The sequence below is a fragment of the Solanum pennellii genome, chromosome 12 (genome assembly GCF_001406875.1).
Source record: "Solanum pennellii chromosome 12, SPENNV200".
Classification (NCBI taxonomy): Eukaryota; Viridiplantae; Streptophyta; class Magnoliopsida; order Solanales; family Solanaceae; genus Solanum; species Solanum pennellii.
In genome coordinates, this window is record NC_028648.1 from 13,177,033 (window position 1) to 13,234,403 (window position 57,371).

The 57,371-nt window shown below is 35.5% G+C and overlaps 1 protein-coding gene across 2 annotated transcripts; it reads left to right on the top strand.

The window, feature by feature from the left end:
* The first annotated feature begins 17,823 nt into the window (after positions 1–17,823).
* LOC107007279 (general negative regulator of transcription subunit 3) lies at positions 17,824–49,945 on the top strand. Of its 2 annotated transcripts, none has more exons than XM_015205835.2 (17): positions 17,824–18,102; positions 18,179–18,310; positions 20,585–20,722; positions 22,241–22,291; positions 26,354–26,443; positions 26,528–26,674; positions 26,921–27,031; positions 29,555–29,623; positions 34,457–34,625; positions 34,723–35,192; positions 35,718–35,885; positions 37,083–37,191; positions 39,198–39,343; positions 44,485–44,757; positions 44,834–44,968; positions 45,055–45,233; positions 49,653–49,945. In XM_015205835.2, the coding sequence occupies exons 1-17, from the start codon at positions 18,010–18,012 to the stop codon at positions 49,717–49,719; spliced, it is 2,547 nt and encodes an 848-aa protein (XP_015061321.1). In that variant the 5' UTR covers positions 17,824–18,009; the 3' UTR covers positions 49,720–49,945. The 2 variants fall into 2 exon arrangements, with proteins under 2 accessions (XP_015061321.1, XP_015061322.1); XM_015205836.2 differs by having other exon boundaries at positions 44,491–44,757; positions 49,653–49,898.
* Positions 49,946–57,371: the final 7,426 nt, after the last annotated feature.

The window sequence follows — 57,371 nt, forward strand, 5'->3', positions numbered from 1 at the left end:
TATATATATATTACTTCATAAGTACAACCTACTCATGTTATAGGTATGGCCTACCAGGCTTGAAGGCACGGTCTACCTAACCCGTAGGCACATATAACAATAAATATGTTTGCTCAAGAACTTTGACGTGACATTGTTTACTATGGCTAAAACAATCTCATAAGCGACAACCAGGTAATATAACATCAATAATAACATGTTCTCATAATTAATGAGAATACAATTATAACATGCTTTTCTATGACATTAAGCAAGGAGTGGAGTGTTCTTGATAGACATTGATCATATGGTGGTACCTAACTCAACAGGATAAGGCAATAAGTCATACTATATATAAGTCATAACAAACTTAGGCCATCAAGATCATTCCAAGGCAATAAGTCATACTATATATATGCCATAACAAGATTAGGCCATCAAGATCATGCCAGAAGTGAAATAATTGCATCAACATACTTTTCAACCAAAGTCCAATAGGTGTCTTTATGAAGCTTGGCCAACCAAAATTAATCCAACTGCATGAAAATCGACAAGTCTTCAAGAACGAGCCATGACTATTCAATAAGATGTTAATGTCGCACTCCTGACCATCCAAGTTCAAAGCACAAAATGTGTAAGACCCCGAAAATGACTTAGGTGAAGATAGAAACTAACATGGTTGTCATGATGGTATAAGGTCCTAAAATGGTTTATAATATGGGTATGAGGCAGTGTCTAAGAGTTTAGATGCATTGGAAGTCAAACGTCAAGGGATGACCAAAACGTTCAACGACTAAGTGACCTATGTGCCTCATATGTGGTTTTATGTGTTTATATGTGATTCATGAGGTTATAAGTTTCTTAAATGAGTTATTATAGTGTATATATGCAGTGTGTCAAGTTTCATTAAGTTTGGAGGTCAAACGTCCAAGAATGTCCGTGACGTTCGAAAGGCTAAATGACCTTGCGTGTCTATGTATGTTTCGTCGAGTTTTACGTGTTCGTTTTGGATGAAACTTAAGTAGTAGGTCCTAAACTTGTATACGAACATATTTGGGTGGGAAACATCCAGGTACAACTCCATTTAGGACCCGCAAGGGTCCCTAAAGGAGGACCCTAACATTGGAGTTCAACACTGCCAGGCAGTGGCCAAACGACGACTCAAACGGCGGCAGGTGACTAAGCAACGACCCGTCGATGGGTCTCGTCAATGGATCCAAGTTTGATGAAGGTTGAGGAGTCTCTGAAGCAACCCACGAGACCCGCATCGACGGGACGTGTGTGAGACCACGGACCGTCGATGCATCCATCGATGGGTCTCTGTGTTTTCTGCTAGCCTTTTTATTAAGTTGAGGGGTGAAGTTGTAAATTCACCCCAAGCCCCTATAAGTATTTGGATGGTTTTTTGAGTGTTTGTGGGTATTTTAAGAGTATATAAGTCATTAAACTCTCATTATAACCCTAACACCTAAATCAAAACATATTCCCTCCAAAAGATCCTCCAAAAACCTCCATGTGAGTTCAAAGTGAAGATGGAGCTTGAAGATGGGTCTTCAATGAAGTTTCTTCTTCAATTAGCTTTTAATTCTTCAGATAAGGTATGGTATTTCTTTATCTAAGTCTTGCTATCACCTTAGAGCCAATTTCAAAGATGATTTTCAAAGATTTCAAAAAGATGAAAAGTCCAATTTCTACTCTAAGTCTTGGTTTCTTTCATAAATGGTTTCCAAACGTTTATATATGATGAAATTGATGTATAATTGATGTTTTACAATGAAATTCTCCATGAACCCTTGATCTTCTCAAATTCTAAATTTCACTAAAATATGAGTGAATTGATTGTGCTTTGATATTCATGAATTCATGTGTAGATTGTTATGAGCTTTTGATTCATGTATAGATTATGTATTTATGGTGTATAGGCTGTTTAAATTTGATTAATTGAGTAATGAATACTCTTAAATGTATTGCATGCTAAACTTATTGAATTGATATTAACTCAATGCTTATAGATTCTAGTGTGGATTTCTATGGGCTTTCGAATGATGTAAGAATTGTATTTAATTGATATCTAATTGGTTTTATATTGATAAATATATATTGAATTGACTTGGATTTCATTGAGTATTATAGTTTATGTATTGAGTTGATGTTCATGGCCATGGGTAAGGGTCTTATGGTATCGAATTGGATGATTTAGCTTTGCAATCGAAGTGGTAAGATGGAGTGGGGGTATGTTGCCTTAATTCCTTTTATTTCATGTTAATTAGACTTCATTTATGTTGTGATTGGTATGGTCCACTTATGGTGGCAGTGCTATGTGAAATTTATGTGGCCTTGTTGGCGTTACTTTATGCAATATGATGATCATGGTCTTGTCGGCACTACTTGAAGTACTATGACGTTTTGTATAGTTGTTTTATGTGAAATATGAGTATATCTACTTATATGTGAAGTAATGTGAAAGTATGTGTTCTTTCTATGTATGTTAGGAAATCATGTAGACTATGACAATGTGCTTCATTGTGTAGTCTTAGGGTTGATACATGGTTGTTCCTACTTGACTATATGATTCTATAATAGTTATATTGATGATGATATGGTAGTGTGTAGGATGACTTAAAGATGATAATGGTTATTCCTATGTGCTTGTAGAATGATTAATAACGTGTTAAGGTGAAGTATGTGGTGTCTTGTCTTGGTTGACTTGTGTCCCTTGCTTGATGCTTGTATGAAAGTGAATATGTGATGTCTTGACTTAGGATTCTAAAGTCTCTTAGTCTTTAATGTATGAATGATAAGTGACCTTGAATGACGTTAAGAGGGTCTTTTATGTGAAACCTTGAACATAGTGGTAAGGTTATAAATGTAAAGCCGTAATGGTGTCCTTCAAATAAAGTAATGATGGACTTAAGGTTAATTGGCTGGAATGGCATCATATTAATCCTTAGGAAAGTCATCATGAGCTTCTTGTCACCATTGGAAGGTAGCCCTAAGAGGACCTCTTTGGTAGGGTAAATGTGATTGGGTTATGAACTAGATTTGGAACCCAATTGTATAAACCTTTAATGTGAATTACTCTATAAGAATGAAGGCTAGCACCGAGTGAGTATGGTAAGGGAAGCAGTTCTAGTTAAGTATGAGACTAGAATACAAAGCACTCCCTTCATATTCCTTAACCATGTGCCTACATGGGATGTGTCCTAGTTCTACCCTTCGCAAGTAGAACACCCTCATCGGAGTAGGTTAGAAATCCAGATTCCATGCTTTGCGAACATGGTCGATGTCGGGTATTGCCTATTCTCAACGTATGAGATACTTACTAGCACTAGAGAAGTTCTATGAAGTTTAGGTGGTGGTATGGAACGCTATCTAGACATCGCACAATAGGCTTTGAAGGTGTTAGTGAGAGTCCTTATGTCTTGTCTAAGACCATTACTTGAATGTCCTTTATGTGTTGAATGAGTCTTAAATGAAATAATGAATTAATGACTTAAGTTAAGAGAGTATGTTAAATGAAGTAGTACTTATCTAGAGTAGTTAAGGGTTGTCTAGTTAAGGTATGAAGGGGACATAGGAATGGTCACTTCTTATCTTACCTAGATAAGTCTTAAGAATGGCTCTAGTTAGGGAAGTTGGTTGATTAAGTGGACATGATCTAAGCCTTAGGTAGTCTTAAGGATTACTTAGGTAATCTTGAAGAGGTCACTATGGACGTTATCTTCTTGATTTACTTAAGTAAGTCTTTTGATAGCCTTTGGAAGGAGAATTTCATATCACCTATATGTTAATGTGTTAAGTGAGAATGATTCTATCTGATGTAGACTATAGGATCTCTTAAGTGTGTGTGTAAGGGATTGTATGGGCGGTCGTTTCACAACTCACTCAAGTGAACCTTAGAGTTACCTTGATAGGAGAATCTCATGTTCTTATGTTAATGTCTCTTAAGTGTGTATGTGACCCATTATAAGTAATCTTGAGGGTCGTTTAGGCACATCTAGAGAGGGTGTATGGGTGGTCTCTCTTTGTATGACTTAAGTGAATCTTAGGATAGCTTTGAGTGAGAAGATTACATGCTAAAGGGTGTTTAAAGTGAAGTGAAGGAACTTCACTGTAACAGTAAATTGAATCACTGTACAGTGAAGTGAATTCACTGTAAGGTTTATAAAAATGTGATTATTTGCTTAAGTGATGTCTTATGTATTTATAAGTTGTTAAATGTTGTTCTTATTCTTATAGTATGATGTTTTAATCGAAATTCATGAAAAGCATGTTGTTTACTAAATGTCCCTTTTTCATGGTTTTGCATGGCTTCCATACTTAGTACATCTAATGTGCTAACCCCTTCGTTTTCCGTTTTGACTAAAGTGTAGGGAATTGGAAGTTTGATGTGCCATGGAGGATGGATAGGTTTCTAAGGCTTGAAGATGAAGTACTGGTGAGTCCTCATCGATTCGAGGACAATATCCACATGTCCGGTATGTCATAGTCTTTATTTTATTGTCTTGTATGGGATTGATCCAAAGTGTTGTATATTCTGAACTTTAGATGGTTCAAGTAGATGTTGTAAAGATTCAATTTTTTAAATGAAAGTCTTCCTCTTGTATAATGTTTATGAAAGAGTTCTTCGTGTGTGAAGAAAGTTTTAAATTCTTACCTATTTTAGAATGTTTATTATGCAATGAATGATACGAGATGCTTAGATGAGACTTCTTGAAGTCTCATTTGCCGTGTGACGACACAAGGATGCCCTAACTTCTAGGGTGTACTTGCGGGTCATGACAAAATGAGGTCAATAAAGACAATAAATAACAGCTAAATCCATTCAATATATTCCAATAACATCTTGAAGGAGTGACTAGTTCCTGAGGAGGGGGGGCTACTTTAAGGTGCATGTTGTTGACACCTAAATTTTGACCTCCCCGATATTTAATTAACGAGTTTCTTAATTCTAAATGATTTAAAACGATTAGTTCTTACAAATTTCAATTTTTAAGTTATTTTAAAGTTTTATATTTTTAGTAATATCTAGGGATCATATAATTACGTATATAACTAGTATATTTTATGAATATTTGCCGATCGTCCTAAATAATATTTTTAGTTTTTGCTCTATTAATTGGGTAATTATCTTAGTCAACTAATTTTCATATTCTTGATTTATTGGTTTATATTTTGCTCTATTTAATTATCTTATGTCATTAAATATTAATAAGCTTGTTAATTAGTCGATATTAATTCGTCTCATTCAAATTTTTAGTCAACATTTTGAAGTTGTTTTGATTTGATTATTTCCTAAAGTCCCAAAAGAGCCCATTTTCGGGAATTTTTAAAGCCCAAATCCTTCATCCCTTTCCCTTTATTTCCCATATACCAGCCCACTTATATTTTTTTTCCAAATAGAATTCCCCAACCCCCTATTTGTTTATTGACCCGGTCCAGCCCAGCTCCCTTGTTCCAAAACCCCTAAATGCTTCTAGAACTTCCCAACGATAGCCGGCAGCAGCTGAACACGCGCAAACGACGTGTGCTTCTCGTACACGCTTCGCCTCCCTCACGCGAGCGCGAGTTCGCGTCAAGACAACGGCATTCTCTAGGCGACGGCTACAACGGCTTCGAGCAGTACCCTCTTCCGTCAAAATACACGGAAAATTAAGTCCGTTCATTTTCTGCTTTGTCGACTTTCTCCCAATACAATCGCAGCAGCAAAGGCCTGGACCAGCTGCTCCAATTTCGTCCTTGATAGCCTAAGATCGTGCCACATTAAGAAGCGGGTACGATGGGAGTTAATCGCACCATCTATCACCCCTGTCCATTCGGATTTTCAGGGATACAGACAAACCGAGCCAGCTGGCTCCCTGTCCTTGGGGGGATCCTTTTGAATTTCGAATGGAGGGGGGATTCTCGTTTTTACCCCTAGCCTATTCCGTCTCTTCTTTTTCTTTAAAACCTCAATGTCGGGCTATATATAGATCCTGGGGATAGAATTTGAAAGGGGGATTTTTTTTGGAGATATTGAGAGCATTTCCAGTAAATAGGTGTTAAAGATACATAATATAGAGAAATCAAAAAAAAAGGAATGAAGAAGACGATGTAGTTCTACTCAAATCTTCCCATTTTTTCTTTCCTATTCTCTTTCATCTTCGTTATTCTAAGGTAGCTTGAGTTTGGAATCAACCAAATAAAATCTTTCATTCGTTGTTCCGCTCCTAAGCGTGTTGTGGAACTCGCCGTTATATCTTAAGCTCGTTGCCTCACTAAATGGAACATTTGTTCCAACTCCACAAACTTTCTCTGCGTCTCTTTGTATATTTTTTATTTGATGTTGATAGAATACTATTCTGTGGGATGCTTGATGATTTGTTGAAGTTGGATTGGTCTTGCTTCGACTTGATATATAAAGTCCTATTATGTTCTATGATTTGCTCGAGTCAAAATTTGCAAGTTCGCGTATAATATTAAGATTACCTTTTACTATATTTTGTGTAGTTCTGTCCGTTTTCTTTTTCTTTTTCTCGACTTGAGAACTGCTTGATGTTGCTTACTTCGTATGGCTTTGTCTATAAGGTACAGTCTGCTTGTATTTCTCACAAAATTATTATCTTATTGTGAATATATTCTATGGTCAGTAGGTTGAAGTTTAAAGTTAAATTATTTCCCTGTGGGTTTCGGCTCGTTGTTTTTGTTAGCTTTGTTGGTACTTGTTCTTCATGATGTGTCCATGGTTCAAGGTTCCATGTCTGTTGATAAAGTGTCTAGTATGATAGCTTGAGGGATATATCTGTTCGGATTGATGTATTCATATTCGATTTTATATCTTCTTTCGACAGTGGCTCGACAAAAAATTGATTTATCCTCTTTGCCCTCGCTTGAAAACTGAGCTCGTTTCAACTTGATTATCAACCTTTTCTTCTATTATGTTAATTAATATCATTAGTTTCTTTTGAATATAATTGGTTAGACCAAAACAGGTGATATTTTATTTACTTAATAATGCAGCATGTTGCTCTTGATATTTGAGTGTATTATTAGTAAATAATCATGTATTCTTGGAACAAAGTACGCCTTAAGTACATAATACAAGTATTTGGGCTACTGTCTAAGTGTCACATTATAGCAATTAATTTTATCGTTTGTGAATTTTCTCATTTGTCATTTTAGAACTCTCTGTTTCCATCTAATTTGCATTTCTCAAGAGCATCTCATTTTGGTCGAATTCTGTTCTTGTTTAAACTACATCTCACTTTATTTTATTACTTCGCATGCTAATTCCTTACATTTAGTTTGTTTGCATGTAAAATATGCCCAAGTCCTCACGGGCTCTATCTTACATTCCTAAAGGGGCTGTTAAGGCCCTGAAATATTTTGTCTAGTCAAGCCTATTAAAATCGTCAAACAGGTTTCGAGATTGAAGAATTCAAAGAAAGTCGGAATAATCGTAGAGACTGGATCGAAGAGCCCACATTTATTTTAATTATCGCATTGTATCTATTTTGGGGCATAAGCTCGTTGTCGCTTTTCTATCTTCTGTATTTATTTTGTAGTTATTATTGTTTAGAACTTAGGACAGGTACAAAAGGGTGAAATGGGTCAAAAACCAAAAAAACAGGTAGGTCCACAAGCCGGTCAACGCGAACAGAACCCGGATTTGGACCCAAAATCTCTTTTCCTCTCTCTCTTCACTTGCTTTTAAAGCATTTGTCTGTTTTATCTGTCGTTAGTTTAAAAGTTAGGAAAATCTGATTCCCCGCAAAATGTCACTCGTGGTTTTAACGACTCGATCAAATCAAGTAAAAGACCTAGAAGATTTTACAAATTAAAATTGACTTAGACAAATAATTTTCTCTTTCACACACAATCTGAAATGATTTTTGCTTTCTTTTTTCTAAACAACTCTAAAGGGTATTTTTATCGCAAATTTAGTCTTAGCCGCATATAAAGTTGGTTGTCGGATAGCCGTAATTAAGCGGAACGTCTTAGGTGCTTTTAAAATCTTCCTAAGACGTTAATAAGAATCCCCGAATACTTTTAAATATTTTCAAATGATTTTATCTGTTTAAGTCTTTTGAAAATAAAGGTTTTCTTAAATTTTCTCAAAAATTAAGTGGCGACTCTAAAAAGTTGAAAACTCTTCAAAAAATATAATTTTCCTTTTTCTGAAATAAAACACATGTTCGTGCAGTCTCATAAAAACCTGCACATCTCTCCAATATGAAGTCACGTCAAAATATTGTTTAGTTTGTTGAAAATTATAGGTCACGGGAATTCCAACTCCTTATATTAGTAGATTTTTTTTAGATATTTGACCTAAAATTTTAGAGAATTCCTTAGCGATTTACAATATCTTTTGCGACATTTATTTCACAACTTTCTTAACTTTAACACTAAACATATGAACTATGTGATGTTAACATATCTCATAAAAACCATTCCTAAGATGTTAGGAAGTCTTAGTTTTATTTCAATATTACGAGTTAATTCCAATGTTCAGGAGGGCGGGGTTCAAAATTACGATCATAAAACTGCTTTCCACGTGTTGGCCTAAGTCATGACCGCACAAGCTAATAGAGAGGTGGTATCTCCCGTGAACCTAAATATGGGTATGAATACAACAAGGCTTCGAGACTTCATAAGGATGAAACCTTTGAAATATATTCTATTGTTTGAAAGTGGGTGAGGATCCACTTGAGTTTGTTGAGGGTATTCAAAAGATTCACTACAACAAAAATAATCATTAGTGCATATTAATTCTTAATTGCCACTAAATATGTACTTTTAGCGGCAATTGACACTCTTTGTATATGTCCCTAAAGCTTTTAGCGACGCTGGTTCTAATGACACTTAATTAATGCGGTAAGGACTTTAGCACTCTTTATTAATGTAATATTTAATGACGCTAAAAGTTGTTTTTGTTGTAGTGATTGTGGACATTATAGAACTGACTTCGGTGGAAAAGATGGACTTTGTTGGTTATCAATTGAAAGGGTTGCTCAAGTGTGGTTTACTTAGTGGAAGGATAAAAAAAAAGGGTATTGATGCGGGTCCATTGGATTGAGACAAGTTCAAAAAGACATTTCTTAATCGGTTCTTTCCCCTTTATATGAGGGAGGCTAAAGTGAAAGAATTTATAAACCTAAGGCAAAGTAATATGAGCGTGAAAGAGTACTCTTTGAAGTTTACTCAATTATCAAGTATGCTCCGACAATGGTTGTCGATTATAGAGCTCGTATGAGTAAGTTTGTTTGGGGTAATTCCAAAATGGTAGTGAAGAGGTTTAGAACCACTATGTTGATAAAAGAGATGGACATCTCAAGGTTGATGACACATGTTCAACAAATCGAGGAGGAAAAATTTAAGGAGAGGGCTAGAGAGATCAAGAGGGTAAGAATAGATAGTTGTGATTTCTCTCACACTTGAGGTCCGAAGGAAGTGCTCATTCTCAGTTTCGACAAAAGTTATCCGATCCAAATTCATCTAGTGCTCCAGTTCAAAGGTTCAACAAGGATAGGGTGTCTAACCCTAAACATCAAGGAGGTGTTTCCAATGGATCTACATTCTCCACTTGTCAAAAGTATGCCATGAGGCATCTGAGAGATGTTTAGCCGATACTGATGGACATCTCAACGTTGATGAGTCATGCTCAATAAATTTAGGAGGAAAAATTTAAGGATGGGGCTAGAGAGACCAAGAGGGTAAGAATATATATTTGTGATTTCTCTTACTCGAGGTCCGATGGAAGTTGTTATTCTTAGTTTCGACAGAAGTTCTCTTATCCAACTTCATCTAGTACTCTGGTTCTGAGGTTCATCAAGGATAAGGGTGTCTAACCCTAAGCCTTAAGGAGATGGGTCTAGTGGATCTACATTCTCCACTTGTCAAAAATATGGCAAGAGTCATCTGAGAGATGCTTAGCCAGTATCGATATGTTTGTGGTAAGACTGGAAAATTGAGGACTCTATAAGTTGTGTCTTTTGGTTCTGGTGTTATTTAGCTCCAGAATCATTGTTATGTTATGAGTCTTTCAATTTGATGTTTCTGCATTGCTTGATCTAGGTGCTAGATATACATTGTCTTTTCTGACTTCTTATGTGGCTATGAAGTTTGAATGTCAGTCCCGGAATACTTTAGAAACTTTCTCAGTCTCTACTTCTATTGGTGAATCCATTGTTGCTAAACAAGTCTATAGAATGTGCCTAATATCAATTTCTCATAAAGTCATCCCTGTTATTCTAGTTTTTGTATTCACTATCTATCACAAATTAAAATATTTTTCCGTATAATCACTTATTGTTTTGATATAGTGAAAATTCAAAAATGTTATTCATAATTCTTATTAATTTAAATTCTAACTTCACTGTCATGGTTTATAAAATTAACAAAATAATACATTAGGAAAGATAAATTAATTAAAACAACAAATAAAATAAAAGTTTTGTTTAAAAATATAAAATTTGAAAAGATAAAAATAATAGCACAAACCACACTGGGCTAAATACAGAGGTATATGAAATTATCCTTGCTTATATATTTAAATAAAATAAATAAAAAGATGAAAGAAGAGAAACATGAGAAATTTAAGGGAAAGGTGTCACACAAGTCTCTTTTTGTTTTTGGGGACAGATTGACCATGAGCTGGTCAAATCCTCTTTAAAATATAATTAAGTAAATATGGGACCAAATTAATATTTTTAAAACTTTCTAATCTTTTATAAAATACAAAAAAAATACTTTTATAATTCAAACCAAATCATTTAAAAAGAAAAATCTTTTCATCTTCCCTCCTCTCTTCTCTCTCTTCTTTTCTTCCTCCCTTGGGGGATTTTTCTTCTTCTTCCTTAGAAATTCGAAAATCCGTTGTTACTCTTTCTCTCCATTCATTACTCTTCCTCTCAAGTCCTCCGTTAAACTCTCATCTTTCTGAACTGTAATCGTGTTCGACTAGAAATGGGTAAGTTATTTTTTTGAAATATTTTATAATTTTTAAAGTTTTTTTCTTGAATTAATTAACAATAAAACGTTCCATAGATGTAAAGATTGAATAATCGACTTAATGGTGTGTATTATTTATTATTTTTGAAAGAAAATCAGTCAACTCAAAAAATCCTTATTTTGAGAAAATGTATATGTATTGTTATCATTTAGTGAAAAGTCATTTTTTGTTGTTGTTGTTGTTCTTTTTGTGGTCATTTTGTTGATATGATTTTAGAAATATAGTGTTGTTCAGGCGTCCAAAATATATTTCATTTGTTGAAATATTTAGCGTATGTTGTAACATTTTAATGATATGTTGGTGCATATTCAAACAGTTATCATATGTTGTAACATCTCACTTTATGTCAACAAAATGGTCATCTGTTTCCACATAAGATTCAAATGTTGCAATAATCTGTACATTTGTGTCAACATATAATTCATCTGTTGCTACATAAGATTTATATGTTGCGATAGAAATTTTATGTGTTGCAACAGCAGGTACATATGTAGCAACATAATGTTAATTTATGGCAACAGACTATCCATCTGTTGCAACATACTGCTATTATTATTTTATAATGAATTGTAAAATCTCAATATTTTTTTATTTACCTTGTAGATGAAATGATACATGAAACTTCATTCATGAGAACAACTCAGTCTACATGTGCCCAACAGAAAGGATATATGTGGCAACATATGTCACAAAAAGAAGATATGTGGCAACATATGTCACAGAAAGAAGATATGTGGCAACATATGTTACATAAAAAATATATGTGGCAACATATGTCACAAAAAGAAGATATGTGGCAACATATGTCACAGAAAGAAGATATGTGACAACATATGTCATAGAAAGAAGATATGTGGCAACATATGTAACAGAAAAAAGATATGTGGCAACATATGTCATAGAAAGGAGATATGTGTCAACATTTTATTGTTACCAATATGGTGTCTGTGACAACATATATAACATTTTTTGTAAAAAAATTATAAAATTGTTTGTATTTATCCCAACAGAAAGGATGTATGTGGCAACAAATGTCACACTATGAATTATCAAAAAGAATTAAAAAAAAATAAAAAGGTATAAAAAGATCGTTTTGTTTCATATTTCAAATTTAATTTATTTTTACAAATTTTCGTTTTATTTCTCTCTTTCCTTTCTCTCGTTCCATTATTTCTTTATTATTCATATTGTTGTTATGTTTTCCACAACATCATTGATAATATATTGCGATTTTCTTCTACAACAAAGTGTTGTTGGCCTTATCATTTCTAGTTTATCGTTAATATCTTCTAATATAAAATATAATAGTTATTGGTATTAAATCAAGACTTTTTAGTGGTTTTTATCACTTATTTGTTTTGTAGGATGGTTAGGTTGTTATTTCTTTTTGAAATACTATCTCAAAAAAAATACATTTTAAGATGTACATGTTGTCACATATGACATGTCTGTTGCATTTTTTCCAACAAAACGTGCATATGTTGTCACATATGTCACTTCAAGGTTGACTTAATCGATAATTGAGCGATTTAGGAATGAAAAAATGTCAAATTTAATCAAATTTTAGTACTTTGGACCATAATTAAGCAATAAAAATATGCTATAACACTTGGAACAATGATTTACGACGATGTTATATAACTATCATATGAAGTTACTTGATCATTATATGATGAACTACTGATATGATAACCTTTGTAAAAATAATTGATAGAATTGAGAAAGGTTGTTATATTATACTATATTTTGTACTTAAACATGTTGTAGGACTATATATTAGTGTTACATGTTGAATTAGGTGACAATTAATTGAATTAACCCCTCAAAGACCATTTTATGATATACATATGTAGCCACATATGACAATTCTGTTGCAATTTTTGCAACAGAACATGCAGATGTTGTCACATATGTCACTTTAAGAATGGGTTAATCGATAAATTGAACGATTTATGAATGAAAAAATATCAAATTGGACCAAATTTTAGTACTTTGGAACATAATTAAGCAATAAAAATATGTTATAACACTTGAAATAACGATTTATAAGGGTGTTATATAACTATTATATGTAGTTACTTGATCATTGTATGATGAACTAGTGGTAAATGATAGTCTTTGTAAAAATAATTGATAGAATTGATTAAGATTGTTGTATTAGACCATAATTTTGTACTTAGACATGTTATAAGACTATATGTTAGTGTTACATGTTGAATTAGGTGACAATTTAATTGACTTAACCCCAAAAGATCATTTTATGATATACATATGTTGCCACATATGACATTTTTGTTGCAATTTTCCCAACAAAATGTGCATATGTTGCCACATATGTCACTTCAAGGATGACTTAATCGATAAATTGAGCGATTTAGGAATGAAAAAATGTCAATTTGGATAAAATTTTAGTACTTTAAACCATAATTAAGCAATAAAAATATGATATAACACTTGAAACAATGATTTAAAAGGATATTATATAACTATTGTATGTAGTTACTTGGTCATTGTATGATGAACTAGTGGTAAATGATAGTCTTTGTAAAAATAATTGATAGATTTGATGAAGGTTGTTTTATTAGACCATAATTTTGTACTCAGACAGGTTATAAGACTTATATTAGTTACATGTGTGAATTAGGTGACAATTTAATTGAATTAACCCCCAAAAGATCATTTTATGATATACATATGTTACCACATATGACATTTTTGTTGCAATTTTTCCAGCAGAACGTGCATATGTTTCCACATATGACATTTCTGTTACAATTTTTCCAACAGAACGTGCATATGTTGCCACATATGTCACTTCAAGGATGACTTAATCGATAAATAGAGCAATTTAGGGATGAAAAAAATGACAAATTGGATAAAATTTTAGTACTTTAAACCATAATTAAGCAATAAAAATATGATATAACACTTGAAATAATGATTTACAATGGTATTATATAACTATCATGTCCATTGAGACATGCAAGTCATATGTTGCTACATGTCTAGCTTATATATTGCAGCTTATGTAAGTCATATGTTGCAACATCTGTCAATTCTGTTGCTATTGAAATAACCTTTTTGTTGCTACATATGGCTATAATTTATTTCAATAGTCAATTGTTGCAACATATAACAATCTGTTGAAACGCTAATGCAAATTATTGAAAAAATTGCAGGTGCCCAAATGGTGATGAATGATTTCAAAGAACTATTGGTTTTACATATCAAAACAATGGTGTGTGACCCTAATCATTTATGAAGTAATTTTAATTGAGAGCAACCAAAATCTAATTCATTGATTAAATTAGTTAAACCTGATTCAAGAAGAAGAAAAGAAGAAAGCTCAAGGACTAGCAACCAAGACCAATAATGTATGAAAAGAAGAAAAAGATAAAGAGAAGGAGAAGAAAGACAAGCAATCAAGCAAAAACAACGAAGAAGAAAAAGAGGAAGAAAAAAATATGACGAGAGGTGGGGGAAAATATTTTATTTCCCCTTTTGATACAGCTTGTTGGAGGCTTCCCCCGATTTTAATTCCCATCAAAATTGGTTAAATTAGGTTTTAGTCAATTACCTTTATACCATTCATTTAATTCAATGGACTAAACTGTCAACTTATAAACTTGAGGGCAACTCTACAATCCTTAATTATTAATCACATAATTGTCACCTACACAGAGTTGGGAATCAAAATAAGCCACAAAAATATAAAAGTAACCAAAATAAGCCACTATTTTAGTAAGTAACTAAAATAAGTTGAGTGAAAGAAAAAGTTCCACTATATCTAATAATCTAAACGTTTTCCGTTAGTGTCATAACGTTTATTTTTAATATATAACGAATTTTTTCTTACACTTTATAAAGTGGAGTTTTTTCTTCCACTTTATAAAGTGGAACTTTTTATTCCACTTTATAAAGTGAAACTTTTTATTACACTTTATAAGAAGAATATTTTTCACGTCTTGAAGAAACTTTTTCAGTGTTGTCATACAAATTATATTGATTTGATATGTCATTAAAAAACAGAAAAAAAAATTTCATTATGTATTTTTATTTTTTTATTCTAAAAAATCTTTCAATCTCTATTTAAGGACGTTTATACATAGTTGATAGCACATACAACATAAAGTTGTCTTCTATATTTGTTCATTTCAATCTAAAAAAAATATCTTCTACACCTAAAGTTAAAGTTTCAATTTATTGGGATGACGAAATTATACATGACAGAAATACTGTTTATTATAAATGTCCTCCCAAACACAATGCTAAATATCCAATTAATGTCCGATTTCATAAATTTATTTCATCAATTTATAAAAGAATGGGTATAAACAGTACAGATTATAATTTGATTATAGTCGGAAAATACCCTACTTCATTTTTATCACAAGGACAAGTAAATTTTGGAGTGGATTATCTATACTGACGAGTCGTTGACCGACTTTTTGAGGGTTCCAATGACTATATAGATCAAATCAAGTTAACAATACTTGAAATCTATGTTAGGAAGGAGCCTAAGATTAGTCAACAACGTTCTCCTTTATCAGTCGATGTCCATCCCTAATTAGAAAATCGTAATAGCATTGATGGATTTCTGATAACTCAATCTACTGATTTTCCTAAAATGACTCATTATCAAAATATTCTTACCGGCTGATATGATTTTGATTTAAACGAAACTATCAATGAAAGTGATCGTTAATGCTCAATTATTATATTTCAATTATTGTTTGTTGATTTTGTCAATTATTTATTAATTTATATTATTCTTATTATTATATATTTTGTAGCGGTTTACCTCAAAAAGATAGGGATATTGCTCCAAGTTATGGACTAAATAATTAATTTGGTCAGTCATCACACTTTGAAATGACGGAAAATGTTGGGACATCCTCAAATTTTCACGTCTCGCCTACTTTTGATGCAGATGATTATCGCTTTGTCTAACACTTGTTTTTTATTTGAGTAAGTTAATTGCATGAGCCAAATATTTATATATTTTTTTACATATCTAGGGAAATATTACACAAGATGAGCCCATTGATCCTGTGAATCTCGATGATCGTGACCTTCCTAATTACAGCTCACCTCCAGCTAGTGATAGTGATGATTTGCCTAATGCTGAGGAATCAGGAGATAATTTTCCATTTGAGGCATCATCTAGTGATGATTATTTTTTGACTCCCAATCGATCGCCAAGACCAATGTCCATGAGTCCATTTCGTAATCAGGAAATTCCTTATCTTGATCATCTCCTGGATGGTCCAGATATCTTTGGTGATACACATGATGAGTATACATCACAACGTACGTGGCATGAATTAAAATATTTCATGAATGATGCTATTTATATTGAAAAAGACATGTTATTCAATTCAAAAAAGTAGTTGCAAAGTTCAGTTAAACTTCTACATTTGAAGATAGCAAGGGAGTGCTTTGTTATTAAATCGATAAAGAAATCATGGTGACTTGTTTGCAGACGTGTCGAACAAGGATGTCGATTTAGGTTGACTTCTTTTATTGATAAACATACTAACATGTAGAAAGTTGAAAGATACATTAAAGAACATACATGTGATATGGGTACGTGCCGCGAAGGGCATTTTAACTTGGATGTTGAGAGATTGCTAACGTCCTCCGCGTTGATATAGAAAGAACGCCAAGATACTATTTTATCCCTAGACGATTTTTATTTAATAAAAAAATATTCATTTTTTATTTAATAATTTATATTATTATTATTTTCAGGTTTCCCATCAAAGACTGTCAAATAGCTGTTCTTAAAGCATATGACATTTCAGTAAGTAAAAAAAAATCCTATCTTGGTCGCAAGCGGGCTTTTCAAAAAGTCTATGGTACTTGGGAGGCTTCTTTTGTCGAGTTGTCGAGGTTCATGGAAGCTTTGAAACACTTCAATCCTGGAACAGTAGTCAATTGTATGTTGATAGTCAAGACACATATTGGTGCAGAAATAGTCAAACAACAACATCCACCATATGGGAAAATTACGGAAGATATGTTAATATTTTTTCGAAAAAATAATAATCAGAAAATGTTTCAACTTAAAGCTAGACAAAAAGATGAATTTTGTGTACTTTATGACATAGATACTTTTATTTTGTCTTATATTTTACGCTATTCTGCCTCTTAATTTATTTTATTTTATTTTCATATGATCTTGAAGTAGTGTTACTATTGAAACTTTTATAGGATGTGTAAACCTAAAGTTTTCTATCAATGAATTTAGATGTCTTCCTAACCAAAATTAAATTAAGTCTAAGGTTGAAAGTAAATCAAACAAAAATCATATTCAAAAAAAGATAAAATTTTCCTACAAGTACAAGACTGCAATCTTATCTATTTTTGCACCTAAAGCAACGAATATGAGTTGTATGTTGCCGGGTTGTGCTACTCCAAAATATTAATTTGTTTAGTGTGGGGCCTCTTCAAACTGTCGGATTGGGACCATCTTGAAAGTGAACTTTTTTTTTGGAAGCCATGAAAAAAAAAAGGAAAAGAAGGTAAGGTGAAAGTGAAAATGTAACTTTTTATAAAGTGGAATAAAAAGTTCCACTTATAAAATGGAAGAAAAAATTCTATTATATATTAAAATAAACGTTATGACACTAACGAAAACGTTTAAACAATTGGATATAGTGAAACTTTTCTTCCACTAAGCTTATTTTAGTTGCTTATTAAAATAATGACTTGTTTTGATTACTTTTATATTTTTGTGACTTATTTTGATTCTCAATTTCACCTACACACAATACATAAAACTTATGTCACCGTCCATTTATTTTAAAATTTATTTTAAAATAGTCATTTTTTTTAAAAGTCCCGAGAAACATACAAGTGGAAAAAGGAATTTTATTTGTTCTATGCTAAACTGGGCAAAAGGAATACGGCGTATGAGCATGAACCCCCAAATCTAAAGCCCTAAAAACCAAAAACGAGATATAACTAATCGAATTACTTTACTCAGCCCTACTGGGTTTTGTCTGATCAATCATCGGTGTCTTCTTCACTGAGTTGCAATGGGAGCGAGTCGAAAGTTACAGGGTGAAATAGATCGAGTTCTGAAGAAAGTTCAGGAAGGCGTTGATGTCTTCGATAGCATATGGAACAAGGTTCTTTTTTCCGTTTCAGTAGCCTACATTTGAAGGATTTTTCTTTTATTGACTATTCGTTTTCCTGTTTCTTCAGGTTTATGATACGGATAATGCTAACCAGAAGGAAAAATTTGAAGCGGATTTGAAAAAGGAGATTAAAAAGCTTCAGAGGTATAGAGACCAAATCAAAACATGGATTCAATCGAGTGAAATCAAAGATAAAAAGGTAAGATTTTGCTTGTTTTAAATTGTGCTGTTTTCGTGACAATTCAATATTTTTCTTCTAGTACACTATACTAGAATATTCGGTGTTCATTTCTTATTGCATGACACCTGGTTGTAAGACTTACTTTTATTTAAATAGAATCGCGAGTCAGTGATTCGTGCTCTCTCAATTTTCACATAGCATGCCATTATAACGTGTGCAGTTCCAGACCAACAAAGTGTTTCGTCTGGAAATGTTTGGATTGCTTTTATTCATTAAAAGACAATTCTCTGCATGTATGGTGTCAAGCATTTAGCCTGTCATTGATAAGAGTACTTAGTAACAACACATCCAATTCACTTAAGTAAGTTGAGAACCATGAGGTCTTCAGGTTCAAATCCAGAACGGAGCAAAAATATGAGGGGATTATTTTGAATCTGTCCAAGTTTTGGTGGAGAGAATTACGGCTACTTGTGCTAGTGGAGGTACCTCATTGAATTAGTGGAGGTGCGCATAAGTTGGACCATGCTCCATGGTTATAGAAAAATGATAACTTAGTCACAACCAATCGAGATCTGCAAGTGTCTTGTCTTAACGCTGGATATTACAAATTTCTTAATGTAAGTTGGTTGACGTCAAAATAATAGAATGACCCGCAGTGCGGGTTACCTCTCCTATGTGGTTTGCGAGCTATTGCATAGGGGTGGGGTTTTTATCTTGTGCGCACCCAAAGGGTAGCGGCTGCGGGTCTCCCTTGTCATAAAAAATATAAAATAAAATGATCCGGACTTATTTATTGTTCTAAGGAAAAGAAATACATGAACTGTAATGAAAGAACAAAATGTATAGAAGTCTCCAGATGAAATTACAAAAGTACAGGAGAACCAAGTTGAAACCTAGACTGTTGTGATCATTCAGTCGTGCTGTTCTTGATCTTACTAAAAGAATAAGGCCTGACTGTATGTGAGAAGATACTGTCAACTGTCAACAGGCTGGCCTGTATGAAAAGCTTGGTCATAGCCTACTACTATATATCGTGCCAGCCGTTCTACAAATAGTGCTGATTATGATCCTATTTTGTCAGCCTCTGAAGTTTGAGTGATCCTCTTTTTAGTTTCCAAGTTAAGGTGATCTTTAAACTTGTTTTTACTTGAAAATTTCAAGGACTGCATCACAGGGTCAACCTTTAGTTTCTACCTTGGCATGGGAACTTCTGTTCTGTTCCACTACTCTTTCCCACCATCTGGAATTGCTTCCCATTTAATTGAGGCCCCTGTTAAGACATTAGGTGTTTATTTCTGTTTTATTACCATATTTCAGCGATACATGAGTTTTTTATGTTGGTAGAGATGGTTTTAAAGAGAGCACGTCACATGTAATTGTTGATTGTTCTGCAGGCATTTGTTTAATGAAATTCATGGGCAAATTAAATCTACCTATTATATGCTGCCTCTTTAGAAGGATAGGGGAAGTGGTGCAGTTGTCTGGGTGGAAGGAAGTGGCAAGAGGTGGGTAGTACAGTAGTAGGGGAATTAATGGAGAAAGGAAGGACAAGAAGAGATGTGCTACCATAGAATAAAATGCTACCACTGAAGGGAGCTAGATTGACTTAGGAGAAAGCAAGAAAGTAAAAATGTTTCATCCTTGTTGCAGACAAAAGCATGGTAGTTAAGTGGATAAGGTAGAGAGCAGCCCCATTATCTGCCTAGTTCCGAATCATGGGCCACAGACCCACGTAGATTTTCCTCTCCTTTTTTTTTTACCAGAAGTGAAAATGTTCTGTATAGATAATTGAAATAGAACTATTACTAATTTTCTGGGACATGTTGGCATAATTAGTATGTGAATGACTCTTTGAGAGGTTTTAGCTGTGTGTTTATTTTTCAAGTTGTACTTCCTCTCCATATTAGATGCCTTAAATGATTTAGTATGGATCTTAAGATTAGAGTTGAAGTTATATATGATGAAGATGGATTCATATTTTGGATAAAGTTTTATTTGATGATATGAACTTCTACTGATACAATATCGTATAGACTATAGTATATAGCTATGCGGTTCTTTTTGTAGGACAGTAATGACTTATTGACATTAGTTTGAATAAAGTAATGGCTTTCCGCCATACAATAGGAAGTGGTTGAATTTTCTTAGTTCTGACTTTCGAGTTGGTAGCTATCCTTTTTGCATCAATGCATTCATTTGCCTTTTTGTGTGATGATAGATTTTTCTTTTTGTTTTTCGTCAACAAAGCCATGGAAATTATTTGACTTCTTCTTATTGTACTTATTGACATAGGTAAGTGCATCATATGAGCAAGCATTGATGGATGCTCGTAAGCTTATTGAGCGTGAAATGGAACGATTCAAAATATGTGAGAAAGAAACTAAGACCAAAGCATTTTCAAAAGAAGGCTTGGGCCAACAGCCAAAGACGGTAAGCGTTGCTCTGCAAATTTGAGGTCACCAGTTTCTAGATCTGGATATTTTATTTTGGTTTGTGTTTTTTTGTTTCCTTGCTAGAAGTTAATAGTTACCATCTGAAAGAAATTCTTAGGACGTGACTAACTATTTTGAGTATTGTCCACATTCCTAGATATGCACATTTAAAAGCCTAATACTAATTTTTTCTTAGAGAAAGATCTATAGAAATGGTATTTTCTCAGAGAAAGGATTAATCATTAAAGAGGAAATTTGAGGACTAAGGCCTTATTTGTTGGAACTTATTGAAAGTCTGAATGTTAATTATTCTGGCCTCAGTTGATAAGTCTAATATTTTGTACAACCACTAATCGGTCTGAAGATCCAAATAACTAAGATCTATTACAAAGTTTTCAGTTTCAAAAAAAGATCTATTGCAAAGTTTAATATCATTAAGATGATGTTTATTCAAGACTTTCTACAAAGATTACCATTCAACTCTATTCACTTTCACAACTAACTGTCACCGCTGACCTCCATTTTCAACTACCACTTCCCACCACCCACCCACAACTACCATCCTTAGTAACAACCATCACGCCACCAATTACCATAGTCGTCCTTCACTACCATTAGCAACTATATAAAATCATCGCAATTAACCACTATTACAACCACCAATCACTACCAAGAGTCATCACTCATCACCATCAACAACCACTATGCGTCGCCAACCACCGTCATCATTCACTACTACCATTAGCTATCACTATCATTCACTTCAATTATTAGTTGCCACCACCAACTACCATTGTTAATCACTATTGTCAGCCACCATCACCACTAGCTACCGCCCACAACCATCATCATCACCCAACACAAACCCCAATTAACACCCACAACCATAACCACCTCCAACTGCCATAATTTTTTTGTAAAAATATTTGATTGATATAGTATTAAATTAATTTAGTAATTTGTTTGAATTATATATTTACACATGGAGAAAACAAACAATCTTAACTATTTAGGGTTCAAATCTTAATTTTCAGATCTGTATTCTGATTCAAACATCTAAATCTTACTGTACATTTTGATATTCAAATTTGTATTCAGATTCAAACATCTTAATCTTAAATAAAAACAAATGAGGCCTAATACTTTCACCTAACATAAACAGTACTATTGTCAAAAAAAATAATACTTCCACCTAACATTACTGCTTTTTCTGGACTAGGCTTGTACTATTCTCACAATAGTTGATCAATTTTTCTATTATTCTCAAAAACAGTTGGTCAATTTTTCCATCTAAAATCAATGATGCCTTTTATCATCCATTAATGAGAGCTTAGTGAAAAGGATGTCAAACTAATGCTTCTTCTTGCAATTGTAGTTCTACCATATGCCTTGTTCTAATATATTTTAGTCCATGTATGGGTCCAGTGTCAACTTCTCATTTGATGGCATTGGACCATTTTGTTGTAAATGTATTGTTCTGACTTTCTGTTTCATTTTGTTGTTCCAAATTTATCAGGACCCAAAGGAGAAGGCTAAGTCAGAGACAAGAGATTGGTTGAATAATGTGGTATGAGTAATCATTTTTTTTCCAAAGATTCTATTGGTCAAAATTTTTCCTTACATGTATCATTGTGAGATATTTACACCTAATTGGGTCTCTTTCCATGTGTCTATCTTCCAAGGGTAGCCGTAGAGCAACTTCTCTTTTCATCTGTTTGTCTTCCAAGGGTAAAACTCATAATTTAATAAGTACAAATTTTATTAAAAAATAGCACCCAGAGGGTGCAATGGATGAGTAGTAGTGAGTACAACCCCAACAATATGCATCTTCGTACAGTACCTACTTGTCAAAAGAATTGAGGAAATTAGCCATCCTATCTTCTTCCATACATTCTTATTTGATGCCAAAGGGCTAACTGGCTAGGAGAGTTAACCATCTATGTTGTGAGGTACACATAATATCTCTTTTGCCTTCCAAGTATCTCTGATTTCTTTCTTCTACACAGTCAACCATATAGGCGCTAGTATAGTGTTCCACAACATTTTGTCACCTTTTTGCAGCCCTCCTCTATTCCAAATTGTGATAGGCATTTGGGAGATTCTGGCATGCACTATTTGACTTCAAGCAAAATACAAAATGTACCAGATCTGGGTTGAATTTCACATCTTAATCTTCACTCATAACACTTCTGTTGCAAAAACTCGTACCTCTTCTTTTTAAACTGTGATGGATCAAGCAAGCTTTTCTTGCCCACTAGCCATAGAAACACTTTTACTTAATAAGGTGCTTTGTTTCTCCATATCAATTTTCATGGCCATATTTGTTCATGTTGTCTACTTCGAGACAAAACTTGGTACTCAGACTTCACTGGGATAAGACCATCCTTGTGTTCCTTTCGTACTATCCTATTTGGTTCTAATTGGTGTCTTTGGAAGCTATCTGTCATCTTTAGAAATCTCCTCATTTCCTCCATTCCAGATCGTTACATCTTTTTATAAAGTTTTAGTATCACCTATTTTGGTGTAAATGTGTTCTCCTAACATAATCCATAAGTTTCTGGTTTATTTCCAATTGTCAACTCTGTCCAGCTGCCTTGGGTTGCTACTTAATAAACATTGAATGCCTTCTATCTGAACTTCCATCAATCACTTCCTTCGTAGTGCCTTTTCCTTGCAAAATCTTCATAGCTACTTCATAAGAAAATGGTGCTGTGTGCCCTTAGATTTCAGACTCCCAATCCATCTTCCTTACTGGTAATCATCATTTCCCACTTAACCTGTTTGAACAACCTTATCATTGTTCCTTGTTACAAAAGATCCCCCTTAGTTTATCAGTTCTCTTCTCCATAAAGAATTATATTGATGTGAAGCAAGCCAGCATTAAGGAAATTCTGGGGCAAAAGTACATCCCTAGGAGAACTCTACAATGTGTAAAGAACTAAGAAAGTCAATAACAACTTCCGGCTCTAAAATACGTGCTTGTAGTATTGTTGCACCAGAGGCTAGGCAAACAATACACTTGATCTTTAGATCAGTGTTATCAAAGGCGCGCTTTAAGTGCGCTTTAGCCCTAAAGCGAGACTCAAAACGTGTTGAGCGCTTCGCCTCGCTTTATGTGCGCTTTAGTGTTGTCATCAAGGTTCCAAGGCAAGCATTTCCTTGCCACTGAGCCTCTTATGAAGAATTTGAAGCTAAATAATTGATATTTCTCTCTATCATAATTTTTTTCAATTTCGTTGGTCATATATATGTCATTCGTGTTTATAATTATTAGTCTTGGACTAAACATATATATTTTATTCTTTTCTCCCTTTGCGCCTTTTTCTGTTAAAGCGCACACTTTATTTGCGCTTTGTGCTTAAAGCCCCACAGACCTTAGAGCTTTTTTTGCGCTTTTCGCCTTTGATAACACTGCTTTAGATTAGTAACATTGTCCTTGTAGTCTTAAAAACTCTTCATATTTCTCTCTCCATAAGACCCACCATTATCACCCTAGGAATGATTTTGCAGACATCTTTGGAAGATTTTGTAAGGTCCAATCTATGCCAGGATAGCAAAAGTTACACTGTATCTTTGGGCATGCACCAGTGGATATCCAGAACATTAAAACAGAAATGCCAAATCTGTTGAGAGAAGCTGCAATGGAGAAATAAATGGTTGACATCTTCTGCCTCCTCTTCACATAGAGCACAGCTGTTGCAAAGAGTAATGCCTCTCTTTTTATGATTATCCAGAGAGACATTTTCTATGTATTACTATCAAGGAAAAATAGTTAACTTTGTAAGGAACTTTATTTTAACAAATTGACTTCCAAGGGCAAAAGATAAGAGCGGGGGTACTGGTTGTCAGGATTGTAGAATAATTTTTCACAAAAGATTCCTCTATTTTTGGGTTTCCGGGATAGGGAATCTTGAAGAGAGTTCAATGACGATAGAGTGTTAAGAAGACCCATCAGGCTCAAGATATCTCCAATTTCATAATCACTGAGATTTCTTCTAAAGGGAATAACCATCCTTGGTTAGACCACTTCGTTTGGTATAGTTAACAGATACATAACTTAGGCATGCCATATTGTTTAGACCCTACCTTCCTCCCAACAGCAAGTAATTTGAATATGCCCGTCTCTTTTCACACATGTCTGTTACCCTTCCCCAAATACTGTATTCGTGGTGATAGACACCTAAGGTGAATATTTTGTTGGCGATTAACCTACATTCCTTCCTGGCGAATCTGAAAACTATTGAATGTTGTACGCGTCATTTGCAGAAAAATCTAAGTCCATAATTTATGTTTAGACTTGATATTGCCTCAATAAGCAATAAGATTATTTTTAGTTGTAACCATCTCCTTGATGACTTTCTAATAGAATCAAATTACTTCACCAAAAAACAAAGTAAAATAAAAAAAATGTAGTATTTGTCCAACAGTGCAACCATAATGAGAGTGGCATAAAGCAAGAGATAGATCATCATTGCACCTTGTCCTCTAACTTCTACATTGAAGCCTTTACCCAATCCAATTGTGAAGTCTGAACCATCCTATCAAGACATTCCATGACTAATATAAATAATAAGAGACATAGGGGATTGCTTGCCTTACATCCCTATGAGAATGAAAAAATTCAGTGGGCTTCTCATTTATCAAGATAAAGAATTTTATTGTGGGTATACAATTTTATCCACTTCCTCAATTTATCTCTGTTCTCATTAGGCTCATTAGGAATCCAATGAGAAGAGAAATGAAATTCCTAGTAATGTTGGACAAAATGCTTTTAATCAACACTTCCTTCCCCCATTTTGACAAGTACCACTTTTGCCATCTTGCTTCTCCATTATTTCTATCACCAGATTCCACACTGCATGATCTTTGCTAGAAGCATCCAAAGGTGTCCCGTCTTTAATTTTTTTAGTACTCCCACCATAGTGATCTCACATTTTCTGAAATAGATCTTAAGGCCTGGTACCTCTTGGAACCATATAAGAATCTGTCTCAAATAAGACAAATAATCTAGCTGGGACACCTCTTCATCACAAAAGACCAACGTGTCATTTGCAAATAAAAGACATGTAATTGTGACATTGTTGTGCCCTCCAAAAGAACATCAAAATCCTTCAAAATATCTCCACTAACCGACCTGTCCATCATTATGTTCAAAGCTTCCATTACCAAGGTGAATAACATAGGAGATTATGGAGCCCATTGTCTCAAGCCCCTTGAATTCCTTAAGAATCCGCAAGGACTCTCGTTCATCAATAAAGGACATCTTTCAGTAGAAATGTGAAACAAAATCCATCTCCTCCACTTGTCCTCAAACCCATCTTCGACATATTGAAATCCGAGAATTCTCAATTCAGGTGATCATATGTTGCTTAGAGATAATCTTGAAAATGTTTCCTCCCAGACTAATAGGTCTAAAATTCTTTATATTTGTTTCTCCTTCCTTCATTGGCACAAAGTAATAACGAGGCATTATGACTTTTCTCGAACTCATATTTCTTGGAATTTCTCAATGGTCTCCATCAACTAACATTTAACTATCGTCCAGCACTTTTCTCGAACTCCTAGTTTCTTGGAATTCTGATAGTTTTGTCTTGGTGCTCTAATAACTTTCGAAATTGTTTTGGGGCAGGTTGGGGAGCTTGAAAGTCAAATTGACAATTTCGAGGCTGAACTGGAAGGACTCTCAGTTAAAAAAGGGAAGCAGAGGCCCCCAAGATTGGTAAGAAGATGTAAAATTAAGTGTGTATTGTGTATTTGGCTTATCGTGCTTGATTAAAGGTTACTTCTTTTATGTTTTCCCTAGGTACATTTGGAAACATCTATTGCTCGGCACAAGGCTCATATAATGAAGTTAGAGTTAATTTTAAGACTACTGGATAATGATGAGTTGAGTCCTGAGCAAGTCAACGATGTCAAGGATTTCCTCGACGATTATGTGGAAAGAAATCAGGTATACTATTCTGTGCAATTTATTCCTCATGTGTCTGGTGTAGGTTACTGTGAAGAAATGAAACATAATTATCACTCTAACCTCTTAATTTAAATGGAATTCTGAAGCGCTGCTAGGTTGCTATCTCTTTCTCTTCACTTGTTTCTGTTTATTTACTTCTGAGGTGTTCTTAGGATTGCTCTTGAAGTAATGACATCTTTTTGGCATGTAATATTACCATTTGCTTGGACTGCTGTATTTTTGCAGGAGGATTTTGATGAATTCAGTGATGTTGATGAGCTCTACAGCACTTTACCACTAGATAAGGTGGAGTCTCTTGAAGATCTGGTTACCGTCGTTCCACCTGCTCTTGTCAAGGTAATATACATCCAAATCATCATTTCTTCTAATTTTATTTTCTACTAAAATTATTCATTTATTGTTCATCTTTTATGTTTTGACTGATATATTGTCTCTTTCGCTATACTAAAATAATTTTGTGGTCATTTCTTAATTCTAATGTATGGGTGTAGAATTATTTTGATCTTTAATGCATACCATTCCTGAACACAATTCTTCTTAATATTTAGGCCAAAACCCTAAAACTAAAGGAAATCACGAAAGAGTGTTACCTGTTATAGTGAAAAAACCAAAACATATAAGAAGCACTTAAATTAGCCTGGTAGGGAGAAGAGAGGAACAGAGAACTCTGTATCATTGGTAGCATTTTAGCCCCTTAATCAGTCCAAAGTCGGGCGATTTGCCATTGTTGTGCTTGGTTATCAAAGATGATCAGTTGTGCATTTACTGCTCGCGTGAGTTTTCTTGATTTGCTGGAATTTTTGTTTTGAAGATTGAGGGCTTACTTCAACTGTGAGCATGAGATGTCCAATCTACTAAATTCTGGGAAACATGGAATGTGAATTGATAGGTATAAGAAGCGGATATGATGTGATCCTACTCATGAATTGCTTTGAATCTGTTAACCTGAAGATTTTTGCTATCTTTTTAATTGGCAGTTCCCTGTTGAATTCGGCATAAGTTGGTCCTAAGGGTGGAAAAAATAAGCCATTTATTAGCTCAACCCATTTCAACCCATTAAAAATTGGGTTGATTTGTAACCCAAATTGACTCATTTTAAAAATTTATGTGTTATATATGGCCATAATAAATATTTTTTATTAGGTACTAAAATATTTAAAAGAACAAATGAAATAATGAAAACTTAGTAAAAATTGGGTTGAGTTGGGTCTTAACCCATTTTGACTGAAAATTTTTTGTGTTGGGTTTGGTCTTGACCCGTTTATTGGCTTGACCCATTATGATCCGTCCAAATTTTAACCAACTTGCCCAATTGCCACCGTTTGTCACTTAAGAGGCCCATTGCCCTTTCACCATATGTAAATTTACTATTTGTGTGGACGTATATTGGAGTTTCTATTGGCTCAAGTGAAGATTTTGCATATAGGGTTTTAGTTTGTGATTTTTAGATCTACATGAGTTCAGGGTTTTGTGGTTGATAGCAAGCTGAGGATTTCAATGGAGCGATAATGTTTTAAATATGATAGAAGATGTTAACAAGACTTTTAACATCTTCTATCATATTTATAGATATGGACTAAAATTGTCCACTTTTTATAAATATAAATATTACAATACACCAAAGTTTTGTAGCTGATACGAGTGTGGATCAAAAGTTTGGATGTTCCATTGCGTTAATTTTGAGATTTAAGGAAATGGATTCGAGTGCATCATACCAGTGCAAAGATACTATTAATTATTTAAAAATGTTGAAAAACAGCTTTTTTTCCTATTAAAAGGTAATTTAAATCCATTTCTATTAATTGAGTTAAATGAAAAATGTCCACATCATTGTAAATCGCTAATATATATATATATATAAAAATATATATATATATAAAGTTTGAATTGAGAAAAATATTTTTTTTCTGTTTAAAAAATTGGTTATCAGTCTCTATTTATGCTTCTTGAGCTTTATATGTGACTCGAAAGCAAAAAGTATTTGTGGTAGAAATAATTGTGTTATTACTAACTAGAGCACAAAAAGTATCAAGTATTTGTGGTAAAATTTAAGTTCAGTGTAAACACTTAAATTTTTTATTTATAAGCTATCTCTTACAAAAGCAAAGTGTTCTAGTACTTTATGTGCTATATATGATATAAACCAAATTCAAACCAAATACACAATTATTCTATATTTCATGGGAATAGGTTTAGTCAAAAGCACCCAAGATAGGTTGACTAAATCCAGTGCTGATCCCACACCACACCCAAATTGTGTTGGATGACATGAGTTCAGAAAAGATTTTGAAGGATCTGGCTAGATAGATCAAAACCTAAGTTGGAGCTCTAAATCCCTAAAGCTTGCCTTATCTATTATTAGAAAGGGAGGTGACTATGTCCTTCAGACACTTTACCTTTACTCAAAAAAATGAGGGAAGTGACGAGGTACGCCTAAATTACATGGATGGAAGTTGTCTCCTTAAATCTCTTGAAATAAATAGGAACTTAACAAAGAACATTACTCAATATAAGCAAAGGTTATACATAAGCTATTCCGACTACGTGGTATTTTGACTTAGTTGTTGTTATTAGGTTTGAATATGGGTAAGTGTGAGTTTTGGATAACCTTCAAGACAAATATTTTACCACTACTGGAATGAGTGGAGATCGAATAGAGTGAAACAGATATAGGTGATTCATCTTGGCAGCCACGAGTTATTTGGCTAGAGACGTAATTGTGGTTTATGCAAGTAGCAATTCCTTTCACTAGTTTCTTTCGGTATTTTTTCAAGTAGAGGAAAGAAACTCTTTGCCCATCTATGTAGGGATGGGCCGTAAAACCTTTGCAGAAACTGTAACTTCTTTTTGGTTTTCCAGGGTGTCACTGTTCCCAGTGCGGTTTTGAGTGTGAAAACTTCTCTGGCCTCTCCACCTGCTCAAGCATCGGTATGGTTCTCTTCTCTTTCCATAGTTTGTTACACATCTTTTCTTCCAATGCTACAAAGGCTGGCCGGTGTTTATTTGGAATGATAGAAATATAGTTCTGACTTGATGCTATTTTCTTAAAGCTTGATACAATAATTTTTTTCGTGTACAGTAGTGAACTTGGTACTCATTGTTTTTTTTTTGTATGCATTTTTGAATTGATATTACTCTTCTGCTTTGTTCCAATTTTGTCGTTCAGTTAGATGCTTAGGGCAATGGATGTCTTCTGGAAAATTTTCCAATATAATCGGTGGATTATGAGCACAATTCTTCTATTAATCTTTAAATCTTAAGTGGAGAATAGATTTTTCAAAAACAATTCGGTATTCTATCTGTCTCTGTCCATTTAATTAAAATATGATGAGTCATTTATTTATCATGAAAAAGGGTTCGAAAGAAAATGATGCACCTGTTTGAAGAACTTATTTCAGGCTAATACAACGTGAAAGAAATGCTGCTTAACCACTTCCCATTGTTAAGAGATATGACGTCTGTTTTTTTCATGAAAGTTTGTTGCATCATCTAGGCTTTCTCCACCGAGTAGCTACTAAAAAAAGTAGTTAGTTACTCACAACATTAGATGTATCAATTCGTACAACTTGTTGCTTATTTCTGTTAGAACGAATCTTAGTTAATGCATTGAACTTCTCAGAAGAGCCAACAATTGATATACCTTCTCTTATAGAGTTTTCTTTCCTGTGCAATAAACTTATATTGAGTTTTTAAAAGTTTGATCTCTTTCATCTGAAGAGGATCGTTTTGAGAAAGCAATAATTTTATTGATTAGAATTCCATGTACTAGTAGTATAAACTAAGTTGCATGGATTCTTCACTTTTGGTGCTGCATCTATGTCGACACGACATGGGTGTGGGTTCCATACCGGATATGGTCAAACAACTTTGGATACATGGACCAAAATTGATAGAGTAATTTGAGAAAAATACAATGATTCCTAAAATCAAAACAAAGACTAGGGTGAAATCATAATTTAGCCATGTTTTTTTATCGTCAAAACATATTTGTATGAAACAGTACGCAACTAGAAGGTGCTTTAAAGTAGTGTTATCAAAGATGCGCTTAAAGTGTTGGAAGGGAGGCGCAAAACATGTTGAGTTCTTCATGTTGTTTTATGTGTGCTTCAATGTCGTCATCAATGTTCTAAGGCATACTTTTCTTTGCCAATGAACCTTTTCTGAAGAGACAACAATAAACAATTGATATTTCACTTTATCATAATTTTATTTCAATATCTTTGTTTGTATATTTGACATTCATGATTATAAACTATTAGTGTTCAACTATAACATATATATTTGTACTTCTGTTCTCCCTTTGGCCTTTTTCAATTAAAGCTCACACTTTATTTGCGCTTAAAGCCTCAACATACCTTAGAACTTTTTTGCTCTTTTTGCTTTTGATAACATTGCTTTAAAGATATTTACATGTCAACATCATTGCTGAATGTGCAATGAACTCAAAAAGTCTATCATGGCTTCTCTATTTCATTTGCCATAGCCATGTTACACCAAAAAATATTAGGAGATGCATTTGTACTGAATAATAAATACGTACTCAGTCTTGCTCTCAAAGATTCGTGCATTCTTTTCCTCTCATATAGCCCATCATAATTTATGCATTTTTTTTTGAAACTGGTAAGATTGTATTCTTTAGCATTAAGGGCATGCTGGTCTCCACCAAAAAGTGTCAGTTACAAGCTTCCTATCAAATCTACAATCTGGTCTGTATCTACTATACACAACTGTTTACACCAAAAAAGTAAGGATACTATACAATTCCATTTGACCTTGTGAATGGAATTGGATCTATTTTCAAAACATCGACCATTCCTTTCCTTCCAAACTGACTGAATCCATACTTTGATTTGTAAACCCGAATTTTGTAACTCAAATCACGAAGGATCCAACCTCTAGCTCAGCAGGACCCCACACATGTATTGGACACCCGAACCCGAGTTCAAGCAACTCAGGTAAATTAACTAAAAATAGGAAGTTAACTTCAAATGTATGAAATATTTTCCACCCCTTCAAAAGATTTTCTATTCCTTACCAAAAAAGGTCCCCGTTCCTCTCCTTCCAAAGAACCCATACGAGAGCAAATATATCTGCATTCCATGTCCTGCATTTCCTCTCCTCCTTCTAGTGGCCCATCTGTTTAGCATCTATGTCCTGACATTCACATTGTGCACCTGTATGCCTAATCAGCTCAAAACTTTACACAACTGGGTAGCAGCTTGACAATGCAGTGTGAACTGGTGAATGTCTTCTCTCGAGCGTCTCCACATGATATTCATCTCCTTCATCTGGGTTGTTCTTTAGTTTCAGTTTCTTTATAGCTTATTATAATACCCCATGATTTCTAAATTATGTGATTTAAATATTATTACTTTTGTACCATGAGAAGGGTCACAAATATTTTCTAAGAAGTGGCTCGTTTGTCGTCCTTTTAATTTTTTTTCTTGAGAAGGTTAACTGGTATTATAAACAAAAGGAGTACAACAATAGTGTGCTCCTATGTAGTTACATCAAAAGTATGAAGGGACAGCCGAAACAAAAACTAAATCACCTATGACCCTTATAAACTATCTAAAAATAGGGTAACATCCCCTATATCCTTAGGTACAATGTGGATACACCGAAAGTAAAAGCTTGCTAAAGAGTTTATCTTTCTGTAATATTGTGATTATATTCTTCCAACCATTCACGTTTGAAGAAAAACTGAAGCCTAAAGACAAATATTCTCGCGTAGGTACAGAAGACATATGCTCTTATCTTTTTTTATAGTGTTGCAGTCAATGATATGCATCCTACTACCTTATGAAAGAGAATGATATGCATCCTACATCTTACTATTTATGGTTGAAGTGACTCTCAAGTCTAACAAGTATTTTTCCCTTTTGTACTTTTGAGAATAGACAAACGTTTCAAGGAAATATAATGCCTTTGTCTTTTTATATCATGAAGATGTGCGTCGTACAATTCATTGCTGAAGACTCTAAAACTTATGTAAAAAGTTCATGTTTTTTGGAAAATTGATATATTTATTGCTGTGATGTTCGGGTAAGCTCCAAGGCTAGTATAGATGGAAAGAGTTATATGGTTTGAAGTATGGAATGTATTAAGAGACAATTTCCCAGGGAGGAACATCAACTTCTCAAATGTTTTGTGAGAAGGTGTAGCATGTATATGTTGCTTCTTATGATGCTAATTGCTTGAATTGACCCATTTTTTTCTAGTTGAAACTGGTTTTAACGATTCCTCACCGACCATTCAAAACCCCCAATACACAAATATTTTAGCTCTAGGATCTCTAGCCCTCTTTCCCTTTCTCACCATGGCTCTTTGATGCAACTGTTAGATTGTCTTCGCAGACACCATTATTCACCTTTTCATATTAACACAATACACTTTATTTTCTTGATTTGGCAGTAAAGTTCGAGACCCGATCTTCTTAAATTTATAGGGTTCCTTTTGCTTACCTTGCATTATTAATATAGAGAACTAATTGATTTTTTGCTTTCCTGGTTTTTGTAACATCTTCTACCTAGGTTGCTCGGACAAGCGGTGGGTGTCTGAAAAGGGTGTGAATTTAGAGGTCGAATTTTTGATGATCTAAATTTAAGATTCGGCGTGTCAATTTAGGTAGTGATATGGGTGCGGGGATTCGACTAAAAGTAATTCAAGCATCTAATATGGAGCTTATATTTAAATTATGCAACATTATGTGGAAACTAACAAGGTATTACAACAAAAACATACCCAAGGGAGGGTAGGATGTACGCAGATCCTACCCCTATCTTTGAAAACTAACATTGTATTCTGAGGAGAACCCCAGAAGGAGATATAAGGAGAAGGACTGAGATAACTATTTCTATATGCTAGGTATTCCATTTTCTTCCATTTCACCTTTAGCTTTTATCCTGATTTTCTCAGTCAATTTCAGTATAAGTACCCAAAATCAGTTGACCAGATCCGGTTCTGATCCCATACTCACACCCACGTTGTGTTGATGGGGGTGCAACACCGAAAGTGAAGAGTGTTAGCAACTTAGTCTTGTAGTCTTCTACTTCTCAAAGTTTTGCGGGGAGGTGTAGCATGTGTATATTGATTATTATGATGCTAATTCCTCAAACTGAGTGTGTTATCAAAGGCGCGTTTTAAGCGCGCTTAAGCCCTGAAGCGAGACTCAAAACGTGTTGAGTACTTCACCGCGCTTTATGTGCGCTTCGGTGTTGTCATCAGGGTTCTAAGGCAAAATTTCCTCGCCAATGAGCCTCTTATGAAGAAGTGACACTAAATAATTGATATTTCACTTTATTTTTTTTCAATTTCTTTGGTCATATATTTGTCATTCATATTTATAATTATTAGTCTAGGCTAAACATATAAATATTTGTATTATTTTCTCCCTTTGCGCCTTTTTTCATTAAAGCCCACACTTTATTTGCGCTTTGCGCTTAAAGCCCCATGGACCTTAGAGCTTTTTTGCGCTTTTCGCTTTTGATAACACTGAAACTGACCATCTAAACCCCCAACACAAATATTTTCCTCTAGGATCTCTTTTCCTCTTTCCCTTGCTCAATATAGCTCTATGACACAACTGTTGAATTCCTTGAAAACACTATCATTTAACTTTCTAACATTTCTGTTGTTCACTCAATACAGTTTACTTTCTTGTTTCATTAGTAGGCAGCTAGTTTAAGACCCATTCTCTCCAAGTTTGCAGGGTTCCTTTGCTTACCAATGTATAGAACTAATTGATAGTTTGCTTTCCAGGTGGCTGTAACATCTTTAGCACAGCAAGCTGCTAGTGTTCAGGATCAATCTGATGAAGTAGCATCACAGGACAGTAGCTCTGAAATAGTTGTTAGAACCCCACCTCCTAAAAGTAGTGCAGTTGCTACTTCTGCTCCCACAACGCCTGCTGGGAGTCATGCAACCCAGGGTACTAACCATGCTTCTACTCAAAAGATTCTGATACATCAACTAGTTTGTTTATTTGTCTGCTGAACTTCTGGATGTGTTTTTTTTGGAATATGCAGGTGCTGCTGCTTTATCTCCAACTAGTATGTCAAATGCAATAAAAGAAGACGATCTGACAAGTTTTCCAGCTCGAAAGCCTTCCCCTGCCCTTAGTGAAACTGCTTTAAGAGGTGTTAGTAGAGGTGCTCTATCTAACCAACCCGTGGCTAGTATTGCACTTGGTTCTACTGGTTCAGTTACTGGCAATGGAGGTCTAGGAGCTATTCCATCTGCTTCTGAAGTTACAAAGAGAAATATCTTAGTTTCAGAGGAGAGGCTTGGAAGTAGCGGCATGGGACAGCCCTTGGTATCCCCACTGGCTAACAGAATGATGATGTCACAAGCAGTGAAGGCTACAGATGGAATTGGTGTTGCTGATGCGGCAAATCTCGGTGATGCTACGGTCATGACTGGTAGAGTTTTCTCTCCTTCTGTTGGTCCTGGTATGCAGTGGAGGCCTGGTAGTTCCTTTCAGAATCAAAATGAAGCGGTATGTTTTCTATTTTATCATTTATGCGAGCTCTGTGATCACCACTTCAATTTGTACCTGATTATGTGCTATCACATTCTGTAAGTTCAAAATAAAATTAATTAGCCTCTCAAATATGTTTTTAAATGCTGACATATGCTTAAAAACTGTTCAAACCTGACTATCTTCTTTACTAGTTGAAAAATGCTTTCATTCTATATCTTTATTCTTATGCAATTGAAATACTTGTATTTTAAAACTATGAGCGCCTCATCCATGTTGAAATATAATTCTTTTTGCCTAAATTGATGCGGGGTGCTGCAGCCTGTCACGAAGACAATCTGTCTCAATATATGCACTGCTTTAAGAATTCAGAAGGATATTTGTTTCCTTTTTGTTTTGATAACATACTTTGGGGTGTGTGTGCTATTACTGTGATTTTTTAATCTTTTCCTTGGGTTTCTAACTTTTTTTCCTAGACTATATTATGTATTCAACTGCTTCAATAGGTATTGTTCAATGTCAATTTGTTTCTTGGGATTTCAGGGACAATTCCGTGGAAGAACTGAAATTGCACCTGACCAGAGGGAGAAGTTTTTGCAAAAATTTCAGCAAGTACAGCAAGGTCAGGGTAATCTTCTTGGCGTACCTCCATTTAGTGGTGGAAACCTTAAGCAGTTCTCGTCCCAGCAACAGAATCCACTTTTGCCACAGGTGTTTTTTAATGGTTTTGCATGATATTTGAGTTAGTTGGATTACCTTGTTTCCCTTAATTACATGATCTTTTGTTACTACAATGCCATATTTTTCTTAAAACTTTTAGCACACCCTTTTTTCACTGTGCACCTCTGTCGTCGACTCCCTTGTTCTTTTTGTGAACTTTTTCTTTGTTAAGGGTCGGTACTTTTATTTAATATAATGATGTCTGAATCTGAATGCATATTAGTAAGATGGGTGTGTTTGGATTTGTATGCGGAATGAGTGGGACTGTTTGTTTTCTCAATAACTAAATTTTTGTACTTTATTTTTGTCAAAACAATAATAATTATAAAGTTCAAATAAATAATTTATATATTATGTCAAAAATTATTAATTTATTATTCCGTAAGGTGATAGTTGTCTGTCACTGGGTATGTTGTTGTAAGGTGATAGTTGTCTGGTCGAGTGTGGCGGTTGACAATGGTATTGGTGGTTGCGGTGGAGCTGGTTGGTATGGTAGTGATCAGTTGTCGTAGGCGGTGGCTGTGGTTGGCAGTGATGGTGGAAGTGGTTGGTACTGGCAGCTGGTTGGCAGTGGCTGTGGCTGACTGAGGGTGGTTGTGGATAAATTTGTGGTGAATACTCATCTCTGTAGGCCTCTTAATAATATTAAGACTGTGTTCAGAGTTTGAATGATTCCAATACATTCAAACCCCTAAAGTGGTTAAATCTAAATAAAACAAATGCACTTAAATCTTTAATTGCTTTTAGATTATGTGAAAACAATTGGGGCGTAAGTATTGCTTTTAAATTTAGTGGACTTGTTAATTTATGACAAAAAATCTTTAATGTTGAAACAGAAGTACTGTTACTGTCATACCCCTTGTATACATGAAGGTATCTTCTAGATTTTATTCCATAGGTTCTACATCAGTTGAGAATATCAATGTTATTGCATTGTTTAACACTGTAAGAATTTTCTAGTCTGGTACTGTAAGAGGATGATACAATCCATTTAACCAAAAAGAGGAAATATAGTGAGTTTTTTTTCTTCTTTTAAATTAAAGGGAATATAGTGAGTTGGGTACGAACTCGAGAGTCTGCTTCTGTTTTGGGCTTATCACACTTTATTTCATGTTGCATCAGTTTCCTTCATACTTGTATGCTGGACGCTTGGTTTTTATGTGCTCTTACCTGATTCTATTGTTTCAGTTCAATTCTCAAAGCTCCTCTGTCACTCCTCAACTTGGACTTGGAGTTGGGGCCCAAGCTGTTGGTATTAACAACATTGCCTCATCTGCATCTTTGCAGCAACAACCAGGTTTGAGTGCACAACTTTTGGCGTCAATTTCTGTCATATGATTGCCTTCTGTATTGAGCCCGTTTGGTCTGGGCTGAGTTGTAACAAAATTTAATTTGTGAGGCTTGTCGTGTTGTTGGTTTTATTCTTTTCCTGCTTTATAAAAAACAAGAGGTCTTCCCTTTTTTATATGTGTAAATTTAAATTGATTTATTCTTTAATTGGTTTTAGATAAGTAATCTTTTATCGTGTATTTGTTTTGGTCGTCTCAAAGATGATGAAAGTCATGCAGGAAGTCCATCTTTGTACCTACTGTTTCTTTTTCTCTGCCTTCCATTTTGAATTCTTTATTTTGTTCTTTTCTTCTTCCAGTTTGATATTTGCTGTCATCTTTTCCTACCTTCTTTATAATAAGAAAACACACTAGTATCAGTTTATCAAGTAACAATTTTTCTTTTTATAAACCTCTTAATATGTTTCTTGGAGAAAGGGAAGTGAGCGATGATAGTAACATGGAGAATACATGTGAAGATTGCTTTTAGTCTGATTTTCTTGAAGGTTCTTATTTATAGAGATTTGACACGTCTTGAGATTTTCATTATGTTGTTAGTTGCCAAGAGTGGATATATGGATATAAATAATTGTGCCGTTACTTATTTTCAATACTAGAAAATCTGTTCAAGTCGATGCATGCACATGTTCGTATGTTAAAAAGCCAATGTTCACGTTGAATAAATTGCTGAAATTTAATATAAAGTGAATGAAATGTCTTTTTGAGGGATACTGATATAAACACTAGTTAATTCAAATTCCACCTGCTATTTGGATCGAGACATGAAGTTCTCAAGATAAACACCAGTTGATCTTCATATCATCAAAGCAACTTGCACGATGTGTAGTGGATTAGATAACATTGCTACCTCCACCTTACCTATTGGCTGACAATGCCACCAGCTCTTGCACTGAGATGATTGATTTGCTTATTTTCTTTTCCTTTTTTCTCTGGTTCTTAAATCCCGGTCCAATGATTTTTGTTGTTTCTGGGTGGGAGGGGAAGGGGTGGTTGGTGAGCTGGGGAAGTTGGGTAGGAGAAAGGAGATGGAAAAGATGGTCTCTAGGGAAACATTTATTGTCACTGAGGCAATGGGAATGCTAGGGCTTGCATTTGCTAGTTACTTGTGTGTGTGTTTCTTTTTAAAAAAAAAGATAATGTTAGTTACTTGAGTTTGTCTCTAGGAAGATATTTGATGTCTCTTTGAAGATGGGAATGCTAGGGCTTGCATTTGCTAGTTACTTGAGATGGTACTTTAATAAGATAATATTAGTTGCCCTCCGTTTCAATTTGTTTGATATACTTCCTTTTTTAGTCCGTTTAGAAAAGAATGACTCTTTACCTTTTTGTTTGACATACTTCCATTTTCGTCCGTTTAAAAAAGAATGACTTTCCTTTTTTAGCAGCTTTTTAATTCCGACTTTCCACGTTACATGTTTAATACCACAAGAGTAAAGGACATTTTGGTACGTTTGACATACATTTAATCTAAGACCACAAGATGCAAAAGTCTTCTTTATTTTCCTTAACTACGTGCCAAGTCAAATTAGGCCAAACAAATTGAAGTGGATGGAATATTAGATTTGTTGTCCAATTCTTTTGCTTTGCCAGTTAGGAGAATAATATAATTGTTACTTTTGGATGAAGTAGGAGAGGTGGACTGTAATTTCTTCACCATCAATTGACTGATTAACAGTTGCAGAGCCCTAGGAATGGGACTGTGTGGAGGGAGGAGATGATCGAAGTGGTCTATTTTCTTGAAAATTGTAGTTGGAGTGGAGTGAGGTTACTAATAAAAGGAAATAGCTTAACTTGTAATGGTGATATCTGTACCTTATGGACAACTGAAAATAATCAAAGAAAAAGTTGCATCTTCTGTGGCATTTGAAGCAAAAGATAGTTCTATAATGTTCTTTGATACATGATTCATGAACGCTTAAAATGCTTTTATAAATACATTATACAATGGTCGCAGATGTAGGCCACTCAAAAGCTGAAGAGTTGCAGCAACAACAGATTTTGCCTGAGGATTCTTCTGCCGATCCTTCTGTAAATGCTGGGCTCGGGAAAAATCTTTTGAATGAGGATGATATGAAGGCTTCATATGGATTAGATACCCCAGTGAGTTTAATATCCTTCACTGATCTGGCTTCCAATATTAAATTGATTAACTTTATGATAGAGTGAAAGATGGATATTTAATTTAGTTGATGGACATGTTAATTCCCAACTTACGGTATTTTTAATGTCGTTTCAAATAATGTTTTATTAGTGATTTAGAATAACATATCTTGGAGCCCTATTATTCACTTTACTTGAGAGAATGTGGTTGTCTAATATATTAATTGTAAAAGGGTCACATATACGCCTATACTATCAGAACTAATTCAAATATACCCTCACTATTTCGGTTCAAATATATTCTCGTCATACTTCTGATAAAATATACCTCTCCCATTATGCTTTGACACAAATTTGTCCTTAACTTCAATGGACACATGTCAAGCTCAGAATCAAATGACCTGTCACCAATTTTATATTCCAATATTTTGAAGAAACCCACCCATTTAACCCGACCCGCTCTATTATCTTTTCTTTTCATCTTCTTCCTCTTTTCAATGCCCAAAGCTTCAAATTCTGTTCTTTCCTGATGGATTTCAGTTTTTTCTTCAATTTTTTTTAAAAAATTGGCAGCATTTACATTCAAGCACTAATAAATGAACAAAACATCAGAAATATAACAGAAACCGTAGCTATCAGCTGCTTGCAGCTTGCCATAAGAAAACAATTTGCGAACCCAGAAATATAAAATGAGCCACATCCAAAGAAGCTACATACACATTAAATTAACTGGCGTACAAGAAAGGTACATGTACATATAATTCACACGTTCAGAACAAAGGGGGTGGGGGGTGCCCAGTGTTGTGAATGGCGAGCGTCTCATCGCCTTTGGCGAGAGACGAGGCGAGGCGAGGCCTCCTCGCCATTCCCCACTGAGGCGAGGCGGTATGCAAAAGGCGGCCCATGGCGACCCATGGCGACCTAATGGCGCCAGAAAAGGCGGCGCCTTTTTTATTTTTTTTAAAAAAAATATTTGACTTAACAATATTAGTCAAAATTAGGGCTTTTTTTTATATTTTCAAAATCTGCTGCTGCGCACTCTTTCTCCCCGACTCTCTTCCCCTCGCGATCTCTTCTCTTGGTCTCCATCATCTTCGAGTTGCTACTGCTGAAGACCTGAGGTATACCTCTTTTTTTCTGTTCTTCTCTTCAATTTTCGTTTCAGACTTTCAGTTCTGTTTTCTTCAAGTTTTCTTCACTGTTTTTTTTCCCTCTATTTTCTTCACTCTCTGTTTTGTCCCAGATTACTGTAAAATGCCTTCTCTTTTCACTGTGCTGTGAGTCTGTGACTGCTGTCCATTATTTTTTTGAAAAAAAAATAATTCTTTCTATAGTAATTATTATAGTATTTGTAAGATATGTAATTGCTATTGAAATTTTGAATATTATATGTGCAATTCAAAATTTTTAATTTTTGGTATTAATTGGCGCCTCGATTCAAAAAGGCGAGCGCCTCGCCACTGGCCTCGCCGCGTGGCGAGGCAGGCCCTTATCGTCTTTTGTCGCCTCTCGCCGTCCAAAACACTGGGGGTGCCACAACAGAAGACCTCATAGAACCTATTAAAGAATGATATTCATCTAAGGGGACTGTATTTCTGATGACAAGTTCAACAAGTTGAAGAGGAAAACCAAAATAACCATGAAAGAACAACTTTTGAAGCTTTGGGTAATGAAAAGAGAAAAAGAAGATGAAAAGTAAAGGAACTAGGTTGGATTGGGTTTAATAATTAGTTTTTTTTTTAAAAATTGGGTATTTCAAATTGGGGGCGGGTCATTTCATTCTGAACTTGGCACTTGTCCCTCCTTTAAAGTTAAATTTGTGCCAAAGTATAATGGGAGGGGTAGATTTGAACCTAAAGTTGAACACGGAAGGTATATTTGGATTGGAAGTATAAATGAAGGGTATATTTAGACTATTTCTGATAGTACAGGGATATATTTGACCCTTCTCTATATATTAATTGTCTATTACTCAAGTTGACTGAGCAGCTTGAGTAAAATTTGAAGTTCTGGAAGTGGTATATTTTGGAATTAATAGGCAAAAGTAGTTTATTGCTGAATGAGTTAGTAGAACTTTTTTATTTTTTTGAGACATGCAATAGTTGTATTCAGTAAAATCCAGGGTTGGGAGGAAGCTAGTATACAAGCAAAAAACAGAGATAGATGAAGTGCTTGTATCTGCTTGGACAATTTGGAATGAGAGGAACGCTAGATGTTTTGATAGCATAGAGAGTAGTATGCAAAAGATTAAGCTGCACTGCCTTTTGTTACTATGTTTTCGGTGTAATCAAACATATTCAAATGACACTATCTCCATAATTGATGTTCTAGATTCAATTTGGGTAGGAGTTAGCAGGATTTTGAAGTAACTTTGTAAATATAGTTTTCAGTACAACCTAAGTACTGTTTGTGGGAATTATATGAAGTTACCAATTTCCAAAAAAAAAAGAAGCTTAGCCACCCCAGAAAAGGTGCTAAGTTGGAAACTTTACAAGCATCAAAAGAGTGCTCCCCAGAACCCTATACACATTGTTTGAACCAAAAAAGGACAAGCTAAGACAATTCATTCTAAGTTTCTAGATAGAACTGTTGGGGCTTTAAAATGTTAACCATTTCTTTCTTTCTACACTGTCCACCAAATGCACGTAGGAATGATCTTCCACCAGTCGTCCTCCCCACCTCTATTTTCAATACTCCATCAATTGTTCAGCAGTGCCAAAATAGAACTAGGTTACCCAAGTTATTCCCAAAATAGTGAAATACGAAAGAACATGTGTCACAGATTGATAGCTGTCCTGCAGTGTGTTAAGTCTTCATTGTTTTCACCCTCTTGTTCACACAAAAGACATCTTGAACAAATCTGAAGATCTCTTCTTTGTAGCTTATCTACAGTTAGGTAAGCTGTCCTAATTGGCAACAAGACAAAAAATGACACCTTCAGAGGGATTTACTTCCCAGACTTGTTTCCAAGGCCATTTGTCCTTTACAGGACCTCTTTGCTTCAACTGCCAATACACTGACTTTACTGAGAAGGCCCATTTACTGTTTCGTTTCCATCTGAGTCTGTCTAGATTCAGTGCGTCCGCCAAAAGTTCCCAATATTGGACTTAGTGTGACGAAACCTTCTACTTCCCAGTCATTAAGAGCTCTCTAAAGATTATATTCCACCCTAGTTGACTCCACACTTGCTTGATCATTTCATGCTGTTGGAGACTTCTAGGATAAAAAATTGGAAACATAGACTTCAGATTGCTCCACCAATCCAGTGATCAGCTCAAAATCAGTTTTTCCTCCATGTCCCACAATAATCTACACATTTCCAGTAATTTTGCCATTGGTTATGATGGTTCTCCCCACACTACTACAATAGGGACTATTAACATCATTTGTGGTTCACAGGTTCAGGCGTTCAGCATTCCATATTTCTGGGATATGAATTTCCTCCACATTGCACTGTCCTCATTATTGTACCTCCAATGCCATTTTTGTAGCAGACTTCTATTATGCAGACTCAGGTTCTTTATGCCCAAACCACCATGTTTCTTGGTCAAGGTTATCGCCTCCTATTTAACTAGATTATTGCTTTTCTTCTCTTTGTTGCCTTGCCAAAGAAAGTCTCTTCTCAATCTGTCATTTTTCTTGATCCCTTTGAGTAATTGAAAGAGACATTATGTAAGTAGGAAGAACATCTAAAACTGAATTAATGAGAGTTAATCCCCAACCTAGATAAAGATACTGGGATTTCCACCTTGACAAATTTTTGTCACACCTTTCTATAACCTCATTCCAGATTTCGACAGAACAGTTTTTAGCCTCCAAAGGCATCCCCAAATAAATTGTAGGTAGAGCTCCCACCTGACAGCCAATGGTACCTGCCGGAGATAGCAAATCTGGATCATTGATCTAATAAAGAAGGCTTTTTTGCTGGTTAACATGTAAACCTGTCAAAACTTCAAAAGTAGTTAGGATGGCTCCGAGATGTCTGATACGTACCACATCAGCTACACAAAATACTAGAGTCATTGGCCATACAAAATATGAGATATTTCCACTCCTTCAATGGCACTTGGTGTCAAGATCCAAAGCCTTTGATCCAACCATTCCAACCTTAATCATATGATTAATTCCTTCCATGACTATCAAGAATGAAAAGGTGACAAAGGATCACTTGTCTAAGACCCCCTTGAGACTGAAAAATACCTTTAGGCCCACCATTAAAATTCAGTGTTATCAAAGGCGAAAAGCGCAAAAAAGCTCTTAAGGTCTGTGGGGGCTTTATACGCAAAGCGCAAATCAAGCGTGGCTTTAATGAAAAAAGGCGCAAAGGGAGAAAAAAATACAAATATATTTGTTTAGTCCAAGACTAAAAATTATAAACATGAATGGCACCTTTATGACCAACGAAATTGAAAAAAATTATGATAAAGTGAAATATTAGTTGTTTAGTGTCACTTCTTCGTATGAGGCTCATTAGCAGTGAAAAGATTGTCTTAGAGCGTACATAAAGCGCGCCTTTGATAACACTGCCATTAATCAGCACTGAGAATTTGACATTAGAAATGCAAAATCTTATCCAGTTTACCCATTTGTTACCAGAACCCGTTGCCTTTAAGGTTTTTCAGCAAGCACTTCCAATTGACATCTAGTAGAACTGTTTGGCTCCATGGGTCCGTCGTCTTTTGGATGGTTGTGAAAGGATAATTCATGGTGAAAAGGTCATTGTTAGAAGCCAAAAGTACAATTTAGGTGGTTGGGTGTTCCCTAACAGATGAATAAGCTTCTTTCCTCAGGGTGGATGAGGGAATGAAAGTAGGAATATGATTGAGGATTTAGAATAGGGAGTTCAAGTGATTGATAGGAAGTTGAGGATTCTGATCTCTCTCTCTCTCCTTTTTCTCCTCAATGTGTTAGGCTTGAGATTAGGCAAGCAATGCGGGCATGGTAAAGGATATGGTTAATGACATGAGATTGATAAGCAATTAGGTGCTAGGATGAAGTATGTCTCGGATTTGATGCTACTTAGGTTGTTTAAAAGAGCACCGACATTGATGCACCCATTTCGGTCTTGTTTATTTTTTTACTTTTTTCTTCTTTCTGTAGGCCAAATAGTAGTCTGTTAGTCACTTGTAAAAGATTCTTAGATGCAGGGAGGGGTCGCTGAAGCATCCCCTAGGCCTAGGGATACAGATCTATCTCCTGGGCAACCTTTGCAATCCAGTCAGTCATCTGGAAGTCTTGGAGTTATTGGTCGAAGGAGTGTTGCTGACCTCGGAGCAATTGGTGATAGCCTGAGTGTGACCTCTGCAAATTCTTCAGGAATGCATGACCAGATATACAACTTGCAGATGCTTGAATCTGCCTTTCACAAACTTCCTCTGGCCAAAGATTCTGAACGAGCAAAGAGCTACACACCGGTAAACTTCAATACTTCATACACTGTGCAACTTGATAAATAAATTGATATGAACTTATCTTTTGCTGTTGCTTCAGAGGCACCCTGCAGTTACCCCTTCAAGCTATCCCCAAGTACAGGCTCCCATTGTCAACAATCCTGGCTTCTGGGAAAGACTTGGAGCTGATAACTATGGCACAGACACTCTGTTCTTTGCATTTTACTACCAACAGGTGCAACTGTAATTGGCGTTGGGTTTTGATGCTCTTTTCCAATCTTAGAGATCATATTTATCTTGTTCTTTGATTACCCTCTGCAGAATACTTATCAGCAGTACCTGGCTGCGAAGGAGTTGAAGAAACAGTCTTGGAGGTATCACAGAAAGTATAACACATGGTTTCAGCGACATGAGGAGCCAACTGTTGCCACTGATGACTTTGAACAGGGAACATATGTCTACTTTGATTTCCACATAGCCAATGATGAACAACATGGATGGTACGCCACTATTTCTTCGATTTGATTACTGTATTCCAAAATGCTTCTGTTTTGATATTCAAATGAACGACTTTTATGTGAATTAAAAATAACAAGCCTGTGCTACTGTCTATATTTGGTTTGTTTGTTTTAATGGAGGTAAGATGTGTTAAATATTCCATTTGGTTTACTAAGTAAAAGAAATGGAGGGAAGGCAACTTAATTTTTTTTTTTGAGAAGGTAATGATTTGTATTTCTATTTCCAAAAAATCAAAACCTGCCACATGTCACAGATTCCTAATTACAGATTAAAGAGAGTATAACAGAAGATCTTCAATCCTATGACAAAAATTACAGTGATCCTATGATATTCATAACTGATTCTAGATCTTCCATATACTCCTGTTTACACCAAAAATGAAACAACACAAGACAATTCATTTTCATCTTCTGAATAGTGTTGCTCTTGTTCTGATGACATCTAAGGTTCCTTTCTTTCCACGTTGACCACCAAATACAAGCTGGGATGATTTTCCATCTCTCCCTGTAAGGCAACTTAAATTAGAACAGGCGGCCTTTTGCTCATTTGATTCTTGATAGGGAATAGACTAAAATAAAATGAACTTAGGAGACTTTCAAGTATGGATACATTTTTTCATCTTAGACTTAAAAGTGTTTTTTTATTCCATCTCTTTCTCAATATTGACGCTTAGTTCACTGCCTGATAGTTGATCTTCTTTTTCTTCTTCTACACATTTTTTCCCATATATTTGGGGTCCTCCCTTTTTTTAGTGGCGAACTGGCAATCAATCCAGATGATCTTTTAACCAGTAAGTTTTTGTAAGTTTCTGGTTTTTGGTTTCTTGCATCTTTGATGCATTCTTTTCTTTTACTTTGGGAACACCATTCTAAAAAACAGGGCTCTATCTGTATAATAAGATATCTTTTTGGAACTCTCATTGTAAAGGCACTCCTGACTCAGAGCTTTATTAAGGCTTATAGACTTTCTCCTTTTTGGTTAAACATTATTCTTTTCTGCTCCTAGTCACTCGCATCCATCAGCTCTTCTAGGAATGATCGCTTCTTTTATCCTAGAATAAGAATAGGATTGTATATAGTCTCCTACGTGGAAAACAAGTGTAACTTAGTGTATATAAACAGAGCTTAGTGTAATAATGTAGTCAATGCATCTTAATAATGTCTTTCGAGTCTTTATTCCTCACATGGTATCATAAGTGATTTGTGTCAGCTCCGGCGACCAAACTCTAGTCATGTTTTCTGGCAGCAGATACGTCACGCGACGGCAGACACTAGGGTTCCGGTGGGTGCATGAGTTCACACGCTGGTGCGAGTTATTCCAGCTAACTTTCGACCATTTTTCCTCTCCAATGGTGTTTGGTATCTGATTCCGAGGGTATCCATTCCGATTCCACCACATTCCAACGATTTTTTTTACAGATTTCAGTGACTATTGCGGAGAGGCGCTTTGTTTTCCGATGTGTTTTCAAGCCGCATTCTTCTTCTACAATGGTCATCCAGTGATTTTGACCCAATCCATATTTTCTTAGAATATCCTATAACCTCTTTTCAGCGAGTTTTCTGGTGACTTCAGTCTCTGCTTTTTGGTTATTTGTACTTGCTTGGTGATTCGACCTAAGCGCAGCCATTTCTGATAGTTTCAACAACTTGATTTATAGATCTCATCATATTTCTCGTTTTTTCTGGTGTTGTCAGATTCAGACCAGTTAGTCAGGTTTCAGGCAACTTTCAAGACAAATTTCAGATCTTTTGCACTTTCGACAGCCTTCTCCATTGTTTATTTGTGATTATGTATTCTTGGTTTGATAGTTTTGGCTCCAAAAGGATGGGAGTTGAAAAATCAATTCTTGCAATTTCTTCAGCACCCTTAATGAAAGGATCATAAAATCGAATATTCCAAGCCGTAGAGTGTCTATGAAGAGGTCATTTTGGAAGGTTTTGACCCAAGTGTAGTTAATAGGTTTGGACGCACTCATGAAGTATACTATTCTCTGCCTGATCGACCACCCAAGAATGCTCATGTTGCTCATACTAACACTACAAGTAATCAACTGGTATATTGGTTATTCTTTTGCTTGTCATCCATAGTCTAATACCCTTGGACCGTGGGTCATGTACTCTGGTGCATCTGATATATTTCTTGTGATAGATCAATTTCGTCAAATATTATTTATTCAGTCTCTTCCCGCTACCAGCTGTTACTGTAGCCAATGGATTCAAACAAACACAAAAGAAGCTGGATAGACTACTCCCCTATCATGTCACTCTAAACCCTATATTTATGTCCCTGATTGTCCTTTTAATCTTGTGTCTGTTAGTGATTTGACTCATATCCTAAATTTGTCATAGTATTTCTTGATGATTCTTTTGTTGTGTAGGATCTTAGTAGGGGACAAACGACATGTGTAAGAGTTAATCACAAGGCCTCTCTACATATCTTACCTCTTCTAATTTCCACTTCATGTCCAAAAGATGCTGCCTATTTTGTCTAGTCCATCCATATTAGATTGTGAGTTGTGTCAACCTGGGTAACACACTCGAACTAACTTTCCACAGTGTTGAGAGTCGTGTAGAATCTAATTTTCATTAGTTCATTTTGTTATTTGGGGTCCTGGTAGAGTTGGTTCAACCTTAGGGTCGTTCTGAGTTGTTTTCTATATTCAAGAGCTTTTGTGCTGAAGTACAAAATCAATTTGATGTTTCTTTTCGTACTTCTCATACTTATCCCCTCCCTCTTTCAACAATTTATGATTGACCAAGGAATTATTTATTAGAATGGGAGAATAGGGCAGCAGATTGGAATACGAGGCACCACATAGAGACTACTCACACTCTTCTCATTCAATCTCATGTTCTCTATTTCTTTTCTTTTTTTGCGATGCAGTTCTCACATCTTGCTATATAATTAATTGGATGCCCTCATCTTTCATTCAATAATCAGATTTCTTATTCAATATTGTTTCCTTGGAGCCTGTTTGGATTGACTAGAAAAAAGTAGTTTTTAAGTTTAAAAAAAAAAAGAAGGTCAAAACTTAAATGACTTTTAAGTTGAAAAAAAAAGTAGGGGGAGTCCTACTTTTGGTTGGTAACTTTTCTTAAAAAACTTTGCCAAACATTTTCAAAAGCTAAAAATGACTTCCAAGTAGTTTTGACCAACTTTATGCCAGTCCAAACATGCTCTTAGTCACCTCTACACTTTCGGCCTTGCGTCTTTGGGAACGCGTGTTTTGTTCATAACTTTTGGAAAAGATAAATTATTCCCTATGCTCTCAAATGTGTCTTTCTTTGTTATTATTGAGTTTAAAAAGAGCATCGTTGCTAATCACCTAAGCTGCCTGAACCTTATGTCAGTCGATGTCATATTTTTAGTTTCAACCTTACTTTTTATATCTTCCGATTATCTTGATATCTCTAAGGTCTTACCTATACTTGCTTTTGAGAAATCTACCGTTCACAGTGCTAGTACTCCTGAGTTACCCTTGTGGTCCACGTCCAACATCAAGTCCAGATTATTCATGTCCTTCATTGGACCCCGGACCTTCTACAAACTTGTCTCCTCCTAGTCAGCTAATTGCACTTGAAAAGGCATACAGTCTGATCGCAATACTAACCCCTTTTATACCTCTTTAAGTTATCACCATCTGTAATCACCCTGTTATGCCTGTGTCATCTTTGTCCTATGTTTTATCCTTAAGTGTACAAGTGAGGCACTTTCTAAGATAGGATAGCGAGGGGACACGCTATGATTGATGAGATGTATGCTTTAAATGTGAGTGCTACTAGGGAGCTTGTTCCTCTTCCTTTAGGTAAATATATTGCTGACTGTCGTTGGGTTTATGCTGTCAAAGTTGGTCCAGGCAATCAAATTGATCGTCTTAAGGCTCCCCTTGTTCCTAATGGGTATATTAAGATATATGGGCGTGATTATTGCGATACCTTATCTCCCTTGGGCTAAAATAATATTTGTCCATCTTTTTCTATCCATGACTACTGTTGACCATTGACCTCTTTATGAATTGGACATTACAAATGTTTTTCTCCATGGTGACCTTGAGAAGGATGTTTATAGAGAGCAATCACTTGGTTTTGTTGCTCGAGATGAATCTAGTAGCCTGGTATGTCGATTGCATCGATCACTCCATGGTTTGAAACAGACTGCATCGGTCACTCCATGGTTTGAAACAGACTCCTCAAGCTTGGTTTGGGAAGTTCGGCACAACAATTTTAGGAGTTCGGCATGACTCGCAAGGAAGCTGGTCTCATTTTGCTCAAAATCGGAGTATTTATGGGACCGTGCGATTTGGTTTTCTTGATATTTCCTCTATTTATGTAAAAATGCATACGTTAATGTGGTTTCAACTGATTTCATGACTTTGAGTTCATGTTTGTACTTGTACTCAGGTGCCAGAGGATCAAGCAGGAGTTCACATTTGAGTACAATTTTCTTGAAGATGAGCTCATTGTATAGAATTTGTTTATACCTGTAACATTTATTTTTCTATCTGCCCTATTTTCTTTTGGCTGTCTAAATTACATGGTTTGTACGGTAGTTTATATGTTTCGAAGGCGTGTCTAGTTTGATGCTTTAGACGCCTTCATTTAAAAAACCGAGCAGAGATATCAGGATTCAAATTTCATACATACCTCTCTACATGCTGTTATAGATTCGTTAGAGAAATAGAAACATTAGCTAATCTCTTGTTTGCATATTTTGGTTCAGAAGGTCGAAAGTTAGATTGTTGCAAATATAGGAAGTTGCATATGAACATAGCGCCACATAAAATGGAAACATAGTGCCACTGTCTGTTTGAACGTTTCAAATACACATTAAAGGGGTCGTTTGGTAGTGTAAAAATAATGCAAAATATAGTGTACTAGTAATGCTTACATTAGCAATGTATGTATTAGTAATGCTTGCATTAATTATGCATAGATTATTTCTATGCATTGAAAATAGAAAATGTATTGCATTAAAAATTTTATTTACAAAGATGCCCTTCACTATAAGATAAGGTATTGAGGGCAGTTGAGTTTTTGATTGGGTTAATGCATGCATTAAAAGCGTTTTATTGCTAATATCTAGAAATCCATGATATTAGCAATACACACCTTAATGCATAATAGAGTTTATAACTAATGCAAGCATGAGTTGTACATAGGTTGGAAAAGAGTACCAAATAAGGTATTAGTAATAAACAAGGCTAATACAAAACGACTCTTTAGTCTCTGTGTGAGCAGATTGTTCAAATTATACACTGTCTATTATTGTCTATAGCCATTTTGTAAGCCGTTGTTGAGTGGTTGAAATATGCAGAAGCATGAACTTCACGTCACCATGATAGAGAGGGAAAAACGGTTATGATGAATTTGGGACTGATAAACAACTCAATCACAAAGTTGAAGAAAGAGTAAGTGTGTTTGGTCTTATTTGTCCTTCAATTATTTCGCTTTGTGAAAGATGATATCTTTTAACCCCCTCCCCCCAACATACACATCTACCACTAACTAATTTGTGTTAAGTCAGACTTCGAAGAGATTCTAAGTCTTTTAAGTGTTGGTTGATTGTATCAATTATACAATATTTATTTTGTCCAATTTTGAAGAGAAGATAATACAACTTTGGCATTACTAACTAAGCAACTTGTGGTGCATGGATGAGTACTACTCACTTCTAACAACTTAGGGGTCATTTGATTACTTGTTAGAGTTATGCATGTATTACTTAGAGAAAATTTTATATAATGGCAAACTAATAAATTAAATTAACTGTTATAATCACACTTTGATTTAATTGCGCCCTGTAGCAAATTGTTTGTCAATCAGCTCTTTCCCTCAAACTCTCGCTCGTCAGTTTCCTCTCTCGCTCCATCCCTCTCGCTTTTATAGAAACACAAGTGTATAAAATGCGTTTGTGTTTGTATAAAGCGAGAATTTTTTTATATATATACATATATTTTTGTTTCCCTCTCTCCCCTCTGCGAGATATTGCTCGCCACTCTTCCAGATCTCTGTCACCACCCTTTCCTCTATCACTTATACAAACAGAAGCAAAATGTATAAATTGTGTTTCTGTTTATATAAAGCGAGAGAAAATTGTATATATACATGCAAATACATATATCTTCGTCCTATACACTTATAATTATATAGTACAGATATTTTCAGCCCAATTTTCTTTTGTTTTTCTCTCTTTCTCGTTTTATGCATACAAAAATTATACAATTGATTTGTATACAACTGCTTTCTTTTGTATATGTATAGTGAATTATGGTTTCTTTGTTATTGAGCGAATTATACAACAATTTTTTTTTGTATATGTATAGCGAAATATACATATTTCTGTTTTCTATGGAACATAATTAGACAAACTTTGCTATAACATACAGATATAAATTTTATGTTTGCTATATGCGAAAGTTGCTCTATTATTTATGTAGGATTTAGTTATGTAGAAATTATATTACATAAATTATTACTTATTGAATATTTATTTACAAATTAATATATATATTTTTTTTAAAAAAATAAAAACTATAAAAAATACATGCTTATAAACAAGCAGTATCCAAAATTTATAAAAATGCAACCAGTCCCTCGGGGGTGGGGTGGGATTGTAAAAACGACGAAATTCAAAAACACCCTAGGGCTCGTTTTTTTTGTTGTGGGTGGGTGGGTGGTGGGATATAATTAACGTTACTGCAAGTTATACAAATAGACTAAGTGCCTTTTTTCAAAAAGAAGATACGTAAGTCCTTAATTTTGTAAATGAATATACATTATTGTTTAGAAATAAAATAAGTACGAAAAAAATGAAGGATAAATATGTAATTTATTATTTTAATCCATGTAAAATGAATACTCTCATAACTTATTTCACCTTCTGATACGCTCAAACTTACTTCTCAAATAAGAAGTAAAGCGGTCGTATCAAGTAAAGAACCCAACTAATGAGGTTAGGATTGTTCCCACGAGGAAAATAGTTCAGACTTAACTTCAATCTATTATTACTACTATTTAGTCAATTATTTCCTTGGAAAACAAAGACAATAAAAGGGTTTTTTATTCCAACTAGCTAAATTAAAGGAGACAACTAGCAGATTCAAATGTTGGAGTTTAATCAATTAATAAAAGTAACTAGGGTTTACGTGTTCCCCACAGGTTCCTAATTTGATAATTTTTACTATAACAATTCTTTCCTAGTATCTTACATAAAAGGTGATAAGTTATGTATTTCATAATCCTTGGTCCGGCATCTAGAAAATTTTACTCCAGACCTTGGTCCGGCTACGTGTGTTGCTATACTAACCCTTACCTTTACCTCATATTAAGCATTGTATTCGATATTTGACTAAGTTATTACCTCGTACCAATTAATACTAGCCTATTAGATAGTATACACTAAATCTATGTTGATAATTCTTTTCCTATTATCTACCTCCTTGGTCCGGCAAGTAGCATTAAGGCGAGTTCTAACGTTGGCCATCCGTTAAAAAGACTTCTAAGCGAAAGAATTATCAATACATGCAAGACACTATTCTAGAATTGTTATTTTAGTTAGATTTTATCTTATTATTTCCCCATGGTTCCCACAACCCTAGTTATGGAGTTTAGTTACCCATAGTCATAATCACAATATTCATATATATGATATAACAATTCATGCACTTACTTCGATGAGAACGAATAAAATTAAGAAATTTACTTGATTAATCGACAAAATCACCAACAATCAACTCCAGAGAAAAGTGTAATAAACCAAAGTGTAACAATCAAAATAATCTCCTCACAAAGAATCTAACATAAAAGTGTCTAATAACCAAGACAAGCAAAATGACACAAAATAAATAAAAGAGTCAAGATGTAATGACATTTCTATAGTAACAGCAAAACACGACGGACCAGGTGACGGCTCGACGTGAGTACGACGGACCGTCATGTCTTACTTAAACTATGTTTATGTAGAGACCCCTAAAAAAAGTCTTTGACATTTATGACGGATAAGCAGGACGGACCGTTGTGATGATGACGGTCCGTCGTCGATGTCCGTCGTGGGACACTTAAAACAAGTATGGGGACCTTTAGGAGAGGGGTCTCTGACTGTCATGACGGTTTGTGCAGGACGGACCGTCGAGGGTATGACGATCCATCGTAGGTGTCCGTCAGAGGACACTTGGAAAAAGTTGGTGACCCTTAGGAACAGGGTCTCTGACAACCAGAACGGTTGTGCAGGACGGACCGTTGAGGGTATGACAGTCCGTCGTATATGTCCGTAAGAGGACACTTAGAAAAAGTGAGAGACCCTTAGGAATAGGGTCTTTGACAACCAGAACGATTTTGAAGGACGGACCATCGTGGGGATGACGGTCCGTCGCATATGTCCATTGAAGGACACTCGGAGAAAATTGGACAGTGGGGTGTTGGGACGGACCCTATGACGGTCTGTCGTGGGTACGACGGTCCGTCATCGGGGTCTCGTTCTGTCATTCAGTGACAGAACTGGGGATGCCACAATCATCCCTTATGACCCAAATGGAATTTTTCAGTGTTTAACCTACATGTGTCTAACCCAAATACCTAGTAAACTAGCAATGCTAAAGCACCTATTTCTAGAGTTTTAACAAGGAAATTTTGAGGATTCTCAACCTAGGTCAGACAAAATTTGTATTAAGGAATGAACCCATCAATAAGAAATAGGCTAATACTAATTGATAAAAAAAACGCATTGTAAATGGATAGAAATCAGAGACACATACCTGAGAATTGGAGAAAAACAAGCGAGGAAGGTACTTGGTGATCAAGAAGAGAACCACAGCAGCAGACTCCGACTAGTAAAGAGTGGATTTTAGGAATTGGGGAATTTGGGGAAATGATCGGTTGAAAGAGAGGTAGGAAGTGGGAAGTTAAAAAGGGAGGGAATGGGAGAAAGAGGGAAAGAAATTGTTCAAATGAAGGGGTGGGGGGTTTTATAGGTTGAAACTTTTTAAAAGTTCCCAACCGGGTCGGGTACGCTCATTAATGACGCGACGAGTCCCCAACGACGGTTCGTTGCAATTGCCACGGTCCATCATTGGTTCCGTTGCGTGTTCCCTATTTTTGAAAATAAATGAAAGACGTACTTGGCACGACGGATTCATGCGACGGTCCGTCGCGTTCGTGACGGGCCGTCGATGGGTCCGTCAGTGACTGCTGCAGAATGATTTCCTGCAGAATTTCCTGGTGATGTGCCTGCAAATTTAAAACCCATTAGTAGAATATGCTACCATTACTAGAAAGAAAAACTATAAGTATTGGGTTGCCTCCCAACAAGCGCCTGATTTAACATCGCGGCACGACTGAGGACACTTGATTACTCAGCCTTCATCAAGATGGTATGCCTCGATCACTTCATTTGCCGATTCAGTATGCCCAAAATAGAGTTTTATTCGTTCTCCATTCACCTTAAACCGCACTCCCTCCTTGGTTTCTAACTCAACTGCTCCATGAAAGAATAATTGGGTAATCAAGTAAGGTCCCGTCCATTTGGACTTAAGCTTGCCCGGAAGCCAACGCAACCTAGAATAGTCTAAAAGCACCAAATCCCCAACCATAAACTCTTGTTTTTCACTTTTTAGGTCATAATCCTTCTTCATATTTTCTTTGGAGCTCACCACTCTGCCTCATGGACCTACAAATGTTGAAGGTCGCTTCTTCATTGTTCAACCGAAATTTCTTCTGCCCCTTTTCCATATAAACTAAGGCTCTACCCGTAGCAAGGAATGGCCTCCCAAGAATAATGGGTATTTCAAAATTGACTTCACAATCAAGAATAATAAAATCTGTCGGAAATATGAATGACTCCACTTTTACTAGCACATCGTGGAGTATCCCTATATGCCTTTTCACTGTTCGATCGGCCATCACTAGCCGTATGGCAGTGGGCTTTGGGTCACCCAAACCCAACTTCTTGTAAATCGAGAGGGGCATGAGATTTATGCTTGCCCCCAGATCACATAATGTTTTCGCAAAATGTAATGACCCGACTGTACAAGGAATAATGAACGCGCCCGGATCTTCTTTCTTTTGTACGAGAGATCTTGTAGCAATAGCACTAATGTTGCATTCTATCATCATCCTCGAAAGTGATCGATCTTTTCTTTGTAACCAGATTTTTCATAAACTTGGCATAACCGGGCATTTGTTCTAGAGCTTCTACCAAAGGGACATTGATAGAAAGCTGCTTCAACATTGTTATAAAACGCCGATATTTACCATCATCGGTCTTTTTCACTAATCTCTGAGGAAAGGGTGGTGGTGGTCTAGGGATGGAAATTACCTTTATAGGCACTTTAACATCTTTTCCAGTGTTATCTTCTACTTCACCACTACCCTCTATCACCTTATCATTATCTTTTATCACCTTTTTCTCCTTAGAAGGCATAGGTGGGTCAATGGTCTGCTTACCACCCCGAGTAGTGATTGCCATACAGTGTCCGTCATTTTTCAAATTTTGGACAGTTTTGCTAGGAAGAGTGCTCGGTTGCCGTGTGTTCACAGTCGCAGATAATTGGGCCATTTGCAGCTCAATCTGCTTAATTGATATTGCATGTGTATCGACTTTCTTCCCAATACCCGCTAAATCACTCCTTAACTCTTTAATATGCTCATCATTAGCATCGAACCTCCTCATCATTTTGTGCAACATATCCTCAACTCGGGCCATACTATTTCCACCATCCCTAGGAGTAACTTCACGATTTTGAGGAGGGACATAGGGCCCATTGCTATCATTTCTGTTACCATAGTTACCCCTGTTGAAGTTGTTGTCACGGTTGTAATTTCCTTCTCGAACATAATGACCCTCACGGTTATAGTTACGATAGATCCGACCTTGGCTCCCTTGACCTTGGCGCCAATTCTCCTGATTAGAGCCTTGGGCACTCCGTCGGAAACCCCCCGTCTGCTCATTTGCCGCATAGAAATCCTCCTCATAATAATATTCATCATTTGGTGGTGGTGGTTTGTGCACCCCCAGTGACATGCTTTAATACCAACCCAAGCTCAGCTCTCATCTGAGCCATCTTTTCACGAATCTCATCTGTAACCGGGTTGTGAGTGGATTGCACTGCGAAGGTATTTCTCCTAGTATCTGACTTCCTAGTACTCCAAGCTTTATTGTTCCGGGAGATTTTCTCTAACTTTTCAGCAATCTCAGCATAAGGACACTCCCCATAAGAACCACCCGCTATAGTATCCAACACCGCTTTATTATTATCATCATGTCCCCGATAGAAGTATTCCTTAGTGACTCATCATCTATGCGGTGATTGGGGACGCTTCTAAAAACCGAGGTGAATCTATCCCAAGAACTACTAACTGGATCTCCTGGTAGTGCCACAAAGTTGTTCACTCTGTCTTTGTGGTTTAGTTTCTTGGAGACTGAGTAGTAGCGTGCTAAGAAAACGTCCCTTAGTTGGTTCCAAGTGAAAATTGAGTTGTAAGGGAGCTCAGTGAATAAAATAGCGGCCTCTCCCGTCAGTGAGAGAGGAAACACTCTTAGCCTATTACATCCAAGTCCAAGACAAGCCTCCCTACAAAGCTTTTACACACTGCCCTTACCTTAGCTATATGGGCATGTGGATCCTCATAAGGTAGCCCTGAAAACAAACCTTTGGTAGTGAGCATTTGCATCAGGCTACTAGTTACCACAAAGGTGTGACCTGGTGGTAGAGGGGGCAAGACAAGTGGCCCATCGGAGTCTGCTATATTGTCATAGCCTCTGTAGTATTCTTGGAGCCGGAGCGGGATTTTGTCCCCTCTGTTGGTTTTCACCCGGAGCATCGGGTAACAACTGACCATGAACATCAACCGGAGTTGGGATGTTCTGGTGTGGATCATCATCATTAATGCCCAAGTTTCGATTCATGTTGCATAGTGTACGCTCTAATTCGTGATCGTAGGGAAACAAGGGTTCTCTTCCTCTCCGTGTATTTGGCATACAAGGAAGATAGTTCTGCAAGAATCAAAAAACAATAAACAAAGTAAAATTAAGAAAATAACGACTAAACTATAGTAACAAGTTTAAGTTAATCTAAAAGCTACTTTCCCCGGCAGCGGCGCCAAAATTTGATACGCTCAAACTTA

Excerpts from the sequence above, each read along its gene's own strand:
- LOC107007279 (XM_015205835.2), top strand. The coding sequence starts at position 18,010 with ATGGGAGCGAGTCGAAAGTTACAGGGTGAAATAGATCGAGTTCTGAAG. Across the intron at positions 35,886-37,082 it reads AGAATCCACTTTTGCCACAG|TTCAATTCTCAAAGCTCCTC; the intron begins GTGTTTTTTAAT and ends CTATTGTTTCAG. Across the intron at positions 45,234-49,652 it reads AATGATGAACAACATGGATG|GTGCCAGAGGATCAAGCAGG; the intron begins GTACGCCACTAT and ends ACTTGTACTCAG.